This window comes from Stegastes partitus, unplaced genomic scaffold (genome assembly GCF_000690725.1).
Source record: "Stegastes partitus isolate 25-593 unplaced genomic scaffold, Stegastes_partitus-1.0.2 Scaffold3657, whole genome shotgun sequence".
Taxonomy (NCBI): domain Eukaryota; kingdom Metazoa; phylum Chordata; class Actinopteri; family Pomacentridae; genus Stegastes; species Stegastes partitus.
Window position 1 is genome coordinate 1 of NW_007581388.1, and position 70,781 is coordinate 70,781.

Below are 70,781 nucleotides of genomic sequence, written 5' to 3' on the forward strand. Positions count from 1 at the left end.
AACGTGACCTTTTTTGACAAAAACGACATGCTATAGTAAGACTTTTTAGGGTCCGAGCACACCAGTGCAAGGACCCTATTTTTAAAAAAAAGAAAAAAAAGAAAAATGAATTTTCAAAGGCGGCAATGTATCAGAAACCTAAGTCTTTTTAATAAGTTTTAGAAACCAAAGGGGACAAAAATTAACTTAATGTAAAAAAATAAAATAAAAAATAAAAAAACAGAGAAGAAAAAATATTTTTGAAATGGCCAACATTGAAGCATCAGTGTAAAGTTATCAAAAATGTTCTTGTCTGCTGAAAACACATTGTTACACTAACCAGCGCTTTCTAAACTGCCAAGCAACAACAACAACAAAATGTTTAATTCAGACAAGGAATTTTTACTGTGGCCTGCTGTTAACAGCTGTTCAACATAAAGATGTCTTCTTTTCTAATAAGTATCAATATTTTAACTATTATTGCATTTAACATAGTTATTCAATCAGATGACAGAGCAGGTTGTCTGCTAATTGTGAGGATGGCTCTATGTGCCACAGTGTCCTTGGGCGAGACACCGAACCCCAGGGTGCTCCCAATGGCAGACGTGCACGTTGCAAACCAGCTCCACCACCACTGCTGTGTGAGTGTAGAGCCCAGCTAAGGTTAAAAGGAGCTCTTTAAGTGCCATTTGCCATTTGCCTTTTTTACTGACTTAATTATTTTTTTCTCAAGAAAAAAAGGTTTTAAAATAAAAAAATACTCTTGTGTGACAAGTGATATTTTCTCTTCAGTTGTGGGATGCAAATACTATGTATTTTTCTAGCCAGTACAGCTATTTAGGTGATTTCATCCAAAATGGCACAGTATGAGGCTGGTGCTGTGTAAAATTGTTCTCATGGTATAATTGGAGCTTTCTGCAAGGACGTGCTGTCTGTATCACCAAAATGCAGATTACATTCAGAGCCTCTTTTCTGTTGGTTGCCAGGTTCGCCTTTGTGTACCTGTTTCAATGGCCTAACTGTGTTCAGCCTGTATATTGTCAAGGATTTCGTGAGCTTTTTGTCCACTCGTGTGACACAGTGGTGATGTGGGGGTGTATTTTGGGGGCTAAATAACTATTCAAATTACTGTATTACAGCTTCTTTCCAAAAGGTACATCTTTTTTGTTATTATTTTCTGTTGCATAGAATATAGTTGGAGCCTTCATTGTCCTGATAGTCCTTGGTGTTTTTCATAAATGTTGGGGGTGTTAAGTCACTGAGTTACGTGAAGCTGACTGAAATGTGTCTTCTCTGTGGGCTCCTGCTTTGAGAAAAATCTATGTTGCTAAAATATTTACAGGAACATTTGAATAGAAATATGCACTGGTTTTTGTTTGCATCAAAAGATTTCTTTTTTTTCTTTTAATATTTTCATGGTCAGTTTATAGTTTCCTGTTGAGATGACTTTGATTGAAGTGTGTTTAGTTGCTTGTTCAGTAACTCAGATTCCATTTGAACATTTCTTGACGTTTCTCTGGATTTGGGGCCTTTTTGGGGGTTGATCTGAATTTTGTTCAGTGTGTGGCAACATTTTCTTAAAATGTTCCAGTGTCTAATTATTAAATTGTGCTATTTCAGTTTCTTTAGTTCCACTGAATTGATAAGACCTATATATTTTTAAATACATTATAGTAAAAAAATATAATAAAAATAACTCAACACTTCAAACTTTTACAGTAAATCAAGTAAATACACCCGTTGGCATCACAAGTCACAGGGTCATAACTCATACATCACAAATAAATCACATAAATAAATCACCCTGGAGGAAAAATCTACATCCTCTATGTGGTAAGTCAGAGGAGCTCACAAAGGGCAGAGATGTCTGCATGAAGAGACGAGGACAAGATCACACTGCAGCTGCACTGACAACAAAAAACCAATTAAAATACACCAACACAACACAGTCGCACACACACACACACACACACACACACACACACTACGTCCTGTTGGAGCTGAACAGCAAGGTTAAATCCAGAGTGAAAATACTCAGCTCTCGACCCTTTTCCTCTAATTACAGGGTCTTGTGAATAAAAAAGTAAACTTTAGTGGCCACTTGCAGGTCATCATCATCACTCCTACACACACACACATTAGTTTGTGTATGTTATGTAATGCTTGTTTACTGCAGGGGCCAGAGGTAAGCAGCCGTGACAGCGTAAAGGCCAGACTGGCAGTTTGCTGATGGGAGGTGAGTGAAGGGGAGGGTGAGAGGAGAAGAGGCCACCGTGTTAAAGCTGACTGGGACAACAGGAGAGGCTCCTCCTGGCTTTAATTGGCTCTTTACATGGAGGAGAGGTTCACTTTGTGTCAGTCGTCCATACCCATCCTCTCCTCTCCTCGCCTCCCCTCTTCCCTTCCTTATCCTCTTTCTCTATTTTTCAGAAGGAAGCGGTGATGGGTCACTGATCAGGATTAATGGCTATGTCTTTTTGATTCCTTCCTCTCACTCTTTTACAACATTTCCCTTCACCTCATTCTCACCATGGAAGGAAATGAAAGAAAACCACGTGGTTAACTGCAAGAGATGATCATTTAATCATTTTTATTTGAGCACATTAGATATAAAAAAAAAAAAAAAAAAAAAAAAAACGAAACAAACACCTCTTTTAAGTTCCCTCCTCTCCACCCCGCCCCCAATCTTGCCTTCTTTTTTTTTTTGTTAAAAAAAGATTTCTGAAAGCAAGCCAAGGTGTACAGTTGACAGCAGGCTCTAGTGATTAAGTCTTTTTCATTGGTTAATTAGCCCCTACAGCAGTCGCACACAGGCGAGGCAAACAAGGACTGATTCACCGAACGATCAAAGACACCGGCTGTCAGGAGGCTCAAACGCTCTCTGTACCTGTGGGACAGTCACACCGAGACACACTCACACGGTCGTACCTGTGGGACGGTCTCTCTTTCGCTGTCTCACGCACACACACAGACATGCACTCACTCATCAAGTATAGTACCTGTGGGAGATTCCCAAGTGTCTCTGATTCCTGAGCCGAAGCGCCGCACATACACACAGGGACGCATTTTAAAAGAACACACACTCTGAGACACTCTGAGATATTGGCATGTATGGGTGCGCGCACACACACACACACACACACACACACAACTCACTTTCTCTGAACACTTAATCAGCACTGAAAAGAGGCCACGAGGAACAGAGTAAGCATTTTGTTATCCTACAGTGTCTCCTCAAGAGAATATAGATTTTTTTAAAGATAGATTATACTGTTGTGGGAGAGTTATCTCAAAGTGGGTTATAAGGGCAGATTTACAGCTTGATTTAAGGAGAAGTCGGCTCTGCCTAAATCAAAGGAGGCGTCCTAGGTTAGGGCAGCTGCCATCAAACAAAGAAGGTGCCCTCATGTACACATGCATTAAAGTACAGCAAGACAAGATCGTAAAGAGAAAAGTTTGAAACAGTTCTTGTAAGATACAGCATCTGTTTCCTGATCTGGTTTTACCTCTAGTTAAATGACTGAGAGTAAAGGATAATGGGATAAAGAGTGAACTAAAGCTGCACATTTAGAATGATACAATATTACAATATGTGTGATTTTGCTAAAAAGCAAAGATGTTGATGATGCCAAGTTGAGATTTTGGCACTTTTGCTTGACAGTTAATGTGTCAGAACATTTGACATCTACAGAAATATAATTCTTTTCTTGTTGACAGTCACCTGAGAGTCATTAGTCTGAAACTTTTCTCTTCGGTTTTAATTTCCACAGGTCTCCATATATGGGTGAAGATTTAAACTAAATAGATGCACAACTAATCAGAGCAACAAAACATGTGGCATCGCTCTGAAGTAAAGAAATGTCGGCCCTCCTCCTGTACACTCATCGTGTCAAATACACATTTTAGATAAAATTATTGTGATTGGCCCAGTGGAGGCAACGCAGGATGGAAATCTGTTTGTAATGAAGTGGAGCCAGTTACATTCTGCCAGAAAAAATGAAACACTAACTCTTGGCACTAGCTCAGCACTGAAACTAAAATCACATTTTTCGTAGTTTAGCAGGTGATTATGTGAGGGACAATGCGGTGCTTATAGAAATATAATGTGTTACCCAGTGAGCTTTAAAGGCCCTGGTTAGTGCAATTTGTTCTCTTTGGGCAGAGCCAGGCTAGCTACAGTTGAAGACAAACTTATTAGCCCCCCTATGACATTTTTGTTGTTTTTTTTCCCAAAACAATTCCCAAGTGCTGTCAATCAAAGAATTTTTAACACAGCTTTTTCAAACATCCTAGTTTTATTTTGGATGCTTACATTATTTTACTTTGCACACAGAAACAAAACTATTTAACAAAACACAAGAACTACCAATGTGAAAATTATTGCCCCCCCTTAAGAACTGACCTTTTTATTGAGCCATAGCACAAACCACTGTTGTGAAATCATGTGCTTTAACTTTGTAAGGCTCACAGCTTGTAATCAATCAATCAATCAATCAATCAAGTTAAAACTGGGGGTTGTCCTACACTTTACACATGGTATAAAAACTTCATTAAAGATTTGAGCTGTCACTTGAGACAGCATCATGCCAAAAACAAAAGAAATCAGTTTAGACTTGAGAAAAAGAATTGTTGATGCTTACAAAGCAGGAGAAAGGTATACAAAGTTATCACAGCGATTCCACCTGTCAAGAACAACTTGTAGTTTGGCTTTGAAACATATCTTTTGTGACACCAGTCCTGCAACTTTTCTGACACACCTCGTATGTTGGTGGGAATAGCTGATAAGCAGCTAATCCTCAAAACAGAAGGCAAGAGGGTCATCACAGGTAAAGCCCAGCAGTCAAAGAATGGAGAGGAATATCCACAAACTCAACAATCTGAACTGTTTCTTTAATGGATCTAACGTGCAGCTTCACACTGACCACACTGATCAGCGCTAAGTAAACTCTGCTGGCAAAGGCTGCTGATCCTTCTAGTATCAGCCAAAGCTCAAGGCCTGTGTGTCATACTGTAGCACATCCTTAACCTCGTCTGTTCAGACAGCCTGTGTGACCGCTGTACTGACGAGGGCCCATCCCAGTGCCACCAGCAACTGCAGGCCAGTAGCTTTGACCTCGCACATCATGACACCGTTAGATGGACTGATCCTGGATTTCCTCCAGCCATTTCATTACACCCCTCCGGTTCCCCAACCAATCAGATGTAGGAGGTGACAGTGCCAACATCTGTCTCTTTTACCCATGAAAAATCTGGATTCTCTTCAATTCTGCCTTATTCCAATTAAGGACTATATGGCTTCTAATTTTCTACAGCTGAACACAGATAAGACTGGAGTCCTGGATATTGGTCCTGGACATATTTCTTATAGCAGTATCACTCTCCACCTTGGACCAAGACTCCAATTAAATCCTGCCATCTACAAATCAGAAATATTGCTGAGGTCTAATCAAAGGGCCCAGTTAAAAAGCTCTTAAAGCCCATCTAGACAGATAGGCATTGGTGTCACCTTTTATGTATTTACTAATTTTTTTATTGTTGCTTTTACATGTTTTGTATACTGTAATGTTATTGAAAGCACCTTGTGAATAGAAATTTAGCAGTTTTCTTTAGCATGTGCTCCTGCCAAACTGAGTGTCAGACTCAGTGGTGAACAGTACTGGAGCACCACAAGGTTTACCCTTCACACTTCAGGTTCACCAGACCACCTTCTGAAGTTCTCCAATGAGGCTACAGTTATTAAATACATTTGGGGGCGGGGTAGATTGTTGGGATACCAGAGTGTGGACCAAACCATCTGCAGTTCAACATCAGCACAACAAAAGAGCTAGTGGTGGATTTGAGGAAGGAACAGAGTTGGCTGTTTTCCTGCAGAGGACCTGGTTCTTTAACGTAGTGTGGCACCATGCTGCAAATGCTTTATGAGTCTGTGAGGGCCATTTACGGTCTTCTGGGGCAAATACCTGATGATGGACACCATCAAAAGACTGAGTCAAGTCATTATAAGAGCAGTTCAGTCCAGTGAGTTGGACGATCTACATAGTTGTGGAGATGAAGATGTTGTAAAAACTCCTCTGCCTTATGGACAATGTCTGCCATCCTCTACACGGTGTTCTAGTTCTGCCACAGGAGAAGAATGACTAAAGGCTGAACGTCACTGGAGGTCCTTCCTTTCCTGTACTTTCTGCTAAATTTTTTATCTTTTTTCAAATTTAATCAAATTTTATTTTATTTTTTTATTTAATTTTACAACTTCCATTATCACAAGCAATTTTTTAGAAAACTGCTTCCCTGCAGGGATTGATAAGGTTTTTCTGATTTCTCAGCAGGCCGCAATGACATTTGTTCCATAAGTGCATTCTGTTTTTTAAAAATAATTTTACAGTTAACCCACTTTGTATAAGCGACTACAGACTAGTAGTTTAGCTAGTAGCTGGCCCACAGCTCTAAAGAACAGTAATGGTTATAATTCCAATAACGAGGAAATCCAAGGTCACACTGTGAACTTCCTCCCCATCAGAGGACCACAAAGACTGGCTGGGAGAGTGCATAATATCCTCACAGCTATTTTTACCCTCAAATTATAATCTATGACATGTTGAAATGACTGCAGTGTGCAAGAGGGGTATTCAAAGCAGACACTAATGACGCTTATTAATGGCGTGAATGAAGTCTTGACAGGTCGTGTGTCATTCTGCAGGCAATGCTCCACTGGCATAATGGCTAATGTAAGTGGGGATAATTATATATATTATACCCTGTCTTATGGTATTTTGGCAGGAGTATGAGGAGCCAGGCAGTTAGAGAGGAGAGTGAAAGCGCTTGCTCTTTTTGAGACAAGAGATGTGCACGCGTGTGTTTGTGTGTGCACACACGCAAGTATGTGTTCACCCCCATCTTCAGCGGCGGTCCAGGGAATGAATAATAGTGAGACAACAGCACCAAACAGTGGTTGAACGAGACGCCTGCATAAAGAGGAAGGCATCAGATAAGTAACATTCACAACAAGATCTTCGGTTAAACGTTTTGTCCCAGGCAAACAATGTGATGTTCACAGTCGTTCCACACCGCGCGTTTGAGAGCGTAGAATGAATTAAATAGAAAAACACAGAGAGATAAATGGCTTTCTTTGACAGAACAAATGTAGTGCACATTGGGAATGTGATTAAGTATGTACGTGTGTATGATATATTGTGGTTTGCTTGCCTTGTCGAAGGCAGGGAGACCATTAAATCCATGTTCGAGGCCCCAAGCTGTGAAGAAGAGCCTCATAGATCAGAGGAGAGAATTAGGCAAGAAGGGAAAAAAAAGGAAGAGATTGGTAAGAATGCAGTGTAAAAGTAAACAAAATACATCATGACAATAAGGATTATTGCCTTTTATTAACTATCATCCCTCCTTTTAAATAATAAAAGAAAACTTCTTTCGTCAAAAAACAACCACCTTGTTAGTCAATGAGCCTCTGAACACGGGTGTGGGAAAAGAGAGAAAGTAAAATAAGAAGGAAAAGGGGGGAAAAAAAATTAAAATGAGTTTTAATCATTTGTAGGCTGGCTTTATGAGAGGATAAAGCTGAAAATCTATATGTGAAATCGTGGGCGCACCTGCTGATTCGCAGTCAGTCTTGGTTGCTGTGGAGGGCTCAGAGCAGTGGATGTCTGTGGAGTGTCAGGGACAGCTGTGAGGGGCTGGCGGCGAGCTGCTGAGAGGGGGGCTGGCTGAGTGGATCTTAGTGGATCTCTCCTCTCTGTGATGTTGGCAGGAAGAGAGTTGGCTAATTGGAGGCCCGGCGGTAAAAGCTGTTCATTAATGCCACTGCCTCTTGGTCCCCCTGCTCAAACACCTTGGCTCATTTATCTCTGTATTTACCCACTCCCCCTCCAATCCCAACACAGGACCCCAGAACACAGCAAAAGGTTCAACTTGGAACAAGGGGAAAAGAGAAGGGAGGAAGAGGGGAAAAAGAGGCGGGGAGGTGGAGAAAACGAGGGAGCGAGAGAGAGAGAGAGAAAGGGTAACTTATGCTCAGTGGGAATTAACAAAGCACTTAGTAATTAAATCTAAATTGACATTCTGGTAATTAGCCTCTTGATTAGGAGCAATAACACAATTAGCCAACCAGTCTTTGCTAATTGTTAATTAGTATAAGCAAAGTTATTGTGTGTGTGGCAGAGGGAGGCATGTAAAAGAACAAATGTTAATCTGTCTCTCTTTCAACAGCCGCGTCCCCTTTCTTTTTTCTTGCTGCCTCTCTATTGAGCTAGCAGGCAGGTTCATTGCCTTTCTCTTCAGTGAGGCTGCATTCAGAGGCAGCAGTCAGTAATTAGCTAAAAGTCTTATCGAGGATATCATCAGAGAACGGGCTGAGCTGGCTCTGCTGGCACATCTCCATGTCTCTCTACCTTCACTGAGACATTCCTCTTCTCTGCCGGCGCTCCGCAAGGTGTCATACGGGGGTATTTGTTCTGAATAAAGATGTGATGTGGATTAAATACAATCATAAAAAGGGAAAAGAAGCCACGGTGCTGGAGATGAATCTTAAGAAGATGTAATTCATCTAAAAGGTTTTAGTTTATGAGGCAGAGGAATAGAACACCTCATTAAAGCCGGAGAGAGGAGAGAGGACACAGGAAAATAGATGAATGGACAATAAAGATGTTCCAGGAAGTGGAATTTACATTGGCCACAGGTGAAACATGGGTTATTTTCAATTAACACGGATTTAGCAGCACAATATATTTCATTTACTCTTGCACAAACCCAAAGTAAGCGAGGGTCTACCCCGGACATTTCTGAAAGACAGACAGAAACTCGGAATGGCTTCTTTGGCGTGAGTTCCAACGCTTCACTCATCCGTTCACCTGTAAACACAGCAGTTACACTTCAGCAGTAAACACGGATGCATCGCTAATCTTCTGTAACTCGGCCAAATGGTCGATACACTGAAGATACACACTGGTATCAGCAGCTCCACATTCATTCACATACGCAAATGCTGTGTGTGTGTGTGTGTGTGTATGTGTGTGTGGGTGAACATGTGGATAGGAACATGGACCCAGCTCCAGATTAGCTGGTCTCCCAACACAAATATTTGGCAGCAGGATGAGCTGTCTCAGGACGCACCGGAACATGAAATTAACCAGGAAAGGTGGAGGTGCCAGCAGAGCTAAAACCACCCTGCTGGGAGGAGAGGTGCACTGGGAGAAAGAGGTGGAGGGGAAGCTGCTCGGTGCCACCCGAAACTCGGCTGCAGGCCAAGAGAGAAGAAGAACAGAGAAGGCAGGGAGATGCTGGAAAAGTTAGCCCTGCTTGCAGTAAATTTATACATTTATATTTCTTGTAATGAAATTTGTAGATAAAAAGCGCAAAAAAGCGAGCGTGCTAGTGGCTTTGCAAGTGTGTGTGAGCGCGTGTAGGTGTTGCAGGATCTGTCTTGCCAGGGTTCCTGCTGTGTCCCACCCACTGTGGCTCTAATTGGATCCTTATTACCAGGCCAGCCTCCATCCCAGGAATGATGGATTCATACCACGCAGAATTCCATTAATCATTCCTTATTCACAGTCCACTCCGAGAAGAGGGCAAATTCATTTCTTGGCGTGCCGAGCGGCCACTATAATGAATATTCATGAAAGGAAATTTGGGGTCAGGCCTAATAAGGGAGGTAATTTGTAATTTGCGCTGTTCCCACTCGGGTCTTGTTCGGCAGGTTAACCTATAGAACGTCGAGAACAGACAGCAGCAGCACCGACACACTGGAACCCACACTTAAACATGCTGTATTTTTACTCCGAATCTGCCAGAAGGAGTCGTGTACATATTCAGTCTCAGTTTTTAAACATTAGCCTAAAATTAACAACATTATGAGGAATTTATGCTGGGTGACAACCCCAAAAAAAGCAGCATCAGGGGTGTGCCTCTTGTGGTTTTCAACCCAAGCTGTATTTGTTCTTCCAAAAAAAACTTCACCCAAATGAGCTAAAATTGCTGACGCATCAAAAAAAAAAAAAAAAAACATCGTCTGACCTGTTAAGGATACGAGGCCGTGCAAACCAAACAGAAGATTTTTAATCCAGAAAAAAAAAAAAATCCTATTCAGTCAAGAGTGCTACCAGTGCTGCTGGAGCCCTACAGCTGGAATAAAACAAAGAATGAAAAATGGCCTTAATTTTTGCAAAATGGCAGGTCCTCTCTGCCCGACCAAATAAGCCCCGTAGACTGTTGAACACTTTGAGAGAAATCCCTTTTAAATAAAACAGCTGCTTTAAGAGGAAAAATAACAAGCTCCTTCGCTCTGCTTTCACATCCCACCACTTCACCCCCAAAAGCATTTTTTTTTTTACTACTCCTTCTGAAATTATGCCCACCTGGCATCACTTAAAGTCACTTAATTAATAATTTATCAATACATTTGAAGTGATTAAAATTCATGACCAGAAAGTGTTTTTAAAATAGTGCCCTTGTACCCTCAGGGTGTCCAATCAGTGCACTGCATTCGTTAGATCAGGAAGGAATAATTAATTGTACCTGAATGTTTAGTGGGGTCAGGCAGTGGGGGCAGGATGCCTACGGTTGTATGTGTGTGTGTGTGTGTGTGTGTACATGTGCGCATTGAGATGGGGGAAGTGTTGGTCGTAAGCACTGACTTTGGACCACAACACCTTTTGCATGGAAATGGATTCAGTTCGCAGACGTCCGGAGTCACTCTATGCCACATGTATTTGTTCTGTTTATACTACACACACACACACACACACACACAGTCCTCCTCGCAGCATCCCATCATTTTCCCTGCCACCCTGTCATCACCTTCTTGTCGTCACTGCCCTTCCTCTTTGTCTCCATCATCAACCTCTGTTAAAACGGGGGAACAACCATTAAGTAACCATGATTTAGACTTGATGTCAAAGACCTGTCACTCACACTGACACACACACACACACACACACACACAGAGACAAGCTTGACGTGATTAACAGCTAGGAGGTTCCCCATCGGGTCAGCACAGAGGTTAGCACACGCACAGGGAGACGCATACAAGTGCACATTCACATTAAAAATAAAACATATTTACATTGCACACACACATGTATGGACCTGGAACACAGATTTACTACGGTGAAATCTTGAGACACTGATGCTTTATTTGAGTAGTTAAATTTTGTGCTGTTTTATGCACATTTTCATTTCAGAGGCAAATATTACTGTACTTTGCACTCCACTACATTTACCTTAACGATGCATTTAATTAGCAAATTTTACACACAGAATATATCAACATCTTAAAAATATAAGATGCAATTACAGTAAATCAGTCAAGCAATCTTAATTTGCATTGCTCTTTTTTTTAGTCCAGTTAAAGTGAGAATAATGGAGAGAAACAGAACAACAATGCATTAGTAAAAAAAATAATTAAAAGTGAGATACAAGATTTTAAAAAATATATACCCAGTAGTATGTATTTCATCTCTACAGCTCCACCTTGGTGACCTGTAACTTTAAAATGCTGCTTACAGGTTAATGCATCAATAATTTAGCACTCAGGAGGGCATCACTCTGCATAATGAATACGTTCACTTCTGATAGTTGAATATATATCGCCGCGCTGATATTTTCAAGAATTGACTTGTCATTTACCTGCTTTTCCTTAAGATAAGGATGTGCTCAATTACAGACACCAGTGTAAAGATGCAGACCAGGTACTGAGGAGCGCTAACCTGCTTTCGGAGACATTGAAACTTAAGCCACGCTGAGCTGAACATCGGGGCGACCAGAGGAGGGCAGAGGGGCGACAGAAAAGCGCCTCTGCAAAGAAAGACAAGTGCTATTGAAGGTCTAAATAGGGAGCGCGGCGTGTCTCACTGTGGAGGTGAGCAGACTGGTCTGTGTTTCTCCGTCCTCTCATGTATAATACATCTCTCTCTGTTTCACCCCAAGGTTCAGAAGCCCAGGGCCCCAGAGACCAACACAGTCTTTTAAAGATATGTGCTCACTTAATCACTGAAGAAAAGGGCCCCTAGAGCTAGCCTAATATTATAATTAATTAATTCAACCAAAAAGGGGTATTAAATTTCCTCCCTCTCAGGATATCAGCTGAATACATTGACCTTTGTGGAAATCGCCCTCTAATTCGAATCAGGTTTTCGAGCCGTTTACAGACTAAACTTGTTTCTTTTTCTTCCTTTCCCATCTTTTGCTTCTCTTTGTCTGTAGGAGTTTGCACGAGAAGCTCCGTGTGAGTGTAACTTTGTCCGTATCGTGCCTCCATTTTGTGTCTTCCCAGATTCGTGTTACGTGTGTGTGTGCGTGTGTGTGGCTGTGTGAGTAAAAAGTGCATGTGAGTGTGAGTGATCCCTAGTTTTATCTCCCTGCTGTAACACAGAAAAGAACAGAAACTTTTCTTATTACCGGAGAGAGTGGTAGAATAGCAGGCAGCTAAGTCTCTGTCTATCTCCGTCTCTCTCTCAGCGGTGTAGCTGACTCCCCAGTGTACTCCGGGTCTTCAGTAACTCTGACTGAAGTTCAGAAGGGTTAGGTAGTATACTCAGGAGGAAGGGGGGAGACAAGAGGAGGAAGAGGAGGGGGGGTTAAGTAGGATTGGAACAGTGGCAGTTTTAAAACAGAACTTTAAATCTCCACCTACGGAAGAGAGAGGGAGGACAATGGCGTCATGTGGCGTGCCGTTATCTTCAGGTCTCTGAAAGGCGGGAGACGGGAGGATGAGAATAAAAAGAAGCTTGAAGAAGGGCATACATGTGATAAAAGCTGTAGGCTGTATAATCTATGCTGCTTTTCAGGGAGGTATGGAAAAAAAAAAAAAAGTCAAATCTTTGCAACCTTCAGATTGTAAGTTCACGGAAACAGCCTCACAACAACACCAAAGGGAAGAGGATTTGCGAGATGGATGGATGAATGGATGAGTGGATGGCTGGATGGGTTGGCAGATAGAGAAACAAACACAGCAAAAGAACAAATAGATCTCAGGAGCTTAGGATAGAACGAATCCTGCGCGTCAGACCATTAGCTGCGTAGTTAGCAATCTTCGTGGCTTTTTTTTTTTTTTTTTTGGGTCGTCAAGGACAATATTGTTGTCCATCATTCGAGATCCCGCTCCAGACAAATTAGGAGTCTAAAAAACCTGCGATGAAGATATGTTGGAGGAGTTATCACTTTCATGGTCACTCCATCAACCGCTGGAGAAGAGGATGGAGTGGTTAACCTTCAAAATGTGTCAAATTCTGTGTCAGACACATTATTTATCTTAATAATGATAAGCCTAATTTAGCAGCTCTTCAATCAACCCACAAAACTGAAAGATGTTAAAATATTTGTGTTCCGCCTTTGATCATTCAAACAGCCGAACAACAGTTTGCCTATTATGTTCCCGGGAAGCCTTCTGGTGGAATTTAGAGATGACACCATGTCTTAATTTTACAAAGGTTGCACCAGATGTTCTTTCTGTCAGCGGATGACATTCACTGCAATTCCAAACAACATATTCATTTTCAGCACCAAGAAGTGTCAGTCAGGCCCTGTTTGTCTTCTGCGTCGCCCCAACTGTGTTGTGGACCACTCACTCCCCCTACTGGCCACATAGGAGGAGAAGAAAAGAAAAAAAACACTCTTTTTATAGCATCTGGGGAGAAATTACTGTAAGAACCCACGATACATGGACTTCATTTTGGTACAAAATTGAATTTCATCAATAAAGAAGCAATGCTGAGCTGAATTCTAATTTATTTTTTATGATGTTCGGAGGAGGAAAAAAAAAAAAAAAACTTTCATGCTTTCACAAAATGTCCTTTTATTTCCACCTGTTTCAAAAGACCCAAAAGTCATCTGCCTCATGGTGGATTGGTTTTTATACTTTAAACTGAACTCACTACGGCAGATTCGCATGGAGTCAATGACTGTCAGCTCACATGTATGCACGCACACGGACAGTTATTACCACAGCTATGTGCTCGCTCTCTGCAGGGGACAGAAAGTAAAACTTCACACAAGTTACTCCTCCTCTGACGCTTCCCTCGCTGAACAAAAGTTAGACTGAGAAAGACCACGGCCAACCTCCTCCCCACCACCACCACCCAGTCCTCAACCTCTCCTGCAGCTTCATCTCTTCACCTCCACACACATGAAAAGACTGATCCGTCCATGCCACTGTTAATAGCGGGGACATTATTCATCTCTCCAGCCAATTTGAGCTCCTTTTCTTTCAGGAATAGAGGCACGAGGGGTTGAGAGGAGTCAGCGAAGAGTATTAAATATGTAGAGGAAGATGGACAAAGGAGCGGCAGAATAAAGAAGGGCAGGAGAAGTGGGAATGAAGAAGGACGGGAGGTGCGTGGCGACAGTGTCGAAACCAAGTTAGTTAGGGAGCGAGCGTGTGTGCGTGGAGACGAGAGGGGAAGGATGGCGGCTTTGTCTGTTTGATGGCAGCTTGTAAGCTCTCAGTTTTTACCGTTCACAGGGAGGCCGCTTTAACTGTGGGAACCCGTGAAAAGACACATTTCCTGTGAGCGTCCAAAAATTGAGAAATAAGTAGACATCAGAGTTTCAGAGGTGCCCCAAAAACTTTAGGACAAACTGCAGTGCGATTGAATTATGGACCTAGAATCAATGTTGTGTCATCGTGCCATCTTCATTAGAGGCTTTTTGATAGTGGGCCATCACGTCCTACAGTGGTGTCTATGCCTACGAAAAGCTATAAAAAGTGTCTCCAATCTCCATCCATGTGTTAAAAGCCAGTATTTTTGGTGTGAGTTGCAGTCTGCCTGTCAGAGAGAGAATGTACGGTGAGTGGCCCGGGCAGGAGAGATCATAAAGAAGACCGTGATTGAGGGTATCTTAATGGAGGAGGACGGATCAATAAGTAATATCAGCAGGTTTTAATTCCAGGCAACACACATAAACCTTTACCAACTTCACAATGTCACTCAGTGTTCATAAAAGTTTTCTCCACATCGCCTTGGACAAAAAGACATAAATCCATCAAAAAGTCGTCTCAGTTTTATCGTCCTCCCTCCCTCCTGTCTTCCTTCCCTCCTCTCACACCCCTTCTCCGCCTCCCCCTCATCTCCATTTTGATGTCTGTCTATTAGCAGAGGGTGAGGCCTTTCCTGCTCTCCCATCCAGGGGCTAAATTAGCTCAATCAGCCCCCTTTCACCTCTCTTCCGCGGGCTTCAAGCTGAGTGACACACTGCTCCCTTGGGATGTAGGAAGGACTTGTGTACGCACACACCGAGCCTAGCGGCCGGAAGAGAACTATGGAGGGAGGAAGGGAAGGAGGGGAGGGGGGTGGGTGGTATGTGGAAGGAGAAGTTGGGGTGAGGAGGAGAAAGGATGAAAAAGAGGATTGGATGGAGGAGAGAATGAAGCTTCATTTTGCCCCAGTCCAATAGACTCAGCTCTGAATGGAGCTCCTTGTTCATCGCTTGCTGAACATGTTAAAAAAAATTATCTCAGTGATTATTTTACTTTTCCCCTCACTTCCTTATCTCTCCGTGGGGTAAGGTGGTGCTCAAGGTGCTCTGCCAAACCCAGTTCAGTGAAGGCCCGTCCATCAGAAAGAAAGAGGTGATGAGAATTTCTCATTGCGTCCCCCCTCCAAGCGCACTATGCCAGGGCTAAACTCCGCATTCCCGTGCCAACATCTCTTAAATTGCACCTTCATGTTTGATTTGTCTCGACCCTTCGCCTCTCTCCCTCTCACTAAACAGCCAGTATCTGTGGAAGTGCAAGGCAGGCATTTCTGCTGCGGTAATAGCAGTGCGTGTATGTGTGCTGGGAGGAAGGGGGGTAGATGGGCGAAAAGGTGGTGATCGGAGTGAGCCATAAGATCTACTCTTTGCAGCTCTACAGGGATTTATTAGACCGGGAAGTACATTAGCATCATAAAGACCCAGGAGAATGGGCCTGTGGATGGGCTGCAGACACCATCACCACACTTTAACATGCTCTGCGGCATCAGTGAGTGTGTGTGCGCGGGTGTATGTGTGCATATAAGGAATAAGATTACCCCGATTTAACTTAAGAAAGGCTGTTAAACGGTTTATGGATCATCCTGTAGCGGCCCTGGACTAATTCATCAGGAGATGATGGAAAGAGATGCAAAAGAGGAGAAAAGAGGCCAACAGAAGGAGGAGGCAAGTGAAAGATTGAAGGCCGCCACCTCAGAAAACGACATCAGATTTCATGTGTACAGCGATAGCTACCCTGCTTTGCTTGACTTTAAGGAAATTTTTTTTTTTACTTTACAAGGACAAAACAAAGCAATTAACATTCCCAACAGTTGCTGCGGTTTTCTGCCAAAAACCTGCTGTGCAACACTAAAACCTGCTTGCCTTTTGTGAACAAGCAAAAACTAGATTGGTTACTTAAGTAGTATTTTAAAAAGGTTAATTGCACAGCATCTCGGTCCTTTCTGTGACTGCTGTGACAGTAATATCACAGGAGAGAGTCGAAGGAGATGCCGGGAAAAATGTCTGCAATGTAGATCTCTGGTGCTCCCTGCTGGACGTAGGGTGGAGTTTAGTGAGATTCTCTGAACTGTCTTTCACCTATCGCCTCACAAATAAATAACACTGACATTTATGCATAGAAAATATAATTCACTGTATTCAGTGTCTTACATACAAAGCAATGCTTCAAATTACATTCAAATTTTTAAGGGTTCTGTAACTAAAATTGCCACATCTTTTCATTCAGCTTGCTAATCTTTTACAGTTTTATTTGTACTCGGTTTATTTTTTTTTAATGCAGCTCAGCTATACACCATAGTACAAGCTTTTTTTTTCCACATAGGAGAAGAGTGCCTTAACTTGCAGCTATTTACATTATTGACTTGCAGTAAATTTAAAATATAAATGTAATGGCAAAAGATAGATATATTTTTTTGCAAGACATATGAATAGTGCTCTGATAAAATAATCAGTACCGTGTATGTTTTTATAAATCAATTTAAAACATCAAAATGTACAGCCAAATAAACTATATTCAAAAACAGAAAAAAATCTTAATGGTGCACCTAATCCTTCAATTAAAAAAAACAACAATCTGTAAATATTCAGTTATTATTTAAAAGAGTAACTACCAAACACAAGATGACTTTTGCTTTATAGAACTGCATGCTTTAGGTTTCCACATCACACTTATGTAAGTTGCATATCGAAGCATGATTTGATGATTGAAGCTATTTGCAATGTCACAAAATCCTCTAGTAGGTGCATCAAACTGAGAGAAACTTTTCTCTTTCAACAGATGAATGAGAAAAAAAATCTTTTGTCAAACCCTGCACAAACCTAATTTTGCACAACAAATGTAAAACTTTTAAGTGAAGCTACAATAGACAAAACAAGTTTTGAAGTGAAGGGGTATTTTGTGGAGACCACATTTTTTTTGTTTAATTAAAAATGAAGAGACCATAATGTTGCTGTTGTGACAAAATATTTTTTGAAACATACAATCATGTTTCCATTACTTAACCATACTCGCCATAATCCCAACCTCACTCTAGCTCTACTGTAACTCTGAAACGTCTTTACATTATATATATTTACATTGTCCCCAGATGGAAAACTAGTCACTATAATGTGACTGTTAATAAATTTGTGTCCCCGCAATAAACAATACCTGCCACACACAGATTTCTCAAGTCATATCTTTTTTTTTTTTTTTTAAACAACAAGAAAACACAAAAAACACTAAAAGCCGATGAATGGATTCTGGTAAAACATTTTATATCTTCAGTAAAATCAGAACCACTTTTCCCTGTGTGGATTGCTCTGCAGAGCGCCCTCTAGTGGAAGAACAGAGGAGGCCTGAAAAGCTCTTTGGAGTGTTGGCTGGGTGACAGTACAAACTGTGGCTGATAGAGAAAAAAGGCACAACTCTGGACAACGACAAACGCAGAGTCAGTGGTACAACACCAGGACAATCACAAATCCCCCGGCTCAGAGTTTATGTGAAGTCAGTCGTCTTCCAGTCTCCATGGAAACCAAAGTCAGGGAAGGAAGGAGGCAGGCAGGGTAAAAAACGCTGACATACTTCAGTCTGACCAGAAACTGGTAAACCTTACATTCATCAAATGAGCAATTTGATTTCAGTCAAATCATAGAATCTATGTCTGGCTCCAAAATTCAAAGTTACAACAGAGAGAAAAATAAAATCCCAATCATATAAAAATTGCATCATAAATGTACATAATCTTTTCATCTCTCTAAAATCAGCTGAAATCTGGAAGTTTAGAAACAGTTCCCCACTCCTTCCTCCAGTGAAACATTGATGGCTTATACATGCCTTTACAGTGTACTTCCTGAAAATGGCTCTGAGAAAAAAAAAGGGTCGTTTTGGAATATAATTGAAACAGAACTAAAACAACAAATACAAATAAAAACATTTAAGTGGCTTTGTGGCATAAAACATCTGAAACAAATCTTATTCCATAATTTTTCCATGTACAAAGTCAAAACAATAATATAGTTTCCAGTGCTTTTGGAGATAAAATAAACAACAAACTATATAATGAAGAAAACAAACACTTTTTTTAAAATCAAAAAATCACCATCAACGTTTTCTTCTACCTTTATCAGTTCTGATCATAAACTATATCAAATCAAAGCCAAGTCTCAGGTCTAACCAGAGCAGACATACAGCGCATGGTCTAACAAAAGCTGCAGCAACTGTCACTGTGACAAAAAGGAGTAAAAGAATTACATTTGGGTGACAGTCGGGAACAGTGGACCGGCGCTTTACCTCCGCTGCTGGCAGCTTCACTCGACTTGTGAGCAAAGAGGCTGAAGCTGTTAACGTGCTGATTTGAAAACAGCCTCAAGGCAAACTGCACTTTATGTACATGTGTGTGAGGGCTATAATGTGTAATAGGTGTTCAGTGCGTGCATGTTTATGAACGGAGTGTGAATGCATGCAAGTGTTTCCTAATGCTGTGCCTTTACAGTGAAGACGACGGCTGCCGTCAGCCAGAACACCCTCTTTCTTTCTTCCAGTATCAAACCCTGTCAACCCTCGTCTTCCCTTCACCTGGGCCTCTTCTACAAACCCTTCAATGTCACTTAGTGTGAGAACAAATTAACCGTTTATCTCCTGGACTAACAAAGGTACGGTTGATAGAGAAGCAAACTCTAAAGCATTTACAGGCGTAATTGAATGTGATATTAAATCTAAGCCCATGACCTCCAACCTATAAAGACATGCCTTTGAAGAGGAGCAGAGCTGCAAAAAAATCAAAAGGCACACACAGATAGGGGTTACGGCCCTGACAGAGTTCAGGTTAACATCTGCTTCTATTTAAAAATGATCCTGCTTGTGTATTCTATTACAGTACCTGAGTATTTTGACACCTCACAGAATTGGATGGCACGCTGATTTTTGAAGAACATCCAAGGTTTTTTTTTTTTTTTTCCTTTCTCCTGCCCTCTCTCCAAAGTCAACAGAATTTACAGTGTCTTTGAGTAACGATGGCGACAGTGTCAAATGTTCAAAGTGTAGATAATGGGGGACGGCGGTGTGTGTGTGTGCATGTGCATTTAGACCACTTCTGCTAGAAGTAAGCAAATGCAATACTGTAAATGCAAAGGGCTTTTTTTTTTTTGGCTCGAACAATAAATAGTTCACCCTCTGAATTTTTAAACGTCACCTACGACATGGACGCCTAAAGAATACACTTTAGCTTAGCAGGTTGACACAGGTCTTTGTGAAACAGATATTGCTTCAGGAAAAAGCAAACTGTGGATAACAGACTGAAGAACAGAACAATGTGACTGGACTGCATCCCTTCGAGATAAATTATGCATGCAGAGCCATAAAGCTATTTCCATTTTATTCACTATCATTCATTCAATCATTTATGGTTACTAAAAGAGGTTGATGTAAGGGGCAAATAACTTGTCCTCTATCGAGTGAGACAATGCGCTCGGTTGTCCTTGTATCTGATAACGTCAATCTAATTAACTGCTGGTTTTGTCCCTTGTTCAATTATGATTCAGGAACACCTTTATGGAAACAAGGCCAAGCGTGCTATATAAGTCCTGATCTGGCAGTGTCGGTTTACACCTCACTCAGTCTGCTGGGAAAGTTTCAAGCTGCTCAGTTTAACTCACATGCAACTGTGTGTGTGTGCACAAATGTTTACAGCATGTTTTGTGTGAGTGCTGGGGACCTTCTTCTGTCTGTGCCATGAAGGGAAGATAATTGTACCACAAATGACTGTCTCTTTGTGCTGTATGTTAAAATTGTGTATATTCTGTGTGTGCTCGGTGAGGGATGCCATGTCTGGTGGCTGATTCCTTTCTGTATATGTGCTGTACATATGTTGTGTCGTGTCCTGCCAGTGTACCGTCACTTTTCATGCTGTTTTGCATTCTATGTTGCATTTTTACTGCAACCTCTCTAAAACTTCAGGCATTTAAGGGAGTGTATGTGTGTGCGCGTGTCTACAGTATGTCTCCATCCTCTATGCTGAAGCTGGATCTGCGGCTGGAGTCAACAGAGGCTTCGGGGGACATTGCGGAGAGCAGCGGGTCTCCTCCCATAGGGGACAACTGCTCGTCCATCATCAGGAAGCCCAGTTCGCCTCGCCTCCCCTGGACATCCAGTCCGCCCAGGTCACCCAGCCCCGACATGCCATCTGAGAATCCGGGTATCCCATCGCACAAGTCCAGCGACTGGGCAAAGTCAAAGGGCTGGGAGCTGCCCACTGCTGGGTATTGGATGGGCTGCTGGGGCTGGAGGTGTTGTGGGGGCAGTTGCAGCTGCCTGGGTTGTTGCTGGGCCTGGCCCTGAGGGTGGAGGTGGGTTTGGGGGAGATAGTGGTGCTGCTGGGCCTGGGGCTGAGCCTGGTTATGGTGTAGGTGCTGGGGCTGGTGGTGGATTTGTGCCTGTGGGTGAGAAAGGTTTTCCTCTGGGCTGGTCTCTTGTTTTATGTAAGAAGCCATCATGTCAGTGGGGTTCATTCCTGCGGGAGGGGTGTTGGGCAGACCATGCAGACGAGCCTGCATCTCCAACTCCTGTATGCAGTCGCCAGAGAACAACATCATCAGAATCATTTTTATTTACTGTTTTCCTGCACATGTGTTTGTGTGTGTGGGCGTGTGTGTTACCTGGATGCGTAGCATCAACTGTTTGTTAGCCATCTCCATCCTTTTGAAGTTGTTTTCTACCTCTCTGGTCCTCTGTACATCCTTCTGCATGCGTTTTATGTACTCCACAGATGCCCGCAAAATGGTGCCTTTGTTCCAGCGCACATCACTTTGGACACAATAAAGTACACACAGGTTATTTACATACATAGCTGTCTGGCAGTAGCTGGTTTCATACATACATTGTACAGTGACAGTAAAAGCAACTCACAGGTCATTGGTTTTGGGAATCATGGTGCCCAGCTCTTTGATACGATCATTAATGTTGAACCTCCTCCTCCTTTCAACTATTGCAGAGGAAAGAAGAGACAAAGGGAAAAGGACACAGGAAAATTAAGACAATAGTAGTGTATAAGGGAATCAAATGCATGCAAAAAATGAACAAAAAGACCTTGTGGAAGACAGACTGCGATGTTTGTAATTACAAAAGTCTTTTTTCAAATACATATAACACTGACACAAACAGTGAATGTGACCTAGCAAGGAAGAAATTCTGCAGCTGATGAGTTGGCAGTCTAGTGAATACAGCAAAAGTACAAATCAGCGCATATTGGAAACATACAATAAAGGGAGAAAAGGGACAAACATTTAAGCACACAGACACACACAGACTCACACAGACTCACACAGGCACACACTGTCACAGGCAATTACACTTAAGTGCCAGGACAGCAGAAATTACCAGGTTAACCATCCACCCACTAGTTGCACTATGTCAGCTAAATGAGCACAAGGCTATATAAAACAGTTTTTGCACAGTACAGATTATGGTGTTTGTGTGCATGTGCATGTGCATGTGCATGTGGATGTCGTGCATGCACATCTTTTTAAAGACATGTAGAGTATTGGGGTGAGAACATAAAAATGGGTAGAGGAGTAGGGAGGAACAAGGGAATGACTTACTCAGGTTGTGGTTGTCTTTCTTCTGTCTCTCTTTGGCCAACGCACGGGCTTCTGTGTCTTTGCAATAACAAAAAGCGATTAACTAATGGCTGAGAAAGCGCTTCGTTACAAGACAAGCAGTTTGTCAGGGTTGTCAAGAAATGCCACGACATAAATTACAGGGCACAGTAGAAGCAAATATTTTAGAATCATTAAGTGACAAACCCCTATGTCACTTGGTAAAATCTCATTAGTTTGACTGAGTTTCGAAAATCTGTGCAGTTCCCCGGCTATTAAAATGTGGCCACAAATGTTCAAAACCTTCGCACCTGACAGTTCTCGTTTAATGGTCAGGTTGGCAGGACAGGAGTTGCTGGTCATAGCGATGGCTGGCCCCTTCATTCCAGGGCCTGTATACACATCCAGGTGACTGCTTGACAGGGGGAGCTGGGGATGAAGCACACACAAAGTCACACATGCAGACAACAAATACACACATTTAGAAATGTCACAATTTACAGATGGAGGTTACTTTAATCAACTTCACTTTGTCACTATGACCTGTGAAAGTTAAAAGTTAATCCAATGTAAAAACATAATCAAAACTAAAAGCAATGCTCAGTCAAACTCAGGTCAAACTGGCGCAGAAGTTCGTTATTTCTCTGTGCTTCTGAGACAACCCCTTTACAGCTTCATACACCTTGGAAAGTGCCTTTATGAAGTCCCCGTTCATGTTTAGAGCATTGTAAAGAGCAGATAGCAGGAGATAATGCAATAATATCACACCTGAGAACGGCCTGCCAAGCACACAGCAATGATTGACTATCATGCTATCTATCTTATCTCCCTTTATGGCTCGAATCTTCAGCTCCTGAACTCATATTTGTGAAGTGGTCTCCAAACTCTTGCACTTTAGACGTTGCATAACAATGGAGATTTAGTTTTGTGGGGGCTCCTAAAAAGACGTGATTCCTTTTTAATTGTGTATTTTAATGCGTGTGATGTGACTTTTTCTGCCTTGTATGCAACCATGTTATGCTCCCTGCAGCAAGGGCAAATATGACGCAGTTAATGAGGCCTGACAGATAAAGAACTCAAAGGAAAAGATATCCTAATCTTCTCGCTACTGTGTGAGCTGTGAGATCAAACACATTCTCGCACATAAATATAAGCACAGAAGTCTGCAGGTTAAGCATCTGCATGCAAGTCTGGTAAAATTATAAAAAATTATGTCCAAGAGAATGAATAAATCTTCATGAATGAGGAGGAAATCATATTAGAGTAGTGTCATTCGGAAAAAATTTAACACTAACCCGTTCTTCTTCAAACTTGATATACTGTGTTGTTAGGGAAGCTGCATGTTAACTGTTCAGTTGTGGAAGTGCTGAATCTTAAATTGGCTTGTTAACATGCAATAAATCACACTGAACTGAATCAGACAACATCCATATATACTACAACTTTGTTTTCAGGGTTAATATTGAAAACAAATCTGTGCGTTACTGTGCAAAGTCCCTGAATAAAAACTGATAGAATGCCACACCGTTTCATAATTCTGCTAAGATTTCTGTTCATGATATAAAACTGACACTTTCTAATAAGCTCAGATTCCCAGCTTCCTCCATGCGCCTGCACTGACCACATCCTGACTGGGAACCCCACCTCCATGCCCCGCTCCAATAAGAGTCTATTTAATTCAATTTAACAACCAAGTGTGACTGGGACTCAGTGTGGCTCAGTGTAACCATCCATGTAAGCACGCACACACAAACACACACTTAAGAGTCGAACTGTTCACTTGTGCCTGGTATTCAGTGGTGTTCCCGGCTCTTACTAAACTTTGGGATTCCAGGAATTCCACGGAGTTTGCTGCTTTAATCCCCGTCAGGATTAGCAGATGAGTTTCACTCACTGTTCTGACAGTTGGGAGTAAAGCAGCAATGTTCACATGTTGATGTGGGTTTTTTTCTCAGTTCATTCTGAGGCTGGTCAATGTGTGCCACCTAATCTAATCAATTAGTGTGATGGAAACACAACAAGTACACATACTTAGAGTGAATAACCAATCGACAAAACAGAGCAGTATCAGATAAAGCTAAAGGAGCTTTTGTGGGTTTTCCACAAACACACAGCAGTGGAATCAGGTACTAAACCACACAATGTCTCTGAGCCTGCTTTAACTAAAATCCCCCAAACTCCTCGCATGAAGCAGCCCTACAAGATGATCCACATGAACTTCAAAGTGCAACAGTCTTGATTCTGCAGAAACACTTGTCACATGCTAACACAAAAACCAGTCCTAAAAATGAAAATGTCTGCCCCCCGCCCACCCACCGCTCCTGCTATGGCTCTCCTTATAATTAGGGACCCGAGGTTGTGAGTTAGAGCTGCTGCTGCTGCTGCTGCTACATCCGTGTGAACTGTGGGACTAATGTACAGTCCGAGAACGAAGAGCGACGGACAAATCTCCCAACTCTGAACCAAGGCTCACATTAAAGTCTGATAAACGGGAGCGCTTCATTGTCTTACCAGCTGAATCTGTTCTCCTTCAATGACTTCCACAATGGCATATGTCTTATTCATCTCCTTCATCCTCTACTCCTTCCCTTACAAGGCCAGGGTGCTTTCTTCTTCGTTGTCGGGCAAAAGCAGTACATGCAGCTCTCTCTGGCACTACCACCCCTGTCCTGGGAGAATGACCTCGGCAGCACCGCTCCTGTCTTTCTTCTACCTCCGCTCGCCACCAAACAGGAGTGAACTTTCCCCTAACTGGACTTTCAGCCTGTTTTCCCCTTGCATAAATTGCCCTCATCCCCCTTTCCCTCCTCCCTTCCTTTCCTCCCCCCTCTCCTTCTCCACCTCCCTCTCTCCAAATGTCTTGTAAACAAGTTGAACTCTAACTGCTGGTCGTTTAATTGTTAATTTTCTGAGTTTGTTCCCTGAAACACAAAGCCCCGTACAGTCTTCAACTGACATGTCGTCCGCACGGTTTCTAACGAAGTCCAACATGGTTTGGGGATGGAATGTTTAGTGTTTAAGTCAATTATATACGGTTTAATGTGTGTGTGTGAGTTTGTACATATGGCTACACAAAGACATAACAAAATGCTCACTGTGGGAACATGCAGGGATAGAAAGCAAAGAATAGCTGCACAAGCACCAAAACAATACCTAATAACAGTTGAAAAAAAGAGAATGTTGACAATAATTAAGAGGAGTGACAGAAAGATAGACTATACAGATTATGAAGTGTGATTACAGGAACTACTAAAAGGCCCAAGTCTGAGTGCTGATGACTTGGCATATCCAACTCTATGACTCATTTTGAGCAGACCAAAATAAACTGTAAAGTGGATAAAGGTTTCAGACAACAAACAGAAAGGTCCAGTGTGCTATTTCAAAGGTGATGTATTTAAGGTGTATGACCACATATGATCATAGTATGTTGCTTTTCAATTTGAGTACAACTTAAGAATGTATTCTGTAAAAAAAAAAGTCTATCATCATACAAACATTACATAGAAAAAAAGTCTGTTTTTATGAGTAATTTTTTTTGTATTACTGAATATTTGAATCAAATCCACTGTTTGAAATAAGATCGCCTCTAAAAAAGACTCCAAAATTAAGATTTCACGCAAATAGACAGAAATCATCTCCTGCAGCACTTTTTATTTGTATTTTTTTTTTAAAGAAAATTGCATGTTGTTTTTATTTTAAAGAAAAGATAAGTTACAACTATGCATCAATGTCTGGTTGAACCAAAAGTATTTTTACAGCCCCAAATCACCATTTAAAAACTTGCCTTGAATAGCTTTACAATCTACTCTGACTGCTTATGATTAGTTTGTTACTGAGTGATCATTTACCCAGTGTTGGAAGTTGTTTAGATAAATAAACATTTTCATTTGTCCTGTCTATTTATTTGGAGTAGAAAGCAGAGACTAATGACATTGAAAGGTTATGACTTTGAGTTTAAGACTGATTTATTTGATTTTTTTCCCAATAGTCTGGAATTGTGCCCAAAATAAAGGAGGGAAAGTTAACATTCTAAATAGACATATTTTGCTACACTGTGATCCTAAGATCAAATTAGAAATAAACTCCTTCAAACATGGGCCTGTAGCACCTTTGGTAATAATCTAATCTCAAATATGTAACTGCAAAAACAGTCTATTGGATGCAAAGTGCATCAGTCACAAAAAAAGACCATGAAAGATAAAGATTCCTTATTCTGTTATTGGTGGGTTGCTTTACTTACTGTGTTTGGCATCTGGATAGGGTCAATATATGCTTGAATATCATCATAATTGGACTGCATACTGATGATATCATCAATAACCTCATCCATCTGAAAAGAAAAACAGCATTACTTAAACAAAACAGCAGTGTTACTTGAACTACTGACAAATTTAAAGACCTATTTAATCTAACTCTAAGACAGGGGCAGCACACAAATCACATTTAAAAGTTTAACAGATACTACACTGAAAACACTGTCACTCCTTGCACATTAAAGGACCAGAGTGGAGGATTTAGTACTAACGTTGCAGATTGTGACCAACTGAACTCCCAAACACACTGGTCACATAAAGCACAAGAAACTCAATGGCCTTTGGGCCTCCCTGTAAACTCCTCTGCAGGTGTATGTCTCACTCAGGAAAGGACTTTAAAAAACACTTCTATCTCATGAAGGCCAACTGGAAGGTTTACTATCTATCAGTCAGAGAAAAGAGAGAGTTGGAGGAAGACAGATGGTCAAAGTCTTCTAGGTTCAAAGGCCCTTGCATTCTGCTGTTGCCCTGTCACTTGTTAAGCTGTAATTACTGGTGCAAGGCCATTATGAAGCATTTAAATTCCACTGATTGCCTGCTTCAGGTATTGCCAGTTAGTCAATACATCCAGCCGCACACTAACTGTACACAACACATTAACACCAGCGGATTCACAAATGCTGCTGCAGCCTACCGAACACCAATTAAATCATTATGACGCCTTCATAAAATGTGGAGATAATGTCACTTTGGGGGTAATATTTAACCCTCATAATTTTATATAGGGGTGTAATTAAGTCATATTTTAGGGATATTTTTTCAATCTGGTTCTTTTAAATTGTACTTTATAACATGACCAGGAATTAATGTTTATGGGTTTATGTTTATGCCGCAGTGTGCCCACACTTGCCGGCATCTACCTCGTTCTCGTGGCTGGAGCCAATGTTGAGCATGGCCATGGGGCTGTTGGGGGCACTGTTGCCAGACATGAGCTGCTCAGTGCGCATGTGCGGGGAGTGAAGCGGTGGGGGTGCAGATGCTGAACCCCCCGTAGGTCCCATGTTTGTGGGAGGAGAGGGCGGCACCAGCCCTGCCACTGCTTGGACCGTCTAGGGAAAAAGATGGTGGAAACAGGGTAAATGAATGATAGAATACTGACATAGTGTAGATAAATTACTTTAAATGCTCTGTGGAGAGAAGCTGTTGTTGAGAGAAGCCGGATGAAAGCAAAAAACAGGCAATATATGTACTTGTAGTTGGTCTAATGAGTGACAGACAGTTGTAAACAGATAAACAGCACAGGCCCAATCAGACTGATACCTGTTTGGTGGCATAGGTGGTTGACAGGTATTCCTTCACTTGTTGTCTCCGAGACTGACGGATGTGGTAGTCTGTAGGATTCTCAAGGTGCGTCTGTACCTGTATTAGGGACAGACAGCAAAAGAATGTAAACAATTCTTACTCCAAAACTAATCATTCCTTTGATCAAGTTGTTTTTTTGATTCTGTTAAGAAATTCTTTTAGATCAATTTTTGGTGGTGCTGTGCAAAGGTACAATCTGCAACAAATCAACTGCAAGTTGCCTCTACTCCCGACCTAACAATACTTTAAATACAAGGACAATTACAATCTAAAAATCTGCAATTTCTAATGTCAAATATTTTAGAAGTGGCTGTTGGAACTGTATGTCTGACAAAAACAAATGCTCTATATCAATAGCCAGCTTTATCTGCACACATTGCAACATAGAAAAGGAGTTAGATATCTGCATAAAAGCAAAAAAACACGTGGTATAAATATGAACATAAGTAATTTGAAGTCAGACTATCATTTACTGTGAGAAATCTGTCAGATTTTAATAAATGAATTTTAAGGCTAGGTTGTGCCTCAGATAAAAGACACTTTTGCATTAGCTTAAAGGGATGCAGTCACAAATGTAAGCAATCAAAAACAACATGCTTTTATGTGGTCATATCTGTGTTTTGACTGCAACTATTAGTTTCTGAAAGTACAGTCCCTAAACAAGACACACACACACAGATTTAAGTATTTTTTCCTATTCTTCAGTATGGTTTCACTGGCTGTACCAGTCTAAAAGTTCTACCAGGTGTCTAAAAAAAGACAATAAATTTGCAAACAGTAAGGTGTGTTCCAAGGAAATCCTTTATTAAAGAAAGAAGCCAAAACATTTCGACACTATAAACCTCATCTGACATTTATAGGTTTGTCATGTAAGGAATATAACAATTGTGAAAGCCTGTTAGCATGAAGGCAGAGAAAGAGTGGGACCGTTTAGCAATTCAATCGCCACTTACTCAACTGTGTGTGTGGGTTTTTTTTTGTGTGTGTTTCTTCTTTCTTGCTGTGCACTTTATTGCCTGTAGCCTCTTATCTTCTACACAAGCAGAGAAAAATTTAGGGCTGCCGGACTTGAAACAATATTTTGGTTATAGTCTTTTTTTCTTGCGGTTTTCATCGGTGTAGTAAATAGATTTTGTCTGTTGGAAATAGACTAACATTTTCATATGACATTTTGGCTTATTTTATACACTTATGTACATTTTTGTCAGAATTAGCATATGAATTCAGGAGTTATGCCCAAAATGTTTCTTGTGAGGTCCCAGTGATCTTTGACCCCCAAAATCTCATAAGTTCACCCTTGAGTCCAAATGGGCATTCGTGTCGAATTAGAAGAAATTCCTTCAACAAGCTCCTGTGATTATAAGAATGGGACAAACAGAAAGACAACCCAAAAACACAACGCCTCTGGCAATGGCAGTAGTGGGACATAAAAAAAATAACGAGAACTTAATTGTAATAATGACGATTATTTCAATTACTGTCGCTTAACAAAGAGCTATCTTTAGAATAAATTTGTTCAAAATTTTTTTGTGTATAAGCTGATTAGCTCAGTGTAGTTTCACATTTAAACATATAACACAATGAGTATGTACTTCTGACCCCATCATCTCCATGATGGTACCAGGACATAGTAGCATTAAGTCAGTAGTAATGCCTAGAGGAGGAAAGTCTCACTAAATCCTCTGGTGTGGCTACATAGAACAGTGGGCTGGCCTCATTCCTTCACATCAAAGCTCAGCAGAGAGCAGGCTTGCTCCCCATTACTACAAAAAAGACTCCACTCCTCACCCCCCCAGACCTCCCTCTGCTTTATAAGCAACAGCAGGATTATGTCAAATGAACCAGAAACCTTTCTGTAAATAGATGTTTCTACTCCTTCCTGCTACTTTATACATGTGTATGTCTTTTACAACAATTTTTGACACTTAAATGAACACTTAAAATATGTCTGAGTCTCATGGGTCAGAGGAGCAGCTATTCAGTCATAACTATTCAACCTATCTGGCCCAGCTCTGCCAGCACAGATGAAGTCCGAAGAAACACGCCACAGGAGGTAAAGGCAGCTCGGTAGGCCTGATAGACAGCTCACCTAATCTACACTAAGAAAGACACTGACAACTCTAAACACACTTCATAAACACCATTCCTCTCGCCCACACATACATGCATGCACACTGAGTAAACTGTCACTGCACGAAGCTGGCCCATACAATGAAACGCATAAACACATTGTGCGGATTTACAGTTCCAAATATCACAAAGCAACACACTGGCACATATAATGGAGTATTGCACACACCCAGGCACACAGAAACACGCGCCATCAAAGATAAGGACAAACACAGGCATCTTTGGAATCGGGCAAAATGTCACTTTAGCTTTATCTGTCCCTGTCCAACTCAGACTATCTACATCACTCCTGTCTGCGCTATCTCAAAACATGTCAAACCTCTCTTATCTCCCCCATTCTGTCTCCCTACCTGCTTGCTGCTCCACTGCATTTTTCTCTCTCTGCCTTTTTCCAACCTGTCTCAGAATTTTCCCTGTGTGGCAGTGCTGCTGTGTGAGAGGCCACGGAGCCCATTGAAGTCCTCACCACCTCCACTGCACCCTCCTGTCCTGTCTCCTTCTCAGCAACATGTGATTGGATTAATGAAAGCGCTGCAGCCCCCTGTCCTTTTGAAACTCCTTAACCAACATCTTTTCTTTCTGTTGCAAATCTCATCATTGACATCTGTTTAGCGCTTTGCCTTTGTGGTGTATTTGCACTTAGACTGGAAGTGAGTCAGATTTTACTCCATTCATTATTTTTTATTCCCACAGACTGTGCACTGGATCATTCCAAGTCTAAAGGAAAAGAGTTTGTGGAAGGATGGAGGTTTGGGGAATCTGTGTTCAGTGAATGCATCAAACCACAAATTGTCTTGCTACCAAAATCCTTCTAAAGATTTCCCTCTCCATAAGCCATTTCCAGCGTTGAAAATTATGTATCAGTCATGAAAAAAAGCAGTTCTACATTAACTCACTAACTAAAGGAATAATTTAAACAGGCCGTCAGTACATCCACAGAGAACTAATCACTTTTATGTTATTTTTCCAAAAAAAAGAAGCCCAATATTTTCTAGTTTGAGCTTCTCTAAATTAAGAATTTGCTGTTTTCTCTGTTTTTCTAAACAATGTAGATGGAATATCTTCAAACCAGCAAGCCATGTAAGGATGACACTTAGTATTTTTCACAGTTTTCTAAAATCAGCTGAAAAAACATATTGATTGGCAATGACAATCATTGGTGGCGACCCCACTGACCTTAAGAACCTCCACAGGGACCTGCATGCTTTGGTAATGCTGTGGGGTGCTAATGGCTGGGGTTGGTGCAGGTGGCCCCGGCATGCGTTGCTGCATGTATTGCAGGGTTGCATTCTGCCGTTGTTGTTGCTGCTGTTGCTGCTGCCGCTCACGCTGCTCCTCCTGCTGCAGCTGGTCTCGCATCAGCTGAACACACACATACACGTACACACATCACAGGAATGCTCATTAACTCTATCCACCCTGGAGGATCCTAAGCTGGCAACAGTTATTAAAATGCAACCAAGTTCTATTCCGAGAAAGTTACAAAGTGTGGCACATTCAAGAAAGATGCTGAATAGTGCTACTATGATTAAAACGAATGTAGCACAGAGCTGAAGGATTTGGAGACAATATTTGATTGTGATGGTCGACATTGCAACTTGATTTGATATATCAATTTTCAAGCTTCAGTTCAGCAATGCCACATGAAATGCAATCAGAGGAGTTGGCATGAATTTGTACATCTATTGACACAGACACACTGCAAAACATATATTCTAAACTACAGTCTTTGTGATTTGCTACTTGCACTGTTTTAAAACTTGATTTCAATTTAAAATTGATGACTTGTTAGCCTTGGCGGAGCATTTTTTTGTGCTGCATTTCTGTCACATCAAATTTGGTAGAGGTGCAGGCTAGAGATTTTACAATTGTTCAGCTGCGTCAGTGTCTTGTGACTTGTTGTCATAAGGCTTATATTTACAGTTTTGATTAAGTGGAAGTAAAAATGTCAGTTTTTGTAGAAATCTCTCACGGTTGTTCAGTTGGCCTTACACTTGTTGAGTTTTTACTGACTGAATCGGGAGATGCCTTTTCAGGTGGACAGTTCCAAAATGATCTTGTGATGTGTTAAATTTGGCTTTTCTCTGCCCCTATGCTTGTTAGCAGAGAGCAACAGATGACTCACAAATCTATTAAATCACCCTGTCTGAAAACTATGTACAGTAAATATATCAAAATGGTCAAGGGCCAAGTAGCAAGGCCAGATTTATCAGTGGAAATACTAGCTGCTGAATATAGATGCCCTTCAAATAAATGGCATACTCAAAATGTTATGACACTGATCAGATCCCTTGCCAATTTCCATTTGATCACATGACACTAGAAACACAATGTGTTACCCAAAGCTGATGAAAGTCTTGCATATACTTTTTTTATTGAGAAGAAGAGTAAAGAGTGGAAGGTAGTTGTCATGTACCTGCATGCGCATGCTGATACGTGTGGCCATTGCTGGGGGGCGAGGGGGCAGGGGAGGGCGAGCCGACGTTAATGCACCACAGTCCAGCCCGAGAGGTAGAAGAAGCTGTAGAGTGAAAGTGAAAAAGAAGTGAACATGGCAAAATACAGGGGAAACAAAAGGAAAAAAACAGTCAAAAACACTGGGAAACAGCAGTAATTATCTGATTGCTGCATAAAGTAATCTGTGTCATCAGGGATCAGTGGTAATTTGTGAAGAAGTAGAGTGTCTGCCGAGACTTAATACAGTGTAAATACTTCTACCTAATCTCTTATTACCTTAATTAAACATTCAAAGACTAATTGAATGTTTAATTGTTGACGGGTGCATTAATTTGAAGAAGAGAGGCGTGAGAGAGGAAGGCAATGTGCAATGTTTTGATACACTCGATATGCTTGCAGAGCCATGGCTTTGTGGTTTGGAACCGATGTTAGAATTGTTTGTGTGAGCTTTGTATTTGTTTTACATGTAAGTTGACACAATTTTAATATTTTGAATGAGTGCATTTGAAAACCATTGTATTTCATGTCTGTATCTGCCAGTGTGCCATCACAGTAAGAGTAGGCATAATAATTTGTACTCTTGTACCGCTACAAGAGAGTTTTGATGGTCTCTGCAGTTTTGTGGAAAAAATGTGTATATAGATCAGTGTCAGGAATTGGTGTCAGTGTCAAGTTATTGTGACAATATCAGCATCTCAGATATTGGCAAAAATCCAGCATCGTGTATCCATAATTACAGCATGTCCAAGTAGGTTATGCAATGAAATGTACACCAGTTTATTATTAGCCCACCACTCAATTCTTGGTAGGCAAGAACAAACAAATTTCTATATGAGTATGTTGATGGGTTATGGCAGTCACTGGCAGCCCCAGCTGCTGCTGGTCAAGAGGCAACTGCAAATGTCGTACGGAATCAAAGGCACTCGTTCAACTTTTCACAAGCCATTAAAAAAGGTTGCCAGGTTACTATACTGTCTCTATCTATCAAGGATACAAACAACTGTCTCTAAAATCAGGCTACACCAGCGTATAAAATCTTTTGATATGTCAGTAAGCAAAGCCTGTCAAATCTAGACATTTATCCATCTCTCTATCATGCCATCAAGCCAACATTAGTTGGATATAACATTCCATTCAAAGACATCATACATCATTTGATTGTTTTCACATATAAATAGCCATTTCCAAATCTATATGTTCACTTAAAAAAAAAAAAAAAAACATGAATTCTGTAGCAACAGAAAGCCTACCATTTAAATGAACTATTTACCTTCAAGTGAGGAGAGAATACAAAAGAACAGATATGCAGACAAACACAGCAACGAAACCAAAAAATAAAAACAATAATAACAGCAAGCAAACACTTTTGCACTCTCTGTGACTTAACCTATTAAATTGGGTGATATCTATTCTTAAGGTTGAAATAAGGCAGTAATAATCTCTTGCCCCCAGTTTACGGTAAACCAAGGAGAACTTCCTCTGTTATGCTAGAAAGGTCATGTGGGTATCATGTGGCCTTGTTGTTCTTATAGGACCATGTGAGCAGAGATGAGGGGAACACCCATCACCCCTTTACAACATCTAGTCTTTTCTTCTCGCACGCATACAAACATTCAGCGGGGAGTCCCTGCACTGACAGTTCCCCTTCTGCAATGACTTGTGCTCATCCCCTGCAATGACTAAGCTCGTCTGTCTCATAAAGGTGCGAGGAAACCACGTCCAGGTTTTCATGCTCTATTCAAATTTCTCTGCTCATGGTGATGTGTGGTGGGATGAGACACAGCACAGCATCAGTCAGAATCTGATTCCTCCACTCTGACATCAGAAACACTGTCTGTATATGGTCATAAAGAGAGAAAGACAAAGAGAGAAAGACAGGGAGACAGAGAAAAGCTCATTGTGCATGAGGTACAATAAGAAGGGCAGCTCCTATTGAGAAGGACTGAAGCCGCCTGTTGTCCGAAGTGTACATTTCAGCGCCCGAGGGGGCACACACTGCCCGCTTTGTGCCCATTAGATGGCCCACATGAAAAACACACACCCATGCAGAGATACACATTGAAACACATTCCAACACAAACTTGCACCAGAACTTGGACATTGAGAAAGGCAGACTTCACACTGGCAGCTCTGAACTGCAAACGGACCAAAAATATTGCTAGAATATAATACTCGCAGCTACCTGTGCTGGTGGAACATCTTTTGTAGCACCAAACAAGTGCCTGAATACACAGTAGCGGAATGCTGCACAGTGTATTTATAGGGCAATTACACATTAGAGCTCAATCAGCAAGGTAGGAATGCCAGCCAGAGGGGGACATGTGCTCTTTGGTTCGAGGGTCCATTTGAGGACAGGCCCGTATGTAAAGACTGCAAAGCCCTTTGAAGCAGTGCCTTTTGTCTATACAGATGAAAATGTATTTGACTTTTTGGCCATATTATGTTTCACTGTATAGATTTAAACAGTTAATTCCTTTTGCTTTGAGCATTAAATGCCAATTTTCCAGAACTGCTGAATATAGCTTAAAATACACACAGAGTAAATTTTTTAACACTTTTCTATCTTATCCATCGCCACTTGTCGATAATGCAACATCAACACTGGAAAAGGGAGATAGTGAAAAAATAGAGGATCAAACAGTGCTCCAGTGTTACTACATTAGCTCTTTGAAGAGAAATACTGATATGTGGAACTTGTAATGGTTTAGAGACACAAGTTTGAATCCCTGATGTACCAACTTATAGTGGCAGAAGCAGAGGCTCCAATGTTTACCTTTCACTGTCTAACTTTCCACACGTGAAGCATGTATCACATAGTCTTCAGCTGTGAGTAAAACCATGATACATAATATATACGTCCTATAATGCATCCACATACACACATACACAGGGACAAGATATCACTTCCTGGTATCGTATGGTGACACACTGCTACCAGGCAGCATGATCTCCCACACGGGCCTTCCCATTGCCTGACATCCACTGGGGGCATTTGTGACGCAGTAACAGCACACAGCAGCCATTGTGTGTCCAACGCTGTAATGTCACAGCCCCTTCACTTCAAACGCTGACAGCCAGTAGGAGGATGCAGAGCGGAGGAAGCCCAGGTCAGAGGCCAACTCTGGATTGTGCCACATATTAGTCACAAACATACATGCCAACAATAAGCACCGAATACACAGAGGAGACTAACACTTGTAATATATTAAACATGCTGTGTGATGACAGCTTTCCTTCCGTGCAAAGTGTCACACATACACATTCATCGGTACACACAAAGAAGTACACACATGTGGGGGCAGTGTGGGGCCATGGCACCTGTGCTCTGAGACATGGTGTTAATTTGTGGGGTGTGTATTTTTAGAAGTGACTGTGCAATGCCAAGGAAGGCCTTTTTGACAGCCAGCAGTTAAATGTGGGATGTGTACATACACACACACACACCTAGGTGCCCTCTAACAAAAATGCTCGGGTGCATTCGCAAGTATGTGGCCACAGCTGCACAATAACATTCAAAGGCATTTTACAGCCATTTTTTTAAGCAAGTGTGGGACCTATATGAAGCACTTCTGCACAGGTAGTGTGAGTACAGAGAAATCCCTCAAGGTCAAACAAATGTTGGGCGTCGCTTGTCAACACCAAGTGAGTTCAGCCCAGCCAGCACTGCTCTGAACACAAACACACTGTAAATATGGCTCAGGAGCTGGTTAACCTCACCCATGACCAGATAGAAACATGCAAATTTAAGTCATTCTTGATGGGAAAAAATAAAATTATGACTATTGATAGCATCTTCTGATATTTTGACCTTTTCGACACTGCCAACTTCACTAGGCTTTCCATTACTTCACAAGAAAATGTCAACACACACCCTTTCTGCATTAAGCTATCTGTCTGCCTGCTCTAATGACTAAAATAACCCCCTGCTCTCTGTTCTCCTTTTCAGGAACACTCTGTTCCCCTGAGCCATGGTGTGTTTTTTTTGTTTTGTTTATGCGCATGTGTGCATGTGTGTGTGTGTTTCCACATGCATCTTTGCATATGTTTTTGAGGAGGTGGGGGTGAGAGTGGAACACATGTAAAAGTGTAAGTGCAAATGTGTGTTTCTGATCTACAGCCTTTTGAGTAGACGCTTTCAAAACATTGCAAACAGACCTACATATCAATATTCCTAAACCACTGCCATCAGACTCACACAGCGATGGGACAGTTATGTAACAACGTTAGCAGTGGAACCATGGGATCCGTACTCCTTCCTCTCAGGTCTCTCTGTCACTCGGCAGTCTTCTCTCCATGGACATGCACACCAACAGACTGGCTGATCATTTTCAACACTCAGAACTAGTATTCTCTTGGGTCAATTGCTGCTTCCTGTTGCCTTCTCACATCTATATTAGGTACAACAGTTTCTATGTATTTAGTTACAGCATACAGGGGTTGTGTATGGGTGGGCGAGGTCACATTAGGATCCTCAAACTATCAATTCTCATTTCGTCATCTAAGTCAGGATGCAGGCTAGCACCACTGAACTGATGGATTTCTACAGTTTCATATTCACACACATAAATGCACACAGACAGACAGATAAGCACGTGTGCAATTACCTGTTTGAGAGGAAAAGAGTTCACAAAGAGGTGTATGCTCTGCTTATGATGCTGACTACATGTCTGGATGCTGGAGAAAGTCGATGGCCAGGGGAAGTCATGGGGCAGAGAGAGGAAGATGAAGAATGGCGATGAATGAACGTGGAATCAGAGACAGACAAAAACAAGGAAAGTAAAATAAATGATTTGTTAAAACATGTAAAACTGCCAAAAAAAAATAAACAAATAGAAGGAATAGATGCAAAATAAAATATATGACTTTGGTAGTTGTAAAGAAGCAGCAGAGGAGGCAGTGAAGTATTCAAAAGAGGGAAACTGCAGGTGTGCAACACACACTGAAGAACTCACAAAAGAAGAATTTCCACGGCGGAAGCAAGGGAAGCAACAGACCATGGTGAGACCTGAGTATAAACACGTGTTACAAGAATTTTCTTCTGAGAACTGATTCTGCAGGTCTGTTGATAAAAAAAAAATGTTGCATCTCTTTTGCAACTTATTCCTGGCCATCGTGGTGTTTTCTAGTTTACTATATGGGTTGTGGCACTTCACATGGTTTCTACCTGCATTAACACCTCCATTTTTCACATAAGTAGACATTCAAACAAATTTATCTCAAAGGTTTCATGAGAACTGCTATAGGATGGTCAATAGCCTTATATATTAAACGTGACGTGGATAGACCCCTCTGTGTAATTTACAAACAGAAAGTGCTCACTGTCTCTCCACTCACCATTTCTGCCCAGTAACCAACTTTCAGAAGGTCATCTGAATGAATCACCGTAACTCATCAACACTATGTGTGAATCACAATGCCTGTCACCTTCTAAACAGTCTATTTATAGCTGATCAAGAGAGACCCTTCCCAGAGTATTTCTGCCAACTCAGTCCTGCTTTCCTCAGTTCACCCTGTTTCACAGATTACAGCGAAGGGAGTCATGTGATAGCAAGAAGAGGACAAGAATAGATTATCGGCACTAATACACTTTAAGCAATACCTACTTCAAGTAAAACACGATGAGACACAGGAAAGCCAATAGACCAGCATCATCAATAATAACAAGAATGCATCACTTCCCCTTTCCTTCCATCAGTTTTCACAACCCTTAGTGTGGGCAGTGATGAAGCAACTTCCTCTGCAGGCAAACCAGGGAACAACCAAAACCTGTTTGTCACACCACAATTTGTATGACTGAGGAATGCTTTAGACCAAAATCTGTAGCTTTACCATTTTGATGCAAGCCACTTCTCGTACATTACTTAAAACATTAAAAGAGAAACTCTAATGTTGCCAGAGTTGAAATCAGCAAAGCTATTCCCTGTCTAGCCAAACTGTTAAGACACATACAACACAATGTGGTACACACACAAGTCACATACAGAATATGTAGCAAATGCAACACATGTACATACGGGTATTTACAAGCAAATCAGTCTGACTTTAGCCAACCTCTGGGAACACAGATGTGACGCTATTTAAACTTGTCAACTAAGATAGCAGCACTCCAAACACAAAAGACCTTTCATCAGTGTGACCTCAGTTTATCATTTTTATTTGAACACATTTTGGTAAACAAGTCAACATTAGAAAACAGTTGTATTTCAGGTAGTAACCTTGTTCCCACCAGACTGCCTCACAATCACTACATCACACTGACATTTCCTTTGCTGTAAAAAGCAGTCACTACATTGCTTAACACAGTCAGGAATCTGGATTCTTGTCTGTTTTAGAAAGGTCATAGGCAATATCTTACAATTGGTTTACTGTCAATAACAATTTACCCAAAGCTGCTTCTGTCGCCGCTACAGCATCTGTTTGAACCGCCTGCTATCAAAACACACAAAATATCTTCTGATAAATTTCTGCTTGAACAGCAAATAGGCACTAATGGAGGTCATACTGACAGTGTACAGCCAACAAACAGGCAGTGAGAAATACTAATGCAGTATCTATGAACTTGAGGTTCTTACCAGTAAATGTCCAACTATCCCAAAGACAACATAGTGTATCCAGGTGGAAGCTGCTGCTCCATGTGTTGATACACGCACTAGCTGACAGAGACTGTCAGTTGTTTGCTTGCTCAGCCAACTATTGCATACATATGCCGGTTCACTGGTTGTGACGCCACTCCTCCCTCCAGGCCCAACTTACAGTAGGCTAAGTAACAGTCACTATGAGTCACCTTCCCCTCTCTCTCTCTAACTACTTGCTCAGCTTCCCACTCATCTTCCTCCGCCTCCTGCTCTTCTTCTTTTCCCCTAAATTAGCCTGAATGCCGTAGTCTGGGGCAACAACAAGGAGAGCCCTGTGTCCAAGACAACTCGTGTGTCTCTTTCTCGTTCTATAATATGGAACTCCTCCTTCAGTCCAGCCTCTTGGTACGCAGCATTTGCATGCAGTAACGCCTACAACATGTGCGTGCAGAGACACACAGAAACCTGGAAGCAAATCCCTTTTTTGACTACCAGGTCAGTGCAGATGTGTTTTTGCTGAACTATAGGGGAATGAATCAGCATATTTACTTCTTTAATTGCACTCCCACGCACTGTAACACTGTCAGACACACAAACATACACACAAACCTGCGTGCTAAGATGGCAATAACACTTGATGGACAATAACAGAATCGTTTTCACAAATAATCTCTGCCTTCAGTGTTAGTTATCCCACACTGTTGCTGCCACAATATAACACACCAGTACGTTTCAAAACAATCAATTCTCAACAGTTTTTCAATCATTTACCTAAAGTCCTGACCACAGCATTATTAGTTGATTATTTAATGGATGAAGGAAGTCACAGGGTGCATTTTGCAAAATGTCTACAGGTTTACCAACCACAGAGCAAAAAGCCACAGCAGATGACTGACGCTAAGTGATCTAAATGAACATCTGTAAGACATCAGCAATGTGTTGTGACGTTGTTATAGTCACGTAAGCTGGCACCACACATACAAGTGTATACATGTTCAGGTCTAGACTGTGTTTCTGTATGCTTTAAATGTTAACTAGCAACAATCAAGAAGTGTAATTTGATTACTGTTTCTCTGAGCTGGAACTATAGGGCTGTATGATTACTTCCCAGTGACTGTCTGTTCCCTACAAGCCAGTATAGTACAAACCGTTGATATTTAATTAAATATAGACACACAAGTACATTCCTCTAACAACAGCCACACAGACAACAAATTAAACAAACACCAGAACACAAAAATTCATTAATGAACTAATTAATCTTTTAAGGAGACTCCTAGGGGTGAGTTCATGCATACTAGCACAATATTTGGACAGGTGAAAAATAAGGAGGATGTTTGTTTTCTAGCTCAAATATAAAACTACCCCAAAAAAGTTTATACTCAATACTCAAGAAGCACTCAAACCACCAGTTTTTATACCCACAACTTGTATCCATCAGTAAACGGCATTCAGTTGGACAAATTACTTTCTCCTTGTTAGACCTCAATCAAGTCATCATATTACAATAAAGCAGATCAATTCGCGTGTGCGTCTTGGTTTAACACATACTTGTAGAGTAGAATGTAGAATGTCTGTTATATGTATCACAAAGGCAATTTTCTGTGTGTGATGTGTGTGGTTACATTTTATCTAGGGTATTACAACTAATAACACTCGGTCTGAAGGGTCTCTCTCTTCCATCACTGTATCTAGCCCAGCTATTTGTATCCATCCATCCATACTCTGCCATACTCTCTCCCACCCTGTAACCCTTAATGAAGAAATACAAAACACACAAACCACTAATGCTAGTCGTCCCAGTCACAACAGAGCAGAACAGTGGCCAGCATGGTTCAGCAGGACCCAGCTGACAAGAATCCCTTGTTTGTACACAAAGCATTCAGCAGTGGGCCAGCTCCAGTTCTCATACTGCCCACAGTGTATTTACTGGGTTATTTTGGTCCAGGGGCAGGACCCCTGAAGGCCTTCAGCTTATTGGCTGGGGAAGCTGCGTTCCTGTCAAGTCTGGCCAATCGTAGGGCATATGTGTAGGAGGGGGCATCACTGTGCAAGACAGCCTTGTACTCTTTGACAATGGCCTATCGAGGAGGCTAAACCCAAACATGAACACGAACACACACACAGGTCCAAATACACACACGTACACACGTGCACACACACACACACACACACACACCAATCAAGCCGTTCTCCAATTGTTAGACAAGCAGGTTTCTCATTGTTTAGTCACCATAATTGTCAAGAAGTTGCAAAAAAACACTACATATTCACCATCACCGTCACTCTACAGAACGTGTTGAACCACTTTGTTAATATGTCTGACTTAAGTCTGACCCAGCTATGCTAACCTAAGGCAATCTGCTGTTAAGTAGGACAAACACTGCTGTCAATTTGCACAACTTGTAGCTAAGGCAATAGGCACTGGGTTTACATTTTAACTATCTAAATGTGGACTTGATGCTGCTGATGATGCCTGAAATACTCAAACCAAGAAAACCTTTTCATGACATCACATCAAACAGAAATATTGCAGTAATACTGCATATAATATTGCTATAATTATGCTCTATATCAGCATTACACATTTGACATTTTTGATATCTCTGTGAATCAAATAACATTAATGGCTGAAACAATCTTAGGCCACTCAACAGTTGATTTTGTAAGTATAAATCCATCAGAGGAGCAGCCAGAAGCTAAAACATCCTCAAGATTTGATATTTTCCATTTAAATGAGTTATGCTTCTGAAAAAAAAACAACTTTGTCATGCTATATGGGTTGCGTCATATGACCTGAAGTGACCTTGGGTTGCGTGCGTGAGTATTATGCTTACTTTTTGGGTTTATGATACATATCTCTGTTATTGCAGATGAAATAATCAAACACGGACTGCTGCACATCTATAATTTGAAAAATATCTGTGCAGAAATATATGGCAGGGGATTTACGAACAGAGAAAAAAAATACATGAGTTTGCAGGTAGCAATATCAGGACATATTCAGGACATTCCATTTATAATGCATTAAGCCACTAGTTGTGTATTTTTAGAGCACCCTATTTCTAGTTGGAGCTTATACATTATCTGCTATTGATACTGAGTAAACAAAAGCGGGGATCTGTGACTGTTTGTGTGCGATAGAGATAGAGAGAGTTGTGCAGTAACCAACCAACCAGCCACACAACATTTCTTTTGCATGGGTGAGAGTCACCATGTACGGGGATGATGGAATGGAAGGCATTTGGGAGATGAGTTGGGAGATAAGACACACTCACACACACAAAATTAATTTCACTTTGGCCGTCACACATCAAAACCCGATCCTGAACAAAACTTTCCACTCCCCTTCACTGTCATTCTCCACCTTTAACTCATTCTTTGTTTCTTTCTCCTACTTTCGCCCTTAATGGGATAATGTGCAACCTTTGACCCTGTCAGACTTTGAGAAGAAGAGAGAATAAGAAAAGGCAGACTGAGTGAAGCCGAGGAAAGGGAGAGAAGCAATAGGAAAGAAAGAGGACGAAAACAAGGGTTTAGTTTAAAGAAGAGGACAATCAATGAGATAACCCTATAAAAGAATTTCCTTTTTGTGTTTGAGTGTTGATTTCCTGCTGTTTACATAATTATATTGTAGGAAAACGCCTTCCTTTTGGGCACAAAAAACAAGTTTGTATAACTTAATTCTGTAAATTGCAGATATGTGGAATTAGTTTAGGATTAGTGTGAGATATACAATTAGGCAAGTAGTAATTATCATTACAGTAAGTCTCTACGAAGGCAAATGTAGGTCAATGTAATGTCCTCTAAAGTAATGGAAACCCAACTGAGTCTGTGTGTATCAAATTAGGATCCATTTCTAGTCCTCTGACCAAATAAGGGGACCGTTTTTGATTAAACAGTGCAGACAAAGGAATGTTGTGTCTCTATACACAGGCACACACACATACACACCCAGCCTTATACAGTATATTAGTGCATCACAGTACATCAGATGATTCTGCCATAGGCTATGACAAACCCGAACAAAGAGGAGGAAGAGATGATCTCATAAAAATGACAATATACTTGAGTAAAGTGCTACTATTTTCTGTGCTAGTAATCCCAGCAACAATGCAATGTTCTAAACTGAGAAGAACATCAGCTATCAGTTAAAGAATGAGCATCCATTAAGTTTTCAGCTCGTCAGTGATATCACACAAGTTTACATACGTGGTAATCTCCACGATGAGGATTTCACTCCTGACATACTGCTGTTCAAAACTGTGTGTAGTAAATAAAATCTACTACCTTTACATCTGTAAAAATATTCATGCAAAGTGAGTTGCCACAGTAGTAATGGCACTTTAAAATAAAGGTATATATAACAACACACAGGGATGCTGAAGGTGCATAAAGTTGAACTCTTCAAATAGAGGAACCTAAAAGAAGTTCTTACACAAGCAACTGAAAGTGTCCACCAACATTCTGGTGTTTGTCAGCTGCTGTACATAAGGGTGACAAAATATAGGGGAGAAAAACGGTATAATATGTCTCAGTACAATGTTGAGCCCCCTCATACTACCAGAACAACTTCAAAGTACTTTGGCACTGATTCTCTAAGTCTCTGAAACTTTACAAGAGGGATAAAATATCACTCTTCCAAAAGATTATCCACAATTTGGTTTTTTGATAATGGAGGTGGACAGTGGCGTCTGACACAGTGGTCCAAAATTTTCCATAGATGTTTTTATTGGGTTGAGATCTGGTGACTGTGAAGGCAACAAGATATGATTGATATTATTTTTATACTCATCAATCCATTTAGTAACTCCTTGTTCCCGACGGATGGGGGGACTATCATCCTGCTCTATAACAATGGTTTACCTTTAGCAAGGCAATAACACGCAGTCAGCCAGTTTCAGGAGTCATCAATGAATCATTTAATATTCTCACAAAAGCTACTTTTTTCATATGCAAGGCCTTGACATCAGGTTGGAACTGAGAAAGAGCAGCATTTCTATTATTATTGCTTTTCGTCTCAAACTACTGTCAATAGCAAGAATACCTGAAATTACATTGTGAAAACCTGTTTGAGGAAGCCCAGGGGGCATAATATCGAGGGAGTGGTCTACACAGAATGCATGTGAAAGTCTCTAGTGAGAAAGAAAGAGTGTTTTGTTGCAATACACTATTAATATAAACACATTTTGTGCACAAAGTTAATGTAAGCAGACAAAACATATATCTTAAAAACCCTAAAATCAAAATTTCTCAGCAATAAAATGACAAGCACAGATTTCATGTCATTCTATGGAAGCATTTGTTCGGCTTATATCCTAATCTAAACATTTAGTGTGGTAGTCTGGCAACTTTCTATCGCAACATTTCTTGAAAAAACACAGCTAAGACAACTGACAAACATCTTTAAAGTAAGATAAAAAATAAAACTTAAATTTGTTGTGTCCCTCTGAAAGTAACAAGGTTTCACAGAGCCACAACCAGAAACTACAATTGATCCCTGCAGTTCAAACTAACAATCAAATTGTCCAAACATAAACAACTGGACAGCTGCAGAGTGGGCTTCACAGATGCAGCTGAAACGCTTTTTAGTTTTTTACAGACAAAAGAGGGACTGAGCAAGACTGTCACTACTGTCTGTCAGTCAAAAGAGGATATGAAACAGTGGAATGAAGATACAATGAGGAAGTGGAGTCACACATTCAGCACATGTCCTAAAACGTCCCACCCACGCTCACCTCTGATAAATCATGGGTCATGTTGTCATACAACACATGCCAAGCTGTCATTCCTGTGGTTTTCTCGAAAAAGTCCAAACTTCGCTGACAAACTGATACTGTAGTTTGTTTGGTTGTTTTTTGTGTGACTCAATAATTTTATGGGAAATCCAATAAACCACCAAGACAGTTTCTCACACGTCTTTTCCTGGTGTAGTCAAACAGCAGCAAAGCAACTGTCCAGGTCACGGGGAGAGATCTGTCCATATGGCAAATGGATGAAGCTGTGTTTACACACACCTGATGCTCTTTCACACTAGAGTACATCCATTGAGCCAAGCCCGTGTGCTTGCATGTCTTAGTGTGTGTGGATGTGTGTATGTGCCTGTGTGTGTACGACTGCCTGTCTCTGTGTACCTGAAGAAAATTAATCCCATCACCAACACTTTCAAGCAGACATGCGCCCAATGAGGCTGAAAATATGACTCACACACACACTTTTCCATACACAAAAGGAGGCAACGCTTGTGCTAATTTGTGCCATTTGGTGACAAAGTACTCAGGTTATGTGCCAGACCTTCAAATATAGACATACAAACACAAGGGAGGTAACAAAAGTGCCTGAATACAGGCAGTAGTTTGGTCATAAAGATCTTATTTAGAACAGTTACTGTCGTCACCTCTCCCGTGGCGGTTTCATGCTCAACTCAACTCATCTGCTGGCAAGTTGCGGCTGTGCAACTGAAGAGAGAGAGACACAGAGAGACAGAGAGAGAGAGAGAGAGAGAGAGAGAGAGGGTACAATCCGTCTATCAGGCATCACTGCTGCTCTACATACTAGCCAGTGACCTCTGACCTTGTTGACAGCAACCTCACAGCTCAGTGTGTTTACTGACCCCGGCCCCCTCATACTGTGTGCACTCCATAACCCCACTGGTTCCTCTATGTGCATCTGTCTCATTCTAAGCCAAACGTCTACAATGTGCAAATGCTTGTTTTGAGAGCAGAGCAGGTAAACGTCCAGTTAATCTTCACAAACACAGTGTAGTTGCATGTATTTCCTCTTGAACAACTGGTTATTACAACAAATTTAGTCTTATCATCAAAGATTACCATGACACCGTGTTATGTCAGGCTACAGATATTTTCCCACTAATCTTTTATGATCTCTATGACAGGGTTTTAGCTCGGTGGCATTCTTGTGAACATTATGTAAACATACCAAGAGATACATGATAAAATTACAGGACAATAATTCAATTAAACTGGTTTGTTGACACATGGTAGCCCTACATTAGGTACAGCTAAACTGTGCGTCAACGCTGTTGCGCAGCAAATCTATCTTTTTGATCTTGTTACATAACAGAAATGTTTTCATTCATGGATTCACAGTTAAGCGGGACAGACAGATGCAGGCAGTGAAACAGAGAGTCAGAAACAAACCAGAGATAGTGAGAGAGAAGTTTCAAATGACACTAATGCATCAGAATACACATTATTATTTTTATTTCCTCAGAGCGACAGCTGGCCCCGGTCCTATTCATGTGCATGGTCATCCGTGTATCTCGGTAACAGTATATAAACTGTCGATGGACGTTCTCTTTCTTCCAGTATCACGTTCTGGCTGCCTTTTATACTGAAACCAACAAAGATAAATTCATATGTCACCAAGAAATCCGAACTGCCAAGTGCAGTAAACTGACCTCAGTAATCCTGTGCAACTTCCTCGCAAAACTCATCTTACTGGAAGTGATTCAAGGCAAAGCACAAATAACAGGAATGCTTCATCTTCAGTCAAGACCATGGTCATTTAAAACTTTATTAACTGCTAATTGTACCTTTTGTCCATATATACGATATCTAGGTGCTCCATTCCTGTAGATTCCTGAAACCCACCCTACGCAATTTGTTATAAGTAATCATAGGCATAATATATGTTGTTTGTTTTTTTTTATATAGCTGGTCTCAAAATGTGTAAGTTCTGATAACTGACATTATAAACTGTTTTCATAGTGCTTCATAAAACAGCATGATTCAGTGCTAATGCTGATGTCTAAAAGGACATTTCCTTAAAATGCACTGTGAATGAAAGTAGACAAGAACATAAACAGAAAAGGGAACAGGGTCTAATGTAAAGCACTGCTGGAGTGATGTAAGGTGGCACACATACTCATAAGAAGACATGTAGGTCAGGCTTCCGGCTTCAGACGAACTATGACAATTAAGTTAGAACTTAGCTGAAATAGGGGTTAAGAAGACAGTCTCCTCTGTGCTGCTTTCTAAGGCTCGGAAATCTGAAAATCTGATGGCAACAGTGCACCTAAAACAATCACTTCTGGATGAATTACTATACTATTATAACACTTTTATACAACTTTCCATCTGACAGTTTGAGCTTACTCTACAGAAAGCCAAAATAGAAACCCATCTTTCATTGTAAAATGGCAGCTAAATATCAGGCATGGGTCTTGTGCCAAAACTGGACTCATATATATTTACATTGCATTACTAGACAGCAACAGGCATACAAATTGCACTTTCAACTCGCCATGCACACTCACACAAAGCCCACTGTGCAGAGAGTGGACAAAGGGGGCATAAATGGTTAGGGGTGCCTTCATTATTTTCGTGTTGGCACTATGCAGGACTTTCAAGCAAAGTACTTGAATAAGCAGCGGAGTATTACAGTCTGCACAGTTTACAGTCACAGCTTATACATAGCAGCATACCCCAGGGCTGAGGTGTTGTTACTGATACTGGCCTCGCTGCTGCTTATAAATGGCAAGGGGGCAGCTCTCAGCGGGCTGACAGTAAAAAGGGAAAAGTAGCGCATTAATAATCTCACCAGTGCTACCAAGGTCCTCATCAGAAAGCAAACAACAGAGCAGCTTAACTGTAAATTCATGCTATTGCGTTTCTCTACTTTTAAATGAGTCTTATTTTTTTTTTGGTAAAAATTCACGTTTTTCTGATTAAAAGATAAACTTGAAAGTGCATGTGGAAAAGATTGTCTTCAATTTGTGGTTATTACTATTCTTCTCAGATTCAAAACACAATCATGGACTACAATGTGAACAAATGTCCTCAACGGTGCTGAAAGATTTGTCATGCTTGCAGTTCTATGATGTGTTTCGGGATGAATGTGGCTGTACGCATGCACTGTGGCAAAGCAGAGGTATTTTAATTTGGCAGAAAACTTTGCAAAAAAAAAAAAAGTACAACACGAGATTGTGTCTTTCTCTTCCTAAGGACAAATAAGGAGTTACCTATTTTTAATGTGTCCATTTTTAAGCCAGTAAATCACAAAACTTTTCATGTAAAGCGACAACTACGCACTTACAATGTACAGTCGTGGGCTTTCCAGAGGCGGTGGTGTCTGAGCAGAGGCTAACTTTCAGTGCTGGAATATAACTTACCCGCTCTGAAGGTCAGACAGAACGAAGTAAAGAGGCAGGTTCAGGAAAAGTGTGGTGCCCGCTTTCTCTGTGCTCTGATACCAAACCAGCCGCGCACCACCAGGAGGGGGGGAAAAGTCGCGTTGAAATGGACGCAAAGCGTTAAAGAGTTTAAAGTTTCTCTGTATTTCCACACACTGACACGGCGAGCGCAACCGCCGCCACCTCGGTGGCTAATTTGTTTTCGTTTTGACGGTCGAGATGTTGTCACAACTCCGAGCGTCTGCGGTCACCTGTACCACCACCAATGACAGCACGCACGGGGGATTGTGGGAAATGTAGTTTTCTCGCGTCCTCGACAGACGGTGGTATTTTGAGGCGATGACGCGAGGTCCCTTGACTTCAAAGGGGGTTTTAGGAAGTCTTGTAACTTTAGAAGTCTAAAGTTACAAGACTTGAATACTTCCAGGACCTAAATGAAGATGTCGCTTTTATATTCGGTTTATTTTTAAAGTGTTTATGTTTACGTGTTTACCACCAGTTTGGTTTGGTCTCCAATTAGTTGCAGTCCAACTATAGAGAACACAATTATTTGATTCCTTCACTCTAAAGAGGTGGCCTAGTATTTCTGAGGTAATGTGATTTTATCCTTCACATATTTGAGTCAAAAGATCAACATACTTTAATTCCCAAATGCCTTTTTTTTTTTTTAAATATTCACATTGCATTGCAGACACAGCTGTGCATTTAAATAGCAGCAGAGGAGGCTGTATTTTCAGGAACACATTTCTAGGACCTTTGTTTTTTATTACTCCTATTTTTGGGACCAGATAATGTGACAGCTACTCGTGTTTTTCTCAGGCAAGCTAACCTTTCTAACCTACAGATACAGTTTTGGGTGGACAAACGTTTAAAGCCATAACTTGTTTATTAGAAAGTACTATTTGAGTGGAATAAACCTTTAGAAATATAAATACTTGGACATAAAGCAGTACTGTCCCCTGCCTTCGCCCTAAGTCGGCTGGGATAGGCTCCAGCCCCCCCCGCGACCCTAATGAGGATTAAGCGGTGTATAGAAAATGGATGGATGGATAAAGCAGTACTTTTGGATGGAAAACCTTTATACCTACAGTCATCCTCAAATTTATTCATACCCTCCCATTAAAGAAGGGGGGAAAAAAACAGCTGTCACTGAAACAAGTTGAAATTGACAAAGTAATAATAAATACAAATTTTATGAAAATGACATGACATTTATTTTGAATTGTGGTACAACAGAAATATTAAGAACACATTTTTTGTTGAACAACCCTTTGATCCAATCACTGCAATCAAGTGTTTTCTGTAACTCTCAATCAGACTTCTGCACCTGTTGACAGGTATTTTGATTTTGGCCCACTGCTCATCAGCAAAGTGCTCTAATTTGTCCAGGCCAGTTTTTTTTCTTTCTTTCTTTTATTATTATTATTATTCTTTTCAACCACAATTCCAAAACAATGTCTTTTTTCACTTAATTATAATTTAGCAATTTTTTTTTATTTATTATTACTTTATTCAGTTTCTGGTTATTTGAGTGACTGTTGTGAATTTTGCCTTTTTTTAATGGAAGGGTATCAATAAATATGAGGATAACTGTCTTACTAATTTATTAGAAAGTACAATTTGAGTGGATTAAACCTTTAAAACATCAAGTACTTGAACATACAGCAGCATTGTGGAAGGAATAAACCTTTAAAAAGAATTTTAAGTGGTATTTTGGGTTAGCATAAACCTTGAAATCTGTGAGTCGTGGACTTTAGCAGTCTGGTGCTGCTGTCCAAACAAACAAGTGTCCTAGAAGTGGAATCCTGCAGTCTTAAAATTGCTGCCTCCTGTGCTGCATACGCTTAGAATTGGTGCTTTTAAAGACCACCTAATATAGCTGATAATGTTATTGCTGTCTTTGCTAAAAACAAACTGTTTTTTGCTTCACTAGTCAGTTAAGTACAGAACATAGAGACTAGGATAAGCGTGTCAATGGTATGAAAATCATTCATGCATATATAAAATTGTGGGGGGCCATCCAGTGATCCTTGGAGTGCATAATTCCAGAAACCAACTGCTCCTATACAGGGTATTGATGAGTGGTGTGTTCCATACAGGTAATACCTAGTATGACCATAGGAGGGAGACAAACATGTAAATATATTGTCCACATCTTGTAAGTGCAGACTATGAATAACCATCAGCATCTCACAGACAAGAATGGAGAACTTTGAATGGGCAGTTTCAGTTTTTATTTCAGTATGGTAAGCTTATTTATCAATGGAACTCTCATTCGATAAAACTAGACCACTTCTAAAACAATCAGCTGTCCTTTGCTATGGCGTTCTGCCATCAAACTAGAATTTTTATTACTACAAGTGCATGTTGTTAATCTAGTGACTTTCTTTCACAGCATATGTGCATATCAGTCCAGGTTAAATGACTGTGACTATGTTGAAGAGATGAATAAATCAATGTCAACAGTAGCTTCATCATGTAGCATGTGACTGGTAAAATTCTACCCACACTGAACACACACACCAAGACGGACCACTTTAAACACTTTGACCCATTCCAAGTCGAGACTGGAAAGCCACAGGTGGCAGTAAAGGACAGAGCACACATAATCAGAAAAAAAGACAATCAGGATAGTTTTAGCCAAAAATCACAAAGAAACACTGCCTAGATCAGCAGATGGTGTCTGAGGTAAATCATCTCTTTGGATCATTCAGTGCAGAGCAGTCATTAATGTTTACATAATACTAAATGAATCTCCCTCAAATTAAACACAATAAAAATGTTTTTAAAACAATAATACATCCCTGCTGATGCAACATTGTCAAAATTTAAGCTAATGCAAAATCCTGGTATTACAGGGTAATGTTTCAAGTTAGCACAAAACAAATTACTATAGGGACAAACAAAATTGAAAACCTGGTAATCTGTCCCTCCATGGCCTTTAAGGACTCTTTTAGAAAACGTGTCATACATGCAACGATGTTGTCTGTGTAAAACACCGGGGGACTGCAGTGGGTCGCACAAAATGTTCCTCTCTGCCATGTGTGCATGGCTGGGCCTGAAAAGGGATGTGCCATGTTATGACCGTCACGATTGGCCTTTTGAAAATGACAATCAAAATGTGTATGTGCAAAAAATGTGTCACTCAACATGATCCAATATTATTTTTTGTTCGTTTTATGAATGATGAGTGATGAGATAATGGCAGGATTCCTGATGTGACAGTCTACTTTAGCAGGAACTGAGGTGTCAGGACTTTCATGTGTAGGGTAAGGAGGGATACTGTGGATGCCACCAGTCCATGAGCCTCACACTGTGTACGGGATCCAACACCACCTGGGTCCCACTTTGATCCCCTTTCTTCTTCCCCCGCTGCAGTGGCGAGTCCTGAAACACCAGACGAACGCGGTGGTGGCGCATGTCTGTGCTTACATTGATTGTGAACTGTGAAAAGCAGAAAGATGTGAACAGATTAGAAGAGGCATTAAGGAAGTAAGATCTGGTATGTAAACTAATTTTCTAATTAGTCTGTCAACAAAAAGGGTTATTTTAATCTTTGAAGCACAGCACAATCACGGCTCAGTCTGAATAACCACAAATACAATGATCAGAAAACCTGGAATAGGTCCCTCCATTCATAGCAATTTTATCAAAGCTTCCTGTCATTTCTGAAGTCATGGAGGAAGACATTTGTGAAAAACTAACAGATAAGAGCTCTTTGAAGTGGTCCAGTCTGGTGTTTGATCACAAGCTGCAGATGCAGTTTTACTCACATCTAAAAGTTTCGGTCTCTAAACCTTCTTACTGCCACTGACACTGGGCAAAGTTCCATCGCAGTCCATTTAACAACAGCCAAACACAAGGGATTTTGTGACAGAGTCACTGCTTTTACTGTTAGTAAATTGGACTTTTGTCTATCTATGTGGGGAGCTCTACCCGTTCTTCAGAATCATTCAGTTGACAGATAGGGCTGGGCCATATCATACTGTGCACGGTAATACCTGGTGTAATGCTAGGGGATGATATGAAATTGAAATATTGCGATAAAATGTGAGTGAAACGTGCACGCACAGTGGTTGTTTTCATCCGGTCTAACGCACATGGAGTGAGAAGCAAAGCATGGCAGCGACCAAGGAGGAGGGCGAATGCAGTGGATCGACCGACACAGTAGGGCTGGACCCGAATATCGGAATGTTCAGTCGTTGTGGTGGTGTCCCCATAGCAATTTTGAGATCAAAATATTTGCAAATTTTCTCGTTTATATCATGATAAATATTTTTGGCCATATCACCCTACCCTGCTGACAGAAGAGTTAGAGATTAGATGATTAAATGACACAACAAGAACCCACTGCATGGTTGTGTATGCCACTACACAGTTACTTTCACTCAGTAAAATTGCTTTAATTTTTAAAAACATTAACCCACATATATTAACTTTTAAATTCTCTATCAAAAAGCAAAAAACAAAAACAAAAAAATCTTATCACCTCCCACACAGCCTGCTGTTGTCATCAACGCCCTATCACACTTGAATTTGTTCTATTGCACTTATCTAGACTGTTTTCTCCTGAATAGATCCTTGCTTGTGTTGTATCTGCTCTCAGATGTACATTGCTTTGGATAAAAGCGTCTGCCAAATGAAATTGTAAAATCTATCATTTAAAAACACAGGTCAGCTTTAGGGTAATACATACAAAAAAATTAAAAAACAGCTTAGCTGCCAAAAACAGCTACTTGCCAGCGTCAGCGTCATGCCCATGACTACTGGAGTGAAGATGAAGTTCAGAGTGGTGACCTGAAGCACATAGCAGTCAGAGTCTGGATTCATGTGAACATCTTCATATTGTCGAGGCGTGCACAAGGACTTGGCACAACCATTCTTACTGTGTCCCTGCTGGGATGGAGATAAACAGACAATCAAAAATATAAATAGGAGCCAGAGCCACAAAAGGTTATGCACAACTCTTTGTTAAGCTAACATAATGACAAAGAAATGTAGGTAGCTTATTTTTATTTACAAGTCTGTTACCTGCTTTATAAATTTGAAGTTGAACTCCCACAATGTCTCTGGCCGAGTTCCTGACAGCTTTTTGACCCAGAAGAGTAAACACTAAAACAGGAAAAAAATAAGCGTAAAATGGGCGTTGTTGGGAGGCCTGCTGGAAGATCAGTTTTCATGCATACTAATGTTTCTAGCTGTTCTTCGTCTTGTTAGGAAAACTTAAAAAGCAAAGTGAGAAATGTGTTTTCTGTTTGACTTTCATGTGTCAAACCATGGGCGGTTGGTTGACGGTATAGTTCTCAGTACAACCAAACACTGCATGAAAGGTTCTTCCCATGAAAGCAGGTTCAACTTAGTGTGGCTCTCTCAGGGTTTACTCTGGTCTATAATTGCCATGGACAACTTGTATAAGGCTGGTTCTAAATAGGCTTAATTAATCCTGAGTTTTCCTATGCAGCCATAAAGGTTTGCATGACAGGTGGAGATTGCACACAAATGCCCGTCACATGCAAGCAGATCAGCTCTACATTGGCATCGTACCACACTGACTACAGAAATACGTGCTAATTTACCTTAGAGTTGATCAAGGTAGTTGGCGTGGATTCTGGCAGTGCAGGAATTTTTGACACACGCAAGCTGAACGGCTCATACAAATGGAAAAGGGAACGAATCACACAAGCCCGTAGGCAGAGCATCCTATCAATGGAGTCAGGCTGGAGACGAAACGGCAGATCAGTATCAATCTTGTAGTGTCTTTAATAAACAGAGACAGAGGGAAACGATAGAGGGAAAGAAAAGACATTAATTAGACAATATATTAGTTTCTTTACCTATTTTATATACTGGAGACATTCAAAACATCTTCTCCTGTCACAATGCTGATGATGGATATGGTCTTCATATTAACAAGAAATCATGAACGATGGTGGATGCTTTTGTACATTACAAGCCCTTTGTATTATTTATACAATGGTTAAAGAACTCAATAAAGTATAATCATTGGATGTGGCACAGACACAGTCAGAGAGTCTGGCTCCACCTTCATCACTTACACTACCACTGTCTCTTAATGCAGTCACTGAGTTATTCATATATTCCCACAAACCACAGTTGGTAAGAGTAGAACAACCAAACTCCAGCAAAAATGCACCACTATCATTTCCAGTAATTTGTTATTTCACATTGTGCTTCGCAGTATAGACACTCCCTTCAAGTACTTCTGTTAAACGTTGTGGTCATTTCAAAGTAGACCAAAAAAATAAAAGCATTTCTTTAAAACCAATACTTTCATCTATATTGCACACAAACAACAAACAAAACCCATCTCACCTTCTGTAGAGTCTGGTCCAAAAAGCTGCTGTGCAAGTGACTGTCCAGGCATTCCTACAGATGAGAGCGAATCTGCACACATCCTCAGGACGAATGTAAGAGGAAAGAACTAACCAAATGTCAACGGGATAATCCTCCCCGTCACTGCTCTCACTGCTCTCTGTAAAGAGCAATAGGCAAATATCACAATAAATACAAAGATTACCGGACCACAAAACGTTAAGTCCTCCTTGTTACACTGATATTTAAGAGAACACTTTAAAATAATACCCTTTCTCCTTTTGTTTTTCTTTTTACGGGCCACCTTAGGTTCATTTTCTCCTTCTTCCTCTGGGTCCAGCTCATCACTGCTGCCCAAAGCGTCTGCTTTGACACTCACTGCAGACGAGAGGACCTCTTCTACAGCACCCTGAGATGCTTCCAGGCCACAGAGTAATTTCACTGAAAATTTGATTTGGAATTTAAGCAACTGAAACTTGTTCATACAAAACATGAGAAGTCATTGAACCAAATTAGTTTGCATGCGGAAGTAACTATAGTATCACAGGTGTACCTTCTTTTTCAACTGCATTTACAACAGCCTTTTTCACCCTTCCCGATTTCACAACGGCTGGGTCGGCATCAGCATAATCAGCAACAGTGACTAGGAAAAAAAAAGACAGGTAGATTTCCTAGTAAATAGCTACGCTGATGTTTTGAGGAGTCAAACACTGAATTTTTCCTTTTCAGCGAACTCTCCTGGTCTGTCACGTGACTTCAAATATATTTATCATTTAACCCTTCCTAATCAGATTTATACATAGCCAGTGCAGAGAATTACATACTTGTAACATTACCTTGTACAAACAGAGTTGAATTTGAAGTGGTAAACTTGGGAAAAGACGATATTAACTTCAGTAGCCTGTGCAATGATACCAGTGGGCGGGCTAGCTTTCTGGCTAAACGTAGCCTACCTGATTCCGAACAAACGTCCCCGGCCTTAAATTTCAGCCGTTTTCGGTTCCCTTTCTTGGGCATGTCGACACCAATGATCTGTGGACGCTTAATGGGCCTGTGAGTCCTGCCATGTCGCTATGGCAAGCGGGGATAAAGAGAAAGAAAGAAAAATGACAGAGAAATTGAAAAATGTTCCGCCAGGATCTTCAGCCATCATGGAATGACGTAACAGCTGCAAGTAACGCGAGATTATTGTTGTTATTTTCCCGTCCTCCTGCTGCAGCGCTCTCTGCACTGCTGCCATCTGCCGGTCAATGAGGATTTTGATGATTTCTATGGAGAAAAGTAAGTCCGCCCCATTCTTTTATCAGTAAATGAAAAATTGTATTAAAAGGTTTCAGAATTAACACTTTAAATAAACAATATATATTTTAAATTTTAAAATTTCGAGGAACAATAGCAGAAGCACAATGCAACTTGGTTACTTCCCTATAGATTCTGTGTAAGTAAAGATCCTCGTCAGATTTATTTCTCCTCTCCTCTAGTTTTACAAGTTATTTCTTAATTACACTCACCAAATACTTGCTGCCATAACTGATAAGACAATGCTGACCAATGAAGAAGTATATAACTTGCCAGAAAACCCCACCTTGATAACTCAAGTATCCACTTAACTGAAGACTTTGGCAATACAAGCATAGAAAAGTAGTTTTTTTAGAGTATTTTTTCTGCAGATTCTCCCATCAGCCTGATTTTGCTAATGTGCTATGAAATGGTTTCTGCACGACTTGTCTCATACATTCATCGACTGCTCATGTCAGAATCATGTCAGGAAATCACAGGTAGGCGACTTTGTCACTCTGTAAAGATGATGCTCCAGTGTCTGACAGCTTAGTAATCAGCAGGGCATTAGTTTGGAGATGTAACAAAAAATTAAGTATTTTTTCCTGTAGTGACCAGAGCATTCGTCAAACCCTTTGGTGAGTCAGATACATAGAAACTCCCCAATGCTGTGTAATATAAGATAAGAAAAACTTTATTGAACCCACAGTGGGGAAAGTTCACCGTTACAACAGCTTCAAAAAGAAAAAGTGTAAAGTCAGTACAAGAATAATTTAGAAACACACAGTCCAAAATTGCAGGAGAAAAACATTATATAAAGAAGATTATTTTTTAAGACGACTATATACACAGGGATAAGGTAGTAACAGTTATTGCACATAGGTGGAATGCGTATGTTGGAGGAAAAAGTGTCTAGTGAGTTCTATTCATTTTCCCCCATATCGCCTTTTTGTAAACACAGCATACTGATTTCAAATTGAAGGATACAAACCACAAGGTTTGCTACCAATATAAAGATCTTTTGTCCTTCCTGTCGATGTTGAGATTCTCATTGTTGCTCATCCAAGCAACAGCTATCCTGCCTAGCTCCAACATTTTGTCTTTTTTCTAATTAATTTAATTTATCCTGTGATCCTAATTATTTATCAAACATTGAAGATGTATATCTTTAACTGCATTAAGTCTGTTGTTGCTGAATAAAACAGTACAGAAGAAACAAGACAGAAAAGACCACTTCATGAGGAAAAATTAAAGACCACTTCTTTTTTTCTTCTGTGCAATAAATACAATACAGATGTATCGCATGTTGTTCCACTGGATTTGAAAAAAAAAAATCATTTTCTTTAGACATTGCTCTCAGAGAGTAATAAATAGTGAGCTCAAATTGAAATACTGCTAGTTTTATGTGAGTAAACCAAGAGTGCTTGTAGCAAAAACAATACATCAAGTAAAGGTCAGAGTTGTAAATATTGAAGTTGATTTGGAACACTGCTTCAGAGAATCTGTTCCACCAGTAGGGGGTGAAAAATATCCATCAATGCTTTCAGCAGTTCACTGTAGCCCTCAAGCGTTCAAGCTTTCCTGACATGGAGGGTAAAATATATACATGTGAAGTGAAAATGTAGTGAAGGTTTTTAGCCTGACAGTAGTGATGTCATACATACATACAGAGAGAGAGAGAGTACAGAATAGATTTTATTTCAAAATGCATGTCTCAGAGTTCATTTCATTCGCCTAAGTAAACTGTTTCCTTTATCTTTCTCCAAGAATTCAGAAATTATCACAGCTGTTATCTTAGCAGCCTCCAATTTCACTCCGAAAATGGCCGCAAACCTTCATCTGTACATTTAAATACAAATCTGATCGTGGCATAACAAGTGTGTTCTCTGTGATCATCACTTTTACATGCAGGCTGTTTATCACTTTCTCCACACACTGAAATGAGGTCATGTTTTAGTGCTGATTTTCTTTTAAAGGTAAGCAGATTACTATGGACTTTCAATATATAAATGGTAACCAAGGACAAAATGTAATTATTTGGGAGAGTTATGGGGTGTTGTGGCAAAATAAGGCCGACTCTGTCTTTAATGCACTTTAAGGAACGCACTATGATTTTGCTTTTTACCTTAAAGCAAGAATTAAATTACAAAGCCCTGCAATGTGCTTATGAATAAAATAATATATTCATGCCTCACAGTAATGTGTTAAATCATTGCTATTGTTTGAGTCTTTTCTTTAAAGTTTAAACAGGCACATGGATCAGACTTTGAGTGTTATCAACTCTGTTAGTAGCTCTGCCCCTTGTGTATGATTCAAAGATGTTTTTTATGTAGAAGACGCACCTGTTTATGGATTTACGTAGATATCTTTTCACATTCTAATGGGTGATGTGTCAAAGCCACAGCGCCTCACATAAAAAAATCACCAGAAATAAACAGAAAAAGCCTTAAAAATACAAAAGGTCATGCAAATGGGAGAGCTCCCCAGACTGCTCCATCTTACTGAGTGCAAACCCCCCTTCATTACCGTTACAAGCAGCTCAAGAAATGGCTTTCTCCTGTCACCCGCAGTTAGCAGAAAATGCAGCGCTGAAACACAAATTTCCATAAATGAAGGAAGAAACAAGACACTAGATATTTTTTTTGCGCAAGTCACCATAACTTAGGGTAACGACTGCTCACTGGAGTCTGCACTGTGTCCTTCTGTTGCCTTGACAGAGCAGGAGGGCTGCACCTAACTGTGAGAGGTTAATTACTGCTGTGTCACATTATTTAATGATCAGAGCAATGAACAAAAGTCCTAGCCACTGCAACACATGCAACAAATACACAGACAGGGCTTGGACAGTGTTGGTTTGGTGTGCTTCAGGAACTTGGTGTTGTGGAATTGTGCAATTTAGGTGGAAGGGGTGAGGCAAGAATAAAGTGCCATCACACAAGGTAAAGCCTGTTTCGCATCCCTTTCTCTCTGAATAATCCTCAGGTTCTGTTCAGCTCCTGCAGGGTGCGCTGCACACTCTGGCTTGGTTAAAACTGATGGCACTGGACCGGGCATCATGTCCCAGGAGCTGTCAGGTCAGGGACGCGCTCAGTGGTGCTGATGTGAAGAGTTAATTACATTTCAGCAATTTAAGATTCAAGCCTGGGCTGGCTGTTCGTAACACGATATAACTGCAGAATCATGATTATTGTAGATGACATGAATGACCGTCAGGCTGGTTTTTTTTTTTTTTCTTGCATGCGCATATGGTGCAGACGCTTATAGGCTGATCGTGGGGAGTTGGTCCCTTATTTCCAGCCTGGTAGTGACAACTGCAGATTCCCTCGTGTGTGTGTGTGTGTGTGTGTGTGTGTGTGTGTGTGTGTGTGTGTGTGTGTGTGTGTGTGTGGGAGGAGGAGTGAGCTCGGTGGCGGTGTGGAGAGATGGAAGCGGAGAAGGCGGATGCAGATAAGACTCGCTCTCACTATCCACGGGAGTAAGAAAAAATAAAAAAGGACGCCGATCTCCTCTCGGATTTTTTTTCTTTTTTTTTTCGTTTTTTCAGCTTTTTCTTAAATGTATTTTCCTGCCAATGTACTATGATCTCCGTCGTGCTGGCGGGCACCACCCCTCCAAACGTACCCGTCTATCTCTGAGCTGTCAATCATATCACGCCGGGATTTCTACATGTGAGTGCATGGCGCGCCGGGCAGGGCGGATCTGCTCACGGGGTGAAGAAACGCCGGTTAATATGGATGAAAGGTCAACCATCATCTCATCAGTTCGGGCACTCTGATTAGGTATGGCGATAGGAAAGCTGAGGAATGCACGTTTGATGCACGAGAAAGCTGTAATGTAAAGGGGATCGGGGTGCGCATCCACGGTTGCTTTGGCAGCGCGTCGCCACGGGGCGTTAATAGGCCGTCTTATCAGTTATTGTAAGTCTCTTTTATCAGCCTTGTAACCCGCACATCTCCCCTTCCCTAATCCCGACAGCGACACTGTCCTACAGCAGACCACAGAGCAGGGAAGATGATGTGCGAGGTGATGCCGACCATCAGCGAAGGAGACTCAGCCGGTCCTCCCAGAGGCACCGGCGGCGTCCCGAACGGTTCGGACCAGGAGGCCAACTTCGAGCAGCTGATGGTCAACATGCTGGACGAGAGGGACAAGCTGCTGGAGTCCCTCAGGGAGACTCAGGAGACCCTCATTCAGTCTCAGACTAAGCTGCAGGGGGCGCTGCACGAGAGGGACGTGCTCCAGCGGCAGATCAACGCCGCGCTGCCTCAGGTGAGGAGCAGCCAGCCGGCCTTGGAAGGAGGAGGAGGAGGAGGAGGAGGGTCTGGATGTCGGGTGGAGAGGGGTTGATAGGTGGCTGTGGTTTAATCCCAGGGAGAAGCGTCCTCTGTGTGCACAGCTTGTCATTTGGTAGCTGCTGTACGGTACTGAATTAGACATCTGTCTGCACTGCGGGGTACAGCTATGTGAGGAGGCTATAGGTCAGCAGTGGTGGTCTTGGATTCAAGGAGTGAACTCCATGATCCCCAAAACTCGAGGTTTACTGTATATCAAGTGAGTTGTGTTTATTTGAGGGCTTGTACCACAAAAGCACTGATTCATCACATAAGTGGGTCTACCTCTATTGCCAGGTTCTCATCCTGAAATGGTCCCAGTGTTAAAAGTCTAAATTTATACCTATAGCCTAAGGTTTCTGCGTCACACACCACTGCTGGGGAACCCCTCCAACGCTCCTTCATGTCCCAGGACATCACCACGAGAATAACTGTGAAGATGATGGGAATATAGGCTACAGGCACTTCAAAAGCTCATAAGTGGCAGCATGCCAGAAAGGAGGATCTAAATGTCTTGTGGGCAGAAAGGTAATGTAGTAGGTTGAAAGGTGGGTAGGAAGTTGACGGATGGTTTTTACTCACTGAAATATCGTTGACTCAGTCTGTGCAGGGCTGATGTTAGAGTAGTGTCCTGCTGGTAGGGGTACCTATAATTATCCGAGTGGAAACAACCTCACCTCTGTGTGTGGTGACCTGCCTGTCAGTGGTAATGGGAGCGGAAGGAGTGGATTTTTAAATTAGGATATCTTTGACATTTAAAAGACGTAAGTATGTGTTTGAGAGAACGAGAGCTGAATGAGGGCCGCTGCAGTCACCGAGCATGGCGACAATGAAGCATCAGCACATAAAGCTGTGTTAGCCTCTGACCCTCTGGTCTAAATGCGTGGCATGATGTCACTGCACGGTGTGCGAGAGAGCGGAGAGAGCATGGGAGGGAACCATGCTGACGATGACAGGCTCTCTGCAGCCTCTTGTGAAAGAAACATGGCTGCTTGCTAGTGTACATGGCCCTGGGCTGCTTGCTTCCACACATGCATGCATGTCTGTGTGTGAATGTGTGTGTCGGTGAGGCAGAGATGAGGGAGTGGGAAGAGGCTGTCATGCTTGTTTCTTAATCCTGCTTGGTTCAGTGTAATGTTTTATTCTAGCAATAAAACAAGTATTAGTTATACAGTCATAGACCTCAGGGACATTATGCAGACATTATGACTGGCGTGCACATGCATAAGCTGTCTCTCGCTCTCTCTCGCAAAAACACAACCCACACTCGTGCACGCACACATGGCAAAACGCGCCAGTGGTCCTTTTCCACACCAGCCACAGAGTGGAGAGCTGATGCAACGGACAGCGGGTGAAGCAATACAGAGAAATGAGAAAATCTCAGTTGCGATTGATTTCTGCTCAGTTTTGCTCTGCTCAGCTGAGGAATGAGGATTGTCTGGCCCCGGTGCACTATTGGAAATTGCAGAGTGTGTTTTGTAATGATGAGGGGGAAGTGTGGAAAAAATAACATACTGTATCTGATATCTCAAGTTTGGGTGTGATGAATATATTAGAGCAACGTTGTAGCGGTTGGCAATGCTCCTGACCTCACTATCCTATATGTGTCAGTGATAATTAGGTTGATTCGTGGCTGCGCTCAACATGACCATAACTGGAGTGTTTGTGCCCTCGATGTACAACACAATATAACAGTTTTCTGTTTCCGCTCGCCGCCTCTGCTGTGCAGCCCTGCAGTCATCGGTGTCTACATGTGTGTTGTATGTGAGTTTTTTTGTTTGTTCAGTCCTCTCTGCTCCTAAGGTGCAAACTGATATGAGTGTTGGCGTGACACTACAGTCTCTTCCCCTGAATTTAAGCCCTCTTCTCTTTCATTTTGCCCAACAAACATTTGTCATCTTCACCTATGAGACGTGTGCATGTGTGTGTGTGTGTGTCTGTGTTTTGTTATCCCTTCTGTAGGTTTCCTGACTCCATGGGACTGGTCTGACCCAGAACTGTCAGATCTATGTCTCTCCTCCAAAGACGCACACTCAAACAAACACACATGGAGCAAACAAAGTGTGTGAGCAATTCAAAATTCAGTGGCTCTTCTGTCTTGTAATGTTAAAAAATACATAAACCCCAATCACCTTGGCATCAATGCTCAAATTTATGTTTGCCTCAACAGCATCATAAAAAATGGGACAACATTGCCATTTTGCCACACACACACACACACACAGTCACACGCGCACACACACACAGTCACACGCAAACACAGACTAGGATGGATATGTTCATTAGCTACAGAGAATAGAGTTTCAGATTAACATGTCAGCCCATTACAGTGCATAATGCTTCTAATACAGCCCTCAGAGATGGGCTTGCCCATAGACAAATTAGGTTTTAAACACACACACACACACACGCACACATGCTTGCATGCGCTGAGATGCTTATATTATACACACACACACTCACACATACACATTGTTCCTTTTCTGTGTGAAGCAAACTGTTCTGACGCTGTCAAAGGAAATGTGTTATAAAGCAGGCGTGTGCGCATATGTGTGTGTAATGCAGAGAGGGCAGATAGTTGGTGAACACCGTGTGCCCAAATAAAGCAGGTCACTGTTCATCACCCATAAAGTATATTTCTGTAGTTTTACTGTTAGGGATGACATCGTATTTTACTTCTCTTGTCATACAAGAGGCAGATTGCAGAATAATGGTCAAAATTAAGTCATTTGACATTTTGGGAAATAGTGAAAAGGCTCACTTTTGTGCATGTCACCTTTCCTGATTAGATCAGGACTATGTATCTGTATGGTTATGGGTGACACATAGTACATATATACTGTAACATGCTGCATACACTATATCTGCCATGTGAGAGAGGTGCCAAGGCATATTCTACCTCCACACTAGAATCAGAGTTCAATTTTTCAAAGAGGTCTGTGCCTTTACAGTGGGATGTGAGTTCGATGGTGGGTGTGTGTGTGTGTGTGTGTGTGTGTGTGTGTTGTGATGTTTGGACACCTGTTCCAGTCAGACACAACACTGGCTATTTTTGCCAGCATACAAATACACAGATAAAGGCGCACACACACCTCGCTGCCCTTCCAAAACAACTGTCTCCATTTCAGAATTCTACCCTTTGTCCCCCATTCGTACGCAACATACAGTGATGCAGGTTGTGTTGTTTGTTCGACCTCACACATAGCACTGACCTGGCCTTTGACTTCTTGTAGCTGTGATTGCTGCTTACCCTTGTGCGGACACATAAACGCACATAGCTTCGTGCCGCTATGAAAAAGTGCGTGCCTCTGAGTTTACGTGTATGTCTTCATCCTTGTCCTGCTATCAGTGTTTCAAGGTTGATGCGTTTTCTCCATGTAAAATATACATGTGACAGCAGTTCCTCTCACTACTTGTTCCTCTGCATCTTCATTCTTTCTCACCCCTCATTTCTCTTCAGTTTCTCTTGCTCTTCTTATCTCTGAAGTTTTCCTCTCTGTCTACTGCTGTTTGTCTCTTTCGCACTCTCTCAGTTTATCTAACTCATCAGTAATCTGGTAGTCCATTAACTGGTCCCAGAGACAGTTCTTGTCCCCTCCTACTCCTGCATCTGACCTTTGTCTGCAGCACAACAAAGTCTTGTGTGGGATGGAAGATGACACAGCGCTCACTGTTTTAAGATTTTCAAAGCACCCTGTGTTTGTGTGACAACAGTCACTTCATAAAGTGTCCAGATCCCTTTACGTCTTGCACACTTTATTGAGTTGTAAATATAGTTTAATGTGACAAAATGGCATTGTCTCATCAATCTACCCTCAGCAACGCATGATGTCAAAGCAGGTTTTTAAAAATGTTTTCAGGTTTGCATTTTCTTAGTCTGCATGCCTTAAATTGGGGAATTTATTCCCTTCTTCCTGACTTATCCACTCAGACCCCCTTAGATTGGCTCGGAAGTGTCTATGAACTGCTATCTACAGCTCTCTTTACAAGTGTCTTGTAGGGTTTAAGCCAATTCTGCATTGTTTTGGCTGTTATGTTGGTAGGTGAACCACCATCCCAGTCTCTGCACTGTGGAAGAGGTTTTATTCAAGATCCTCTCTGTTTTTGCTTGCTTGTATTCTGTCATTCGTCCCTCAGCTTGGACCAATCTCCCTGTTCCTGATGCTGAGAAGCACACCCAAAGCATGATGCTGCCACCACCATGCTTCACCGTAGGGGCTTTGTTATGCATGCGATGGGCATTGCATGGTGTTTGCCAGACACAGTCGTTGAAGTTTTGTTCCAAGAGTTCAAGTTTTGTTAATTCAGACTAGAGACTGGCCTAGGCTGTCAAGTACTTTTTACACATGAGGGACTTCTGTCTAGCCCCTCTACCATAAATGTCTGATTGATGGAATGCTGCTGGGATGGTGGTCCTCTTGGCAGGTTCTTCCATCTCTGCAGACAACCTCTGAAGTTGAGAGAGGCCATCGAGTTCTTGGTCATGTTCCTACTTATTCAATTTGGCTGTACAGGCAACTCTATGAAGACTCCTGGTGGTTCCAAACTTGTTTCTATTTCACAGTTATTGAATCTATCTTGATCTATGCTCACCACAATTTGATCACAGAGGCCTCCCGAGAGTACCTTGAACATTATTGCTTGGGCTTTGTCCAACATGCAGTCGAGGGACACCTACACAGGTGTCTTCCTATCTAAATTATGCCTAATACATTAAATTTGCCATAGTTGGACTCCAGTCAAGTTATAAACACACCTCAAAACAGGATACATTTTCAGTGCCACCAAAAAGGTTCCATATACTTCTGTTTTGTTTTAAATCCAATTACTATTAAATCTACAACACAGTAAAGTGTGCAAAAGTGAAAATGTCCTTATACTTTATGAAGTGACTGTACATGTTAGATTATTCCCTCATTTGGTCTAAACAGAGTTTTGATGAATTAGCCTCATAACAGGATGTCATTCTGTGATTTATATTGCACTGGAAATGTAGTATTGTTGTACAATACAAGACTGGGGTTATAATGTAGTTCCACTACACTAGTACTGTAGTGAGATAATAATAAATGCAAAGTCAAGTAACCTGTATTCTGAACATCTTAAGTCAAACAATCACCAATGTGAGTCAAACATACTTCCAGAGAGTCTGGGTCTGATGCAAATTTCCTATATATATTCCCATAACTAGGCCAGGGAGTAACCTAGTACTCAGCACCAATTAAAACTTAAGTAACAGAAGCTGGCATTGGATACTTGTTCAAATTCATCCTCTTCTTTAATTAATCTTTGATCAGATATATTTAGACTGCATTACAGACTATGTATTAGGTAGCTTAAGTCTTGTATGAATGCTTGCTTTATGGAAACATTACAGCAAAACGTAACACGTGATAGCATCTTGCTTTTCCAGACATGCAGTAGTTTAAGTTCTCACTTTTCTGCAGTGTACAGAGTACAATGTAACCAAGGCTATGTCGGTACACTTACTGCAACACCAAACCTGATACTGGGTGTGGACAGAGGTCAGTGTTAGGGCTGACCTGGTGTTAGAATACTTCAACATTTGAGAAGTTGGGCTTCTATTGGTTAAAGGTATCGTACTATATCAAAATTTTTCAAATGATACCCATCTCTACTGTCCTACTTATGGCTTTATTTTGAAATTACCTACTGTGGGGAGGACAGTTTATGTACTTCATGAAGACTGCAGCCAGCCTGAAAAGGAACACTGCCAAGGTTTAAATGTGTCATTGCAGGGCTTATAAAGGACAATGAAGCTGTTCACAGACCTTAATCAATCCCTATATTGCAGTAAATAAATAAATAGACTTAATATCACCATTGCTGTAGTAATGGTTGGTCAGCTAGTACAGAGCAGGGTATGTTACACTGCTTGAACTGAAGCCAGCAGGAACGAGCTTAGCAGGCTTGGTCCTGAGCCATAGTAGTTACTGTGCTAGAGGTGTGTTTTGCTTACAGGTACAGTGTGAGAGGGAATGAGTGGTCAAAGCTAATATACGTTAGACTGCAGAGAAAGGTAGAAGAGCTCTAAAGGCCTCCTGTGCAGTATTTGGAGATGGATGTGGCTTATAACACATCCACACTTTCAGCAAGACGTAAACACTCCTACTCACATTTACAGAGCAATTAATTGATGAGTCAATTGAAAGAAAATTAATCACCCATTATTTTGATAAATAATTGCTTTGAGGGTCATTTTTTTATGAAGAAATGGAAAAATTTGACAGTTTCACGTTCTCAACACATTGTGGTGAATTGAATATTTTATACTGTCAAATCAAGGCGTTTGAAGACATATCCTTGGGACCGTAAATGGCCTTTTCGTCTGATGTTTTACAGTCTAATCGATTCATTGAGAAAATTATCAGCAGATGAACCAGTATTCAAAACAGTGATTAGCTGCAGCACTACACATTTGCTGTCACCCAGAAACAATTACACACACACAACTGCGGGTATTTTCTTAAATGTCAGCATGCACTGTCTGCATGTCGTCTTGAGTCGCTGCGTTTGTACGTGTGTGAGAGAGTACGCCTACGGCTAGTGTTGCTTATGCATGGACGGCTGAGGCAGCTTTGTGCGCCATGATAGGAGAATATTGAGAAGGGTGGGCAAAGTCAGATGAAAAATTACCACATCTCATTGGCCTGCTACTGAAGCCCAAATGTTATGCTATGTGTTATGCAAGCACCAAATATTAGAATTTGGGTTGATGCGGAGGAAAGTGGAGCATGAAGTGAGCAGCTGAATGCCACCAAGAAACCCTGTGAGAGAGCAGAAAAAGAGGGAGGGTATAAGACTGAAAGAAATAGAGGGCAAAGTTTTTTCAGACTTAGCCAAGGGTGGTGTTCCATCCACATTCTTCCACTACATGAACTTTTCTTTTCCCCAAACATTGATTTTTTTTTCTTTTTTACATATCTTTTGGGGCATTTTTAAGTCCTCACAACAGCCGAGCAATGATGGGCCCCTGACCAGAATTGCACCAGAGACAATGTGATTCATGTATCTGAACCCTTTGGCCAAGGGGTCAACTTAGAAACTTGACTAAATCACATCTATTTTTCACAAAACTTTTTTATCTCTAGGTATATACTCAAATGTAGCCATTTTTAAATGTGTTGGTGTTTTCACTACTCGGGTCTTATTTCAAAGCTTTGCCTATTATTTAATTTTATTATAATCACATTGCACTCAACAAGTTAATTGATGAGATTCAAAAACGCAGCAACACTGATAAAAAGAAGCCAGACAGGGAACAAAGAATAAGCAGTCCAATCACAAAAACAGGTCGCAAACAAGCTGAAAGCTTTTCCACAATATACAAGCCAATTTAATAGTAGGTAGTAGTAGGTATTATCTGCATATGTAAGTAAGGCAGATCAGGAACACTGCTATGTAACCTGTGACAGATATTTGCAGAGTACAGCTTCACCCTTTGTTTTTCTTTTCAGTGTAGCTAACCGGCAGGTTTGTTTAAAACCTTTATGATCACCAGACTGCTCACCCTGCCTTGTTAGACTTTTTTTTTTTCAGTTTTGATGCATTCCCAGATCTCACTAACAAACTTGGCCAGTACAAAGTTTTATTACCAATTTAAAACATGGACAGAAATACAAAAATGAGATCCAATTTTTCTTTAATTGCATGCTCTTGCTCAACTGTTTTGGGAGAATAATCAGAGAATTTCTGCTCATTACTCTCGTTTGATCCATATTTTTGGGAGAGGCAAAGAGAAACGAATCAGAAGCGAGTCTAACAACATATCTACCTCCCAGCAGCTGCCTGACATCACACCTCTCTATCGCTGTCTCGTTCTTGTCCTCTCCTCCCCTCCTGCTGCGTCTTGACATCATCTGTCAGTCCCTTTTCCCCCCACTCCTCAGCAGTTCACTCCATAATCCTCCCTCCTGTATGTTGTCTAGTCTTGATTCAAGTCCCTCTTCCCCAAAGCTGTGAGCGGGTCAGACTGGCCCCTGGCAAGGGCCTGTGCACAGCTTTCAGGCCCCTGAGCACTAATAGATTTTTAGTGTGCAAAGCTAGCTCCCCCACGCTGTTATGCCACGCCATGGCTTAAACACTCCATCTCTCAGTTGCATCCATCCTTCGCTCCCTCCATCCCTCTGCCAGTACCATCTGGCTCTCAGCACCAGGCACATTTAGCTCAGTCGGGCGCCAATTTGTCCCCCTAGCTGCCTGGGAGAGAGAAGGAAAGTGAGGGAAGAAACAGGAAAGGTGAGAAAGACAGATACACAAAGACAGAGTAAGATTTCGCAAAGCGAGACAGAAAGAAAGTAAGTCAGGGAAAAAGCTGAATCAAGCATACCTGACGGTCCCCAGCAGCGAGGGACATGCTCTGGTAATGGGAAGAACGAAAAGCCTCTGTGTATGTGTGTGTGAGGGTGAGTTCCTTCTCCCTGGTAATAAGAACAGAGTGATTGGAGTTGCAGGACCACCAGAGGGGAAGGCAAGAGTAATGAAGGAGGGAGGCAGGAAAGGACAGAATGAGAAAGTGGGGGAGGAGGAGGGGGATGTGAGATGAAGTTTTCCAGCCAGCAGTTAGGCCCACAGTGGCCCTGCCATGTCTTACAACTACACTATTGGAACTCTGTCAGTTCGTTTTCTCTCCTGCAACTCCCTCAGAATAGGAGATAAGGCATTGGAGGGGTGTGAACATTGGACTGGGGTCAAGGTGTGAAGGCGGAGGAGGATGTGTGTTAAAAAAAAAAAAAAAACCTGGGAGGGTCTAGAAACCCAAGGTTATGAACGCTAAGAGTATACACGCTAAAACTGCATGTGCAAAGATACCAGGAGCAAACACATGCATTTAGCAATTCTCCCAAAGACACTCAAACGCAAATGTGCACAGACATAAATACGCAGTGGGTGGGTGGCATCTTTTAGACCCCAGTTTTTTCCCCAGCAAGATTTAAGCAGCAGCAGAGGCAGTGGCGTCAGAAGCTAAGTCCCCGGCTGGACCCTTAAAAGGATTTAAAGAACTTCAAAATGCTTCTTCTGCTCCATGAAATAGAGCTTGTCAGTGTCTCACAACATAGCACACACCCCCCGCTGCTGACTGTCAATAACACATACACCCCCCCAAACACACACACACACACACAGAGATCTGAGAGAGCATGGCGGTGCAAGTGAACTGCAGGATTTGGAAGAAGGACACAGTGGCAGGACAAATATTGATGTATATAGCTAATGGCTCCTGTGAAGTATTTTTCTATGTGCGTTATTATAGAGGTGGTGGTGGTATACTGAACTGCAAGCCAACAGATAAGAATAGGTCCAATAAAACGTAGGCATGTGAGACTGTGTTGTTAACAGCATTAAATTTAACAGTGTTTCTCATATTTTGTTCATCCCATTATCATATACCAAGTGGGTAAAATGTTAGGAAAACATCATACCTTCATATGCATATTTGCCTAATTATTTATCTTGTTTAAGTCCCTGGATTATAAATGAGCATCCATGAGTGACATTTACTCATGCTTTTAAAATATTAATAATATTGATATTTTCTATCGTAACAGACTCTGAGCTTTTGCAATTAAGCAGCAACCAAAATGTGATTGATATGGGAACTATTTTCCAAGAGTAAAGAGGCAAACAATATAAACACGTTAATAATTCCAATGAACCTCCAACACCTGCCCAGCATAATCAAACAAAATGAGAAAATAAACATGTTTACAAATGTATTTATTGTTAATTTATTTATTAATTTAATTACAAAATTTCACCAAGGTCAGTGATATGTGACAAGATTTCTAGTGAGGCTATACAACAAGTTCAGCATTGCTAACACAATGGAATTAAATAAATATTCAGCAGAATTAACAGCCAAAACAGTCGAGTCACAGAAAACGAAACCAAAACAGCTTGCTAAATAGTGCTAAAACAGTACGTAGAAATGAAGCGAACTGAAGCGTCAGGTCAAAAACAGTCTACATCAGAGGTGAGCTCACCCCTGTGCAAATGATTCAACATTGAGTAAACTCTGAACAATTGCAACATTTCTTAATTTACAAGAAGAGTGCTTCCTCTTGTGACCAATCAAAACAAAACCTTTTGAAACTATGTTGAAAATACCCACAAGTAGAAACTCAGAAAGTGAATACACCTGTGATCACTGACACACAAGTTAGAAAACCTGTGATCATTAAAACCAAATTTAGCACATGTGGTAATTTCTAATAAGCCTAACTGCATGAACAGAGTTATAAAATTACCTGTGAACACCAAACTGTTCTCAGTTTTGTACCTATGAGCTGTGAATCTCTGTGCCTGCAACATGGCTCCACTTGGAAAATAATTGCTAGAGAACCTGAAAAATCTAGTGAGACGAAAAAGGATTCAGGAAGATCAGCGACCAACTGAAAATCAGTTGAAATACAGTTGAAGCAGTTATCAGGAGGTAAAGTGCCAATCATTACAGCCACAGTGGCCATCCTCTGGCAGTGAAGACATTACTTGTTGTCATCCTCTGCAGATGCAATCCAAGAATTTAACAAACAAACCCTGCTTGCTCTTTGGTACAAAACTGCTAAATTACACTGTGATAAAGAACATCAAAAGAATCCTGAGAGCACATTCTTTGGTGAGATGATAGCAAGAAACATTTGTTTGGCTCAGATGAGGCGTGAACCTGGACAGGACCATCACAGTTAAAACACAGTCCTGACAGTGAAGCGCGGATGTAGGAGTGTAGGATATGGGACTGCATGAGTGCACAAGGTGTTGGGGAGATGACATTTACAGATGACGGTGAATGTCTGTGGATATATCAAAATACTGGCTGACAAGATGACTCCCAGTCTGCAGAATCTTGGCAGGAGAGAAA

At 41.2% G+C, this 70,781-nt stretch overlaps 2 protein-coding genes across 6 annotated transcripts; both read right to left on the reverse strand.

Moving 5' to 3' along the window:
• Positions 1-17,691: 17,691 nt before the first annotated feature.
• On the reverse strand, positions 17,692-48,156 carry tfeb (transcription factor EB). Of its 4 annotated transcripts, XM_008306432.1 has the most exons (12): positions 47,940-48,156; positions 36,836-36,905; positions 32,191-32,295; positions 30,951-31,136; positions 27,603-27,701; positions 27,203-27,391; positions 26,270-26,359; positions 22,341-22,458; positions 22,033-22,089; positions 21,341-21,416; positions 21,091-21,238; positions 17,692-20,997 (listed from the first exon to the last, which is right to left on the reverse strand). In XM_008306432.1, the coding sequence occupies exons 3-12, from the start codon at positions 32,218-32,220 to the stop codon at positions 20,425-20,427; spliced, it is 1,566 nt and encodes a 521-aa protein (XP_008304654.1). In that variant the 5' UTR covers positions 32,221-32,295; positions 36,836-36,905; positions 47,940-48,156; the 3' UTR covers positions 17,692-20,424. The 4 variants fall into 4 exon arrangements, with proteins under 4 accessions (XP_008304654.1, XP_008304653.1, XP_008304652.1 ...); XM_008306431.1 differs by lacking the exon at positions 36,836-36,905; XM_008306430.1 differs by lacking the exons at positions 36,836-36,905; positions 47,940-48,156 and adding an exon at positions 38,804-39,390.
• Positions 48,157-50,171: 2,015 nt separating this feature from the next.
• LOC103376076 (transmembrane protein 183A-like) lies at positions 50,172-55,398 on the reverse strand. Of its 2 annotated transcripts, none has more exons than XM_008306435.1 (8): positions 55,247-55,398; positions 54,847-54,936; positions 54,564-54,734; positions 54,294-54,453; positions 53,537-53,717; positions 52,992-53,072; positions 52,701-52,853; positions 50,172-51,404 (listed from the first exon to the last, which is right to left on the reverse strand). In XM_008306435.1, exons 1-8 carry the CDS (start codon positions 55,308-55,310, stop codon positions 51,219-51,221), a joined length of 1,086 nt encoding a protein of 361 aa, XP_008304657.1. In that variant the 5' UTR covers positions 55,311-55,398; the 3' UTR covers positions 50,172-51,218. The 2 variants fall into 2 exon arrangements, with proteins under 2 accessions (XP_008304657.1, XP_008304656.1); XM_008306434.1 differs by having other exon boundaries at positions 52,701-52,856; positions 55,247-55,396.
• Between the last annotated feature and the right edge of the window lie 15,383 nt (positions 55,399-70,781).

Coding starts and splice junctions, on each gene's coding strand:
- tfeb (XM_008306431.1), bottom strand. CDS start 32,220: ATGGCCACACGTATCAGCATGCGCATGCAG. Junction 27,392..27,602: donor CCACCTATGCCACCAAACAG/GTATCAGTCTGA, acceptor CTTTTTCCCTAG/ACGGTCCAAGCAGTGGCAGG. Junction 20,998..21,090: donor AGTTGATGCTACGCATCCAG/GTAACACACACG, acceptor GACTGCATACAG/GAGTTGGAGATGCAGGCTCG.
- LOC103376076 (XM_008306434.1), bottom strand. CDS start 55,310: ATGCCCAAGAAAGGGAACCGAAAACGGCTGAAATTTAAGGCCGGGGAC. Junction 54,937..55,246: donor GGACGTTTGTTCGGAATCAG/GTAGGCTACGTT, acceptor TTTTTTTCCTAG/TCACTGTTGCTGATTATGCT. Junction 51,405..52,700: donor TGGGCATGACGCTGACGCTG/GCAAGTAGCTGT, acceptor TGCTTTTCACAG/TTCACAATCAATGTAAGCAC.